Below are 55,173 nucleotides of genomic sequence, written 5' to 3'. Positions count from 1 at the left end.
TTTTGATGTATTTATGTGTTCATAATTGATTTAATGAATATTCGATGTGTGATTGAGGTGTGAATTTGTGGAGATTTATTTGGTGTTAATTATGTGTTCATAGTTGATAATATTAATGTTTGAAGTGTTGATTGATTCAGAGCCATTTTAGAATTGAAAATCTGCCTTTTCTCAATTGTATTCGGCTACGACAATGCAGTTTGTCAAAACTTCATTTTTCAACATTGTTTATGCATTTTTGGACATATGAAAACCCTTTCGAGGAGTATGCTAAGACGAAAGGTTCTTTTGAGCATTTGAAAATATAAGAATTTTGTTATGTGATGTTTGTTAATTTCGGTTGGTGACCTTTACAATTATTGTGGAAATCTGGGCTTTGCCCTCAGATAAGAACCAAAATCATCCTACCGGTTAGTACCCTGGAGATGGGAAAGTAGTTAGTCATACTTGACCAAAGCTGTGTCAAGAGGATCTTGCGGGGTGCGTGGAGATCACCAGGGTGGTGTAGTTTTGTAGCATGATCAGATTAGGTGGTTGTATAAGGACTAGATGTCTTTCTCTTGGGATTGTATTTATTTCATTTTGGAAGATTGTATATATGCTTAAACTGTCTGATGACTTTTTCTTTTAATGGGTCCATGTTCCACATTTTGATGTGATGTGGGGAAAGTAGAGATTCTTCGGGCAGTGCTTTTATGCCGGTGTCTGCCGAGAATACTCCAAGGGTATGAGCTATGTCTGATGGGTCTCATAGCCCCATTTTATTTTTCTATTTAAATACTTTGGATTTTGTTTCAAAAACCATTTCCGCTGTTTGTAAATATTGTTGACTTTTGTCGTTGTGTTACGACTTAAATATTTATCCAAAAGTATTTTCTTCTTTAGTTCTTTGTTTTATTTCTTTGTTTTTTTTATAAAAAAAAATACATCCGCGCTGTCAAAAATCGGGGTGTTACAAAGAGATATCCCACTAGTATAATTGTAAAGTTAAGAAAATAAAATAAAAATGGATAGAATCATTGTACCGGGTGATTTAATTTGTTTGAGTTTGAATATATACATACAACGTTTTTTATGTAATGACTATATATAACATTAAGTGTTTAATAAATGTGCACTATCAGTAGACAATAATTTTACATTGAAATCTAATGAATGGTTTTTATTTTGTCATGTTTTACCATTAAAGTGAAATAAAGTAATTTGATGTGATGAAATATATAGATTCTATTGGATGTTAATTTTACACTATCAAGGCATATTTCATTTTCTCCTAGTAAAAAAAAGTCGAGATATTTTTTTCCGCATTATTATCTGCAATGAAATGGAAGATGAATTTTTAACTCATTGTTTGTTAACTTAACATATACATTAAGAAAAATTGTTAAAGCGTTTAGTATAAATTCAATTATAGTAATTTTTTTTACATACATAAAAAACATTTTATATTTTGATCAGTGACTAATGTAATTAATGTTTAGAAGATTTAAATATGAATATTCTGTGTAAAATTTATAGATATATCGTTAACATTTTTCTTAATTTATATAGTGAACTCTTTCTGCTGTCCATTCTTGACTCCGCCCTTGTCCAACCTCGATTTGATTCCTCACAATTGATTCCACGATGACATCTTTATCTAAAGTTATGTTGAACAACATGCTAAACTTAAAGAGTGGCTTAGAAGAATGGAAAAATGTAAAATGAAATGAAGAAGACAAAAAAATATAAAAAAAATTAATTTGATTACTCACCTTAGACTTAGAGAGATATATAATAAAAAAAAAAAGTATAGACACAAATGATGGTCCAAAATTTAAGTTATAACGAATTTTAACATGCTGATGCTATTCTCATCAATATACCCTTTAAGTCATAACATAACAAGTTTCTATATAATATTAAATGAAAAATAAGGTTTTTTTTAGGGAATGTATTATTTTTCTGTTGCCAAAAAATAAATAAAAATCCGAAGAAATTAAAGTAAAAACTAAAATACAATTTCAACCGTCGCCTGAGAGATTCGAACTCTCGCGGGGAAACCCCATGTACTTAGCAGGCACACGCCTTAACCACTCGGCCAAAGCGACTATGTTGTTAGTTTTCCCTACGCATCAATAACCAATCCGAAGACGGTCATTTTTAATTTCTATAGATCTACGCATCAGTAACCAATCTGAAGACGACCATTTTTAATTTCTATAGATCCACGCATCAGTAACCAATCTGAAGACGGTCTACTATTAACACCACTGATAAAAAAAAAACGCACAAAGAAAGAGAAGAGGAAAAATCAGAGATTAGTAATATTTTGTTATCAGGTATTTTTTTTTTACAATTAAATCTATTTTGTTCTCTTCATCATACAACAAATATTTTGTTTAAAAAATGTTGTTTTTATTTTATTTGTAAGAATAAAGATTAATGAAACGTATAAAAATATGAATAAAATTTGAACCTGCGCCTTCGTCACCTCCGTCACAGTTGACGCCTTTGTCACTGCCATCGCCATTGTCGCCTTTGTCATTGTCGTCACCGCTTCTTCGTCCTTCTTCGTTTTCATGTTGCCTATCCACTGAGTTCTCATTTTTGTGGCTGCCTCCCTTAATGTGGCCGCCTTTTCTTGAGATGAAACTAGGGTTTTCTAGTTTCTTGTTTTAACCCTGCCTGGCCGCCTCCTTTGTTTTGACAGCTCTAATCTATTCATTTTAATCTCAGCCCATAATCCAACCCATTTAAATCCATTCATGTTATTTTACTAATTTCAGCCCATTTTATCTTACTAATCTCAGCCCATTTTATCTAACTAATCTTAGCCCATTTAAATCTTACTAATCTAAGCCCATTTAAATCTATTCATTTTATTTTATTTTATTTTTTATTTTTTTTAAAAACAAAGGGTTTAATTTCCTTCATAATTAAATATTAATTTAGTCATAAAAAATACAAATAAATATTATGTTAAAGATTAATTAGATGTGATATCTTTTTAATCTTTGAGTTGTTAGGACACAAGTGGTACAACTTGATAGTTCTAAAACTCACTTTATTTTTTTTTATTATATTTTTTTTTTCAATTCATTTCTTTATTTTAATAAACTAATCTAAAATTGACTTATTTATTAGATGTAACTCTTTTTTATCTTTGAGTTGTTAAAACACAAGTTGTACTACTTTGTGGTTTTGAAACTCAATTTAAAAATCGAGAGTAATAAATTCTTTTTAGATGATTAAATTAGATATGACATCTTCTTTATTTCTTGAATTTTGGGACACAAGTTGTACAACATGATTGCCTTAACACTCATCGTTTAAAATACTTATTCAAATCAAACTCTTTTTAAAACAATCAATACATCTGCATTAACTAAGAACTACGTAGCTTTGATTTCTCCATTGCACCGAGAGATACGTAGGAGCAAGATCGCATTTTTGTCAAGCGCATAATAATTTTTTTTTGTTCTTATTTTTTTTTATTCTTTGCACACATTTATTCCAAAATCATATATAATAATAATAATAATAATAATAATAATCGTTATTCATATTTAATAATAAAGATAAATAACTTTACATAAGTTAAATTAATTTTGCACAATTAATTATAGATAACCGTTGTTTTAACGGATGTCGTAGGGTGCTAATATCTTTCCTACGCATAATCGACTCCCGAACTCAAAATTTGGTTTAAAAGACCATTTTTTTTATTTTTTTTTCTATTTTTAATGGTTTCCCAATATTTTCCCTATTTTAAAATAAATTTGGTGGCGAATCCATTAAATTCGAAAAACACTCAAAATTTTAGGCCGCGACACACTAAAAGGTGAAACACCCACAAATCACTTACACCTTACATCCAAAAAAAACTAGTAGATTACACCACCAATGGCATAGTTCTACATTAAAATTCTTTCTCTTTTATTTTATCCACCACTAAAATAAAATTTTAATACATCCATCTGCTGCTTTCAAATTAAAATCAATTTGATTAAAAATATAATCTTATTTCAAGCTCATCATATAGACCAAACAAGTCAAATAACAATAAGCATGTCTCGAATCACCTTATCTCCCAAAACTTAACAAGAGAAGGGTTTTACGTGTTGATGAATTTGCATTGGACACGCCACAAGATAACCAATGGTTCATCACAAGCAATCTATAAATTCCCTTTGACCGTGTACTAAGTATTTTGATCATTACACCAAACTCAACCATTTGCAGCATATTTTTATAAAACAAAGTTACCCAACAATGCAACAAACTACTTTAACAACTTATCTCCCCATTGAAATAAAACACACATCTACTGCCACCCTACACCTAATATATACTTATGTCTTGGATACGTTATATAATTGGAGAAATATATTTCTCAACTGAGATCACTTGGAGAGATATCCCACTAGTATAATTGTAAAATTAAGAAAATAAAATAAAAATGGATAGAATCATTGTACCGGGTGATTTAATTTGTTTGAGTTTGAATATATACATATAACATTTTTTATGTAATGACTATATATAACATTAAGTGTTTAATAAATGTGCATTGTCATAAGACAATAATTTTACATTGAAATCTAATGAATGGTTTTTATTTTGTCATATTTTACCATTAAAGTGAAGTAAAGTAGTTTGATGTGATGAAATATATAGATTCTATTGGATGTTAATTTTACACTATCAAGGCATATTTCATTTTCTCCTAGTAAAAAATAGTCGAGATATTTTTTTTTGCATTATTATCCGCAATGAAATGGAAGATGAATTTTTAACTCATTGTTTGTTAACTTAACATATACATTAAGAAAAATTGTTAAAGCATTTAGTATAAATTCAATTATAGTAATTTTTTTTACATACATAAAAAACATTTAATATTTTGATAGGTGACTAATGTAATTAATGTTTAGAAGATTTAAATATGAATATTCTCTTAAAAATTTATAGATATATCGTTAACATTTTTCTTAATTTATACAGTGCACTCTTTGCGCTGTCCATTCTTGACTCCGCCCTTGTCCAACCTCGATTTGATTCCTCATAATTGATTCCACGATGACATATTTATTTAAAGTTATGTTGAACAACCTGCTAAACTTAAAGAGTAGCTTAGAAGAATGGAAAAATGTAAAATGAAATGAAGAAGACAAAAAAATATAAAAAAATTTAAGTTGATTATTCACCTTAGACTTAGAGATATATATAATAAAAAATAAAGTATAGACACAAATGATGGACCAAAATTTAAGTTATAACGAATTTTAACATGCTGATGCTATTCTCATCAATATACCCTTTAAGTCATAACATAACAAGTTTCTATATAATATTAAATAAAAAATAAGGTTTTTTTTTAAGGAATGTATTGCTTTTTAATTGCATGAAAAAAAATTAAACCCAGGGGTAACTAATTAAATTATTTGGGAATTAGATTGCTTCAAACATGTAGTCTTCAATGTCAATTAATTAAAGCCAATGCAATCAATTTCATAAATAAAAAATAATAATATAATATCACCTTTTTAAAAACTAAAGCTTTCTCTTGCCAAAACAGAAGAAATCAAAGTAAAAACAAAAAAATAAATTCAATCGTCGCCTGAGAGATTCGAACTCTCGCGGGGAAACCCCATGTACTTAGCAGGCACACGCCTTAACCACTCGGCCAAAGCGACGATGATATTTGTTTTCCCTACGTCATATATATATCGAAATTATGTATCCCATAATAATATCTGTGTGTTAATAATCATGGGCCTTTAACGAGCCTGCATTCAGCCACTTGCTAGTTCCTACTGCTTGTTCTCGTTTAATTTTAACTTTTTCATTAAAATTACTACACATACAAAACAAAATATAATTACATAGTGGAAAAATATGTAGGTCATTTTAGTCTAGAAAATTATATTTTTAACTTTTTTTTTTATTTTGTTTAAATAAGTGATTTCACACATGAGTTTCTATGTTTTATGATAGACAACAAAGAGTTCCAATTAATCCAATGATTTTTTTTTTTTTTTTTTTGTAGTTGCTCTGCCTTGCACCCTCACCAAAACTACTTAATCATCAATTCTTAAAGAAAGTTCTACCACAAAGCAACATGTAAGTCCCTTGTGGATACTAATTTATTTTGAAATATAAAAGGTTGGTGCTTGTAACTTAAAGAATGTAGCTATTTTACATAATTGAATGTATAGATGTGGTAATAAACATGTGATAATTTTGCAATTTTACATGTGAATGATGAGTTTGCTTAAAGGAATTTTTTTTATTGTTTGACATGTTCTTAATATCATTGTTTGATTAATGCGCCAAGGTAACAATGAAAAGTTAATATTGTGTCCAAAGATAGAATGTTTATGGATTTCCAATATCTTGAAATGGGTTTTACCTTTATTTGAATTGAGTATTACTTTTATTTTAAGGTTTATTCGAGCATGTTTTGTTTGTTATTTCTCTATTCAGTTACAAATGAGCTTGTAAATATTAATGCCAACATTAACTCTATTCATTTTAACTCTTTAAACAAATATTTTAGTGGCTGCCATTTGAATCAATAGCTATAAGCTGCCTGCAACTAATCTTGCAATTTCTTTACTTTTTTATTTTAATTTTTCAAGCTAAAAAATTATCAAAAATAAAAACTATGGGACATAAACCTAATCCAGAAAAAAAATTATCCAAAAAATTCTTCAAATAATACAAATTTTCTTACTCTTGTACAGAAAATATATAATATAATTTTCTTTTTTTATTTTATTTAGTTATTAGTCATATCTATCATTATTATTCTTTTACATAATAAATAAATAAAATTTATAATAAAATCAATCAAACAACAAATATTTTCTATCTAGATAATACGTGAGTTTTAATTTTTCAATTGTACCAATGGTTGATTCAATGAAAGTTTGCAATTAGGTACACAAAGTGTATAGAGAAAATTAACTAGTAAAAGTTTTGGTTCGTTATTGTAGAAGAGATTGGCAACTTAGTAATATTCAGCAACTTTTTTTTTTTTTTTACGTGCAATTTTATTTTTCTTCACATCAAATTTTAAAATCATATGGGTTTATGCGGTTGGCGTAAGTTTTACAAGCTAAATATTTTTCTTCGTAACTCTTTTTTGGTTGTGTGCAAACATCTTGTTTAGTATTTAAATATTATTTCAATGTATTGAGTTTATATCTATTTGAGAATAGTTGTAAAATAGTTATTAATATTATTTTAATCAATTAAAAAAGGCCTTAAATAAGTTCTTAAATGTGCAAAAATGTCATTACTATAATCTCTAAAATATATTATTAAAATATTATTTTCTCTTAAAATTTTGTGAACTAAATTGATCAATAAATAATATATTTGCAATTAAAGTAATTAACTACAAATATTTGAGAATTACTAACATAAAACATATTTACATATATTTTTATAATTTTGATATATTCAAATATTATTGTGATTAAGGGCGGGAATAAGTCAAGTCAAACTTTGAAATGACTAAGTTTGTCCTACAATTAATTTTTTATGCTTGAGTTTGGCGTCTATCATATACTTTTTTTTCGGCTTGATCTCATTTTTAAAAGTCTGGTATAGCCTGAAAGTATATTTAAAAACATATTGGCTAAATTACATTTGCGGTACCTTAACTTAATTTCAGTTAACGTTTTGGTCTTTTATCTTGTTTTTCTTCCCGATTTGGTTATTTATTTTAATTTTAAGTGACAATTTGATATTTTATGTTTTAAATGAAAATTTTGATGATTTTTTTTTTGAACTTTTATAAAAAAAAAAAAGACAACATTGTTGATATTTTAAAACATAAAATATCAAATTATCACTTAAATTAAAATAAAGGACCAATTCAAAAAAAAAAAGATAAAAAACTAAAACGTTAACTGAAATTAAGTTAAGGGACCGCTGGTGCAATTTAGCCAAACATATTTCACCTGAAAGCATTTAAATAGTATATTTTATATTTTTTAAATAGAGTAAACTATAACTTTATATATAAGAAAAGCTAATGAAATAATAAAATTAAAAAAAACTTATAAAATTATATTTTTTTTATTCAATAAATACTAAATTATTAATATATTCTAATATTTTTATTAAATATTTCATGTCAAACCAAGCTTTAAATAAATCAAAACATAAACCTTTAATGAACGGTCTAAGAAATTGTCACTCGTAACTGTGATAGTCTCCCGTGCATTTAAACACACACAATATCTATGTAATGTACCTAATTAGTTTTTCTCTTGTTTGAATGTGGGTCACTACTCTTATCTTCTATGATGTCTTAGAGAGTATGCTATATCGATACTTGGTACTAATACCAGTACAAGATACAATATTTATAAATAAAAAAAAATCAACATATGGGTATGTGAATGAAAAACATTAATTTTGTTATATAAATTATTTAAGAGAGTTTTATTGTCCAATTCACAATACAAAATCACAATAAAAATTGAAAAAGTTAAAAATTATATTTTATTACAACAACAAACAAATTCAAATATGCAAATAGTATTATAATAATATTACTAGTGCACAAAATTTGACATTACTAATATTATATTACTTCTTCAGTTCTAAGTTATATGTCATTTTGATATTTTCACACAAATTAAGAAATGTAGTTAATATTATATAAAATAGATAAATTACAAGTTACTTTATAAAAATATCATCGATTAATGGTATGAGAAACATAAATTAAAAAGAATTGGAAAATAAAAATAAAGTAATAAATAGTAAAAGACATAATAATAAGAAAATAAGTATTAATTTTTTAAAAAGGAAAAAATATTAATAGTTCATTAATATTGTAAAACGACATATAATTTTAAGACAAATATATTTTACTAAAATGACATATAATTTAAAAATGAAATAAATTATATAAAAAAATCACTGATTTCACTTGCAACGAAAAAATAATATATAAAAAACCAACACATAAACATTCACTTATATATAGTTACACTTATTTTAAAAATATTTATCAAATATGTTTGTCAATTTTTAGTTTTCAAAATATATTTTGAAAATAAATTTACCAAACAATATTTTTTTATTTTTTCATTTCTAAAATAATGTTTAAAAAGTGAATCACCAAAAAGATTTTTTATAACATTTTTCTTAAAAACAATTTCTTAAAATTGATTTTAAAAATTATTTTCAAAAACTAAAAAGCAAAATCCAATCAAATAAGTCCAATTCTTTTGTCTTCTAAATTTTAGACTTGCATCAAAGAATATTGTATTTGCATCTCCTTCAGCTATCCACTGTAACCTTGAATTTTGTTTCAATAATCATTATTTCATCTCTGCAAGAAATTTCCTCCGATCAAGATCCTGCAGAAGTTCATCAAATAGATCGGACAATATTATTTATATTCAAATCGATCACACCGAATTATTCCACCACTTTAAGTTTTCTTTTAATAACTTAAATTTTAAAATCACTATTGTGACAAGGCTCATATTTTAGAAACCAAAATGGTCCTTTTCAAACATTTTAGCATAAGCTTTCATTTATATCGACTGTGTTTTCTCGGAGAAACAAATTTATCATTCGTTCTGTTTTATTTGACATTTTTATTTTATGTAAATATATGCATTACATAAATTACATGTTTTGTGTCGTATGGATATTTTTTTTTTACTCAATTTTCTAGTTTCGAAGAAAAGTCATTGAAAATTTAAAATTTGTAAGGTAAATAAAATATAGCCAATAAAAATTGTGCAGTTCAAATTCTGTTCCATATTAATTTAATCTTTATTAAGATTCATTAAATACTTATGCTAAAATATGAAAAATACAAATAAAAGCGCTAAATGTAAATAATATTTAGGATAAAACAATATGTTTTCGTTTATATAAATATCAAATTTAATTATAATTTTAATACTTTTATTTTCGTTTTCTATTTTAAAATCTAGTTTTTTGAATTCACACTTAATTTTTTTATTCAAAAGGTGATATGACAAAAGTATTTTATTGGTGTGGCCTAAAACATATATTATAAAGCCACATGGATATTCCACATTAATAATCTTACGTCAAGTCAATAAAATATTTTAATTTAAAGTAAAGATCTCTTTGATAATATGTAAATACATCTTTGGATGCTGTTTATATTTTGATATCTAACTCTAGTGTTCAAACGATATAAATTTTTTATCATAAAAAAAATGACTAATTTCATTTGCGACAGAGGCACGTTGCTTCCTGTAGGGCCCTAACCCTGCTAAAGTTTTGTTATTTTTTAACATTTATTAGAGATTAACCAATAGCAATCGACCAGCAGAAAGCATGAATCCATCAAAAATAGTAATACTACTATTAGATGAAACTATACTAATATTATTAATAATATGTATTTGGATAATTTAAAAAAAAAAATAGAAGCTAAAATTGAATAAATCCAATGCTTGGATCAAAAAGAGTGAAAGGAAATAGAGACACAATTTTAATTAAACTTAGAATATAAATAAATTTAATTTATATATACCATAAAGAAAAGCATCCAATCACATTTTAGAATTTGAATATTTGTAGAGATATGTTAGAAATTACAATAATAAAGTGGCATTATAATTAGGGTCATATAAATTTATGGTGCCGGCTTTTAAGTAGAGTCCTGATTTTGTGTGACTATATTCCGTTGTACGCAATAAAGGAATGGTATATTTGCGTGGCCTATATCATGGTACGTAAAGTTAGTAATAATAATAATAATAACAAATAATAAGAGTAGGTATAAATTGTAATGTTAATTTATTTGAACATGATTAGAAGTTTTTGATATGTTGTTATCAAATGTATACGGAACTGAGGGCGGTACTTCCTTTTTGTCACATTCTTCCTCATGCCATGCCAACCCTTCTTTCAACGTTTTTTACTCCTTTTTTATATGCCAGCTTTTTTCCTTACTCTTTGCAATTTTCTTTTGCTATAACTAAGGGAGGTTTTAACTACAACATAAGACAAATGGAATGCTTACTCCTATCCATCTTTAGATTCTCTACCACATATCCTACTCATTCTTATGGGGAAAATATACTCTCACTTGTTTGGTTACTTCTTTTTTATTCTCTTATTTTAATATGAATGGATTATATTAATATGAAGTTTGGTCGAGAGATAAGTAAAATTTATTAAAAATTTAATAGTCGTAATTTTAAATAATTAGTCTTTAACTAAATTTTATTGACCATTTGAATTCAATCATTTTACTTTTTTATTTGTTATTTTTTATAAGTATAATTATTATTTTTACGTATATTAAAAAAATAATTAGTGAGTTTAATATATCTATTTTATATTTTGATGTTTCAAAAAAAAATTAAATATAAGAATGTGATTAAAATTGACTATTTTTCATTTTTAAAAATAAATTAATGGTATTCATATGGGTTTTCTAAAAAAATAAAAAAAAAAATGTATTTAATTTAATAACTTAAAAGGAGAGTTCTGAATAGTCGTTCTTATATTGGATTTAACGTATTCTCACAAAATCGTGTTGTTAGATAAGAGGTTGTAATCTTTATAGAATCTTTTAAATCTATCTAATTTTAAAATTTTATCTATTTTTAATGTGGAACTTGAGTTATTTCTCATATATTTTCTTACATCTAGCACTATTGAATTTGATATGTGTATTTAAACGATGATTGATCTGATCGATGGATTCTCATACCATGTTAGGTACTCATCTTCAAAAAACTGACTTATAAGTGATAAGTATCATTTTTATAAAATCTTTTAAAGTTCTATCTTTATTCTATTTTTAATGGGGTACTAGAATTTTTTTTCGTTAATAAGAAGCATTTTAACTTATTAAAGGTATTTTTAGTAATTAATAATAAAATAAAATAAAAACACAAGAAAAACAAGGAAGAGACAGAAAAGTTTTTGTTAAAGTTATTTAACTTTTTTTTAGAATCCTCCCACACGTAACTAAGGGAATTAATCAATTTGGTGATTGTAGTATATTTAAATGTTGTCACAGTTTTTGTATGCTTATAGTTTCTGTTTTTGTGTATTTTTAAAGTAATACCTAAGCAACATTAAACATACAGCAGATTCAACTGAAAAGCCAATAGTCTTAATTACGCGGCATTTTTCCAAAACAAATAAATTAAATAAACAAATATGTGTTCAGGAAAGAATTTTTTATTCCATGGAACAAAAATGGAGTACTAGTAGTTATATAAATAAGATTTAATTGTAGTTTTGGTCCTTTTATTTTAGTTGAATTGCGAAGTAGTCCTCTTATTTTATTTCTTTCCAGTTTTGGTCCCTCAAACATAATTTTAGTTCAAAATTTGATGAAATTTCATATTTTTTTTTTTGTATTTATTTAAGTCACATAATGCCTCAAGACTTCATTCACAACCATTGTACCTAAAATTTATGATCATAAATGGTGTAGTATGGCTTAAAAAAAATGAAATTTCATCAAGATTTGGACCAAAATTCTGTTTGGGGACCAAAACCGAGGAGAAACAAAATGGAGAACTACATTCGCGATTCAGCTAAAATAGGGGGACCAAAACTGCAATTAAACTATAAATAAATTAAGTTAAAAATAAAATATGTTTTAGGGAAGAGTATTTTATTCTATTGAGGAAACATTAATTATTTTGGCCGTTCGATATCTGCAATAATTCCTATAAATAGATCACTCTTAGCGTGTGACCTTTCATAGCCCAAAGGTAACATTATAAACTTTCTTGGTCTATTTGCCAAATTAAAATTGTAAAAAAAAAAATGTATTTGCCAACTTTGATTTTGATTGGAAATTAACAAAATAAACAAAACACCAAAATTTGACAAATTGTTGATAAGGGTCATTTTCCTTATTTATTCCTTTCTCATTATTCTCTCTACTTTTAATTGCATCAACCCTCTTTAGATCTATATTTGGGAGACATAAAGTACAATGAATGTGAATGGCAATGCTAACGAATTACCCAGCAAAAAGTGGAAATTTCCTTTTGTAGTTTTCTTCAAAGATGCAAGGTACTATTAATTAGATATGCACAAAATATTTAGCTATTTTTTGTAGCATTTATTTTTCTAGGAGAAGCATATTGTATATGTTGAGTAAATTAAGATCTCTTTTTGATGGGGCAATTTGTTTGACACATTATAATTTACATGTGCTCCTAAATGAAGTGAAACCATATATTTATGAACTATTATTAATACTTGAAATTCTTGTACAATGTGATCAAATATAGACTTATTTTCAAGCTGGATGCACTTTCTAAAGAGATATTAGGGATTGCACTCCCCTCTGCCCTAGCTGTTTCTGCTGATCCCATTGCTTCTCTCATTGACACAGCATTCATAGGCCATTTGGGTATTTTTATCTCTTCATTCTCACATTCACTTCAGAACTTTATGGCATCTTTTAAATTGTAGTTATATATAGTCGAATTTGCAATTATGTCGTGGTTATGCTACAAACATTTATTTGATAGATGCCGCCACAATTGTAGTTGTGATGTGTTCGTAGAGATTAGGAGTGTTCATGGTACCTTTTAGATTAATTGTGAGATAAAAATTTATCTGATTTATAGAATAAAATATTTGGAATTCAGCTTGGTATGGATAGAACCTCTAAAAAAATCAGATTCAATTTGAATTAATGCAATTTAAATTGGATCAATTTTCAATTAATCTAAATTACTATTGTAAAAAATAAAATTTATAAAGTGACGAGTTTAAAACAAAATATAAAATATAATATACTAAAAACTATTACGAAATAACATTAATTGATTATTTTTAAAACATATAAAATAGTTTAAAAAATATATTCAATTAAAAAATAAGCATTATTAGAAAAGAAAATTGAAACTAACAAGTAATAGATTCATGTAATATACTCATACAAGTAAAATAAATAAATAAGTGTTTAAATTTATAAATGTAGCTCGGTTCGAATATGAAAAGTAAATATAAAAATTGGTCTAATCCAAACATTTTTTATAAAAGAATATTCAAACACATTTAATAATATTTAATTTTATACCATTTTTTATTTTTTAGATCAATTTGCAGATTCTTTTATTGGTTTCGATATAAATACCTCCCAATAAATATCTCTAAAACCATTATATTGTGAACACAGTTACAAATCATAATTTAAAACTGCTTTATAGGCAATTTGGCATCTCATATATAATGTCAATGACAATTTTATTAAAAAAACCAATATATTCATTTAGATTTATGCAGTAAACATTTTTCTTACACTTGATTACTAACAAGTAGTAAGGGATTAGTGGATAGATAGTCAAAAAATTAACTGAAGCTAAAAAATAAATTTATAATGAATAAATCATCAATTTAGTTTATAAACTACTACTCTCTAATTAATTTAGTTCTTAAACTATTAAAATCAATTAAAAAAAAATTCAATTATTTCTCCATTCATCAAGTTAGTCTCTCCTTTAATTGTATTCACGATTAGTCATCCCTAAACTATAAAAATACTTCAATAGTCTTTGAGCTATCATCAAAAACAACAATTTAGACCTTCAAGATTCAAATGTTTTTTTTTATTATTATTATTAAACACCACATCTCTCGTTTTCTCTAATCTTTAACTCATCTTAGAGACAAAACAACATTTATATTGACTTCTTAAACTTATTCTAAATTGTCATATTAAATATACAGTTATTACTTAATAACTTTAACATTTAGATTTGACTTAAATTTGTAAATTTTGATTTATAATGATTAAACATTGAAAATAAATTTTACATATTAATCCCAAACAAAATAACAATAACCAAAATAGTAGTTAAAAAAAATAATAATTAACTAGTAAACCAAAAAATAATAATAAACAAAAAAAAACAATAAACTAGAAAAACAATTAAACCAATTGACTAGAAAAATTAATAAACCAGTCAAGAGTAAAATCAAAATGGATTAAACCGGTATTTATCAAAAAAAAACCAAAATTTCAATAAATCATAATTCAACAATTCAGCAAACTAAAAAATAAAACCCAGAAAAATAAGTAAGATAAACCAAAATGCATAAATTCATTATATTAAACTATAATTCATTGCAAACTAGATTAAAAAATCCAGAAATCCATACAAAGTTGATAAAAGAATTAGAATTTCAGGATTTCATTGAACCTTGAGATGTTTGATAACATCAAAAAGTTTGAATATTTAAAGACTGAATTGTTGTTTTTTTATGATATATTTTGAAGTTTTTCATTGTTTATAGATTACTAATAGTCAATCAACAGATATAATTAACGGAGGATTAATTTGATGGAGGGAAAAATAATTTAAAAATCTTTTAATTGAATTTAATAATTTAAAGACTAAATTGGTAAGAGAGTATTAGTTAATAGATTAAATTAATGGTTTATTCAATTTGTAATTGATAACTAAAATAAAATTTTGGTTTCGAACAACCTAGTAATTTTTTTATGACTTTAAAATCTAAAAAGGAATTACTTTTTAATTCTGATAAAAGGAGTAAAGTTTCTTTTAACCACTATAAATTTATTCACTTTAGTTTATCTTTAAATTCTAATTTAATTTATAAAATAATAATATTATTAAGTTAAATTTCATATTTTAAATTAAAATTCGAAACTTTTCAGAACTGCGTGTAAGTTTATTATGAATCTTATCTAAAAAGAAAAATCTTTATTTTTTACCGATCTAAAATATAAAATCATCGTATTATTTATTCCTACCATAAATTTAGCCCAAGATATTTTTAAAGGAAATCACATGTACCATTGGCAGTATGGCCCGACAAACATTATCGGATTGGAGCCACAATAATGACACATAACCTCAATTTTGATTTGTAGAGATAATAAAAAGAAAGAAAAAAAAAAAATTGTTCATTATACAGCGATAAAAAGTGTCTTTATCCAAAGGAGAGTTCAATAGTTTGTAATGAGCGACAACGAGCTTACAAATTCAATTTTCAATTTTAAACCAAATATTAATAATATTAATATTATTCATTATTAAATTGACGGTTGTAAAAAAAAATAGTATATATAGAGTTGCGGTCCAATCATTAGGGATAGGAATAAGATAGGTCAGGGGCATATGGTCTGGCCTACTTATGGTCTGACATGACCTGATCAATTTAATAAAAAGTCTAGACTCAGCTATTTTTAAAGTATATTTATTTAACTAGGTCAGACTCAGACTTATAAAAAAGCCTATTAAGTCTGACACGCCGACCTATATATATTTTATTATTTATTAATATTATTTCTTATTTTAAATTCTATCAATTAAGCAATCACTCAGTGAGCATTTCATATTCAGTAGTTGTTCCATATTCGATAGCGATTCCATATTTGGTAGTCATTCTATATTCGGTAGCCGTTCAATTAGTCAATTAGTCACCAATCGTTCCATATTTGTTTAAGAGGTAATAATGAGTGTGTTTGTTTCAGAAAAAAAAAAAATCTATTATTTGATACAAAAAATTATTTTTTAGGATTTTAAAGAATGTTTGTTTCATATTTTTTTTTAAAATTATTTTAAGTAGGCTTTTAAATAGGCTTCCAGGCCAGACTTTTAAAAAGCATGTCATGTCGAAAAAAAAGCCTATGATAGGCCGTAGGCCAAACTTAGGCCTAAAAAATAAATCATAGGCCAGGCTCATACTTTTCAAAGTCTGGTCTGACCTGGCCTATTCCCACCCCTACCAACCATCATCAAAATTTAAAGTGAATTATGAAAGAAGGCATTATTGATCTATTTTTAATATTTTATATTGAAAATACAATGTCGATATAAATTAGTTTTATTTAATTTTTAATTAACAACTATAAATTTTTCATGTTATATAATTCATTTCAAATTATATACCTTTACAAAAGTGAGGTGAAGTGATAATAATATAGTTTTATTGAATGTCAATTTAAAACATATTTATATCAATAATAGTTGTTTTTAAAATTAATATTTTATCTTTTTTTTCAATTTATTTTGTCTGTATAATCATATTTCACCATCTATATCTGTCATAATATTATTTTCTAAAATATATATACAAATATCTAAATAGTTAAATGTCTTTTAATACAAATACAAAACTATTTTACATTTTAATCTATCTCTCGATATTTATTTATAAGTGAAAAAAAAAACACTATTAAATTAATTGTTCTATACACCGTTGTTGGGTGAGACTTTTAGTTGAATGAGCCTAAACAAAGCAAGAGCTTTGGGAGTGTTACCGTTTGGATAGGCTTGAAATGTCTCTAGAATGAAAAAAATTAATAGCTTTTGGAATTAACTTTATGTAAATTATTAATTTTAGGATATGTTAGAGGTGGAAATCAAACTCAAAACCACTTTACAAACTTTGTTATGTTAATTTGTTTAGGAGCGGTGGAACTTGCTGCTGCAGGAGTTTCAATTGCATTATTCAACCAAGCTTCAAAAATATCTGTATTTCCCCTTGTTAGTGTTACAACTTCTTTTGTAGCTGAAGAAGAAACTATTGAAAGGATGAATATCAAAGCAGCTGAAAATGATAGTAATAATAATAACAATAATAAGAGTAAGTTGAATAGTGAAGTAACACCTGAGGATCATGTGCATCAAGACATAGAGAAAGGGGCACTCAAAGAGAATACTAAAGAGGCTCCAAAAGAATATGATGTTGGCAACAATGATAAGACTAACCGAGTTGGTAAACTCTCTCTCTCTCTACATTCTCTTTATTTTTTTACAATATACACGTAAGTATTGTCTTAGAAAATTAAATTTGGTTTAGTAGTTTATAACATTTAACTTAATTAGTAAATGACGAAATTATTAGTTTCGACATTATTTTTTATATTTGAATTTGAGTCTAAATTTTCAGTAGTATTTATCATTTCATCTATATACCAACAATAACAAAAGTCAGGATAATAATTGTATGACTTACCATCTAATTTAAATTAATAACAAATATTATTTAAGTCCTAAAGGTATATCCAAAAGGTAAAGATTGTGACATTGAAGAGTTTTATAAACGAAATCTAGAATATAATGTTTGATACTAAATCTAGAATATAATATTTGAGACTAACATTTTTTTCCTCTTCCCGACTAATAACTTACCACTGACATTTGTCAATAAAAAAAACATATTATTTAAAGTTGATTTAATGTAATTTGCACATTCTAATTTAAAATTAAAGTTGGAAATAGTTTTTAACTTTTGTTTGTTTTTTTTCTAGGCTGCTTATTCAGACTCATACTGTTTTTTTAGTTGTCCCTATACCAAAAAAAACTGTTTTTTTAATTGGCTGGCCTGCTTATTCTTTCGCAAACTGGGCCCAAGAAAGGAGACCTGAGTCTGATTGATAAACAAGATTGCACTTTTTTTTTAAACCAAAAAACAAAAAGATTGTGCTTTCGATTTATGTTGCAAATTGGTCTATGGAATTATAAGCGTTGTTCTAATTAGTCTATAAATTTTGTGAATTTATTTATGACGTTGTAAAATGTCAATTAAAATAATTGATGTATAAATTTTTGTTGTTAGATATTTTGATGTAGTATTATAATTGAGTATATGGTTTATTCCCATTGATCTCACATCAATGTCGTCTTTTCGAAGACAAATTTAGTGATTAAATTTAGTTGTCTTAAAAATAAATTTGTGACTAATTATAATTATGTATTGACTAATTATGGATAAATTAGTCATTGAAAGATTTCAATTTATAAAAAAATCGTTTCACATTGTGATAACATTGATATGAGATCAGTGTAGAGGGATCAAATATTACACATTATAATATCTAACTATAAAAGTTTAAATATAAACCGTATTAATTGCTATAAAAATGTATTTACAAAATTCAAGAATTAATTTAACTAATACTTACAATTTGAATGACCAATTTATCTATTCGCTCTTTACAAAAGCTAAACTTTGAGTCACATTATATTTTGCAAGGGTGGATGAATATCCATCAACGTTTTATTAAAATTATTATTTTCTAATTGTAACTTCATTTTCAGAGTCACAAAATTTTTTTGTTGTCAAAACTTATTTTTGGGCCGGGCTAGTACATAGACCCTTTAATTCTCTTCAATTTAAGCCGTGTGATTTTAAATTAAAAGTCAATGAAAAATTCTCCATTTATTACTTTTCAGATGCTAATAATAAGAGTAAGGACATAGTTGTGAAGAAGAAGAAGAAGAGACACATTGCTTCAGCATCAACAGCACTACTTTTTGGCTCAATTCTTGGCTTCCTTCAAGCTTCAATTCTTATATTTGCTGCCAAACCTCTATTACGTGTCATGGGTGTTAAAAATGTGAGTTTATTAATTAACTATGCTTGAGATTATGTCTCTCTCCATCATCTACAATATATTTTAATTGATATAACTTTTTATCTTTCAATGAGTTTTTATTCTTGTGGAACATTTTCTTATGAATGACACTTTTTTTATATTACTTTTATGTGATTAAAAAGATTAAATATATTTAACTAAATTTAAAAAAAAAATTAAAAAAATGTGGATTAGTTTTATTTATTTAAGATGGCATAGACACTCTCATTAAGGAGTAAATTTTTTGGATGATAATAGAAAATAGTGGTTAAGGAAGTACCATCTCTCTTCACTTTTTGTAGACTTGCATGGTATATTGTTTTAAAATAAATAAATATTGTTGAAATATAGTAATTTAGAATTACTTTTTAGATTCATTTAATAATTTTTTAAAATATAGAGTTGAAGAAATTATATACTAAAATTTAGTTGATATTTGTGTAGGGTTCTCCAATGCAAGAGCACGCAATAAAGTATTTGATATATAGATCATTTGGTGCTCCTGCAGTTCTTATATCATTGGCAATGCAAGGAATATTTCGAGGATTCAAGGATACAGCAACTCCTTTATATGTCATCCGTATGATTTTATATCCCTTGTTAGATTACATGAATAATATCATTTTTTAAAAAGTATATGAATACTAATATAGTATAACATAAGTAATAAATGGTTGTTATTCTTCGCACCAAGAAAATATAAAATAAAAATAAATTATGAGATTTCAAAAAGTAGATTAAGAGAATTTTGCGTTTAATTTCATGAACCGTAAAATTTCTCTTATTTGAATTTTCTTTCATTTAATTATTTTCTAAAAGTTGTTTGAAGGTTTAGTTCTCATGATTATTGCAATCAAAACCACTTAAGAATTATATAACTTTATTGAAAAAATTGAAAGAATTTTAAATTTCAAGTTTACTAACTAGAAATTAGGATCAATAGTATAAACATTTTAAAACATAAATGATTAATTTGATACAATAAACAAAGATAAAATACTAATTTGATATATTAAAAAACTAAATAATTAATCTATTATTTTCGTGTAACTTAAAGAAAAAAATGCATAATGCATTTTGCCTAAATAATAAATTCAGAGGTAAAGTGTAAAAGTATTTTTTTAATATAGTTAATATTAGAAAAAAATATTGAATTATGTAAATGTTAAAGATTTTTTTTTAAAAGAAAATCTCTAATTAGTTTTGTCACCAATTTAATACTCTCTCTTTGTCAGAGTGAGAGACTCAATTGATCATTTAAAAAATATATAAATAAAAAAGATAGAGAGGCAATAGTACTTTTACAAAAGTATTTTTTTTATCAAGTATTAGTGTATTGACCATTACTATTAATCAGATAGTACAATTGATAAAAAATTGTTAATGTTGTATTGTAAAATGGAAAGGATCTTTAGATTTAAAAAAAAATTACAAATGGATCATTCATTGCAAGAGAAAAAGAATAATATATTGAGAGAAATATTTTATATTTTATTGTTCGAAATATTTATTGCTATTTTAATTTTATTTCAGAGATGAAGAATGAATGAGGAATAAAAAATAATTCTGATAATTTGTTTGATTTGATTATATGTAGTTGCTGGATATTCATTGAATGTGATATTGGGGCCAATATTTATTTTTAAATTAAAAATGGGGATAAGAGGAGCAGCCATTGCACATGTTCTCTCCCAGTAAGTATTAATTTTGTTATATGTAAAAATAATAAAGAAGATCTTGTGTAAACAATGTTACAAAATGTTGATCCTTTTATTTATAGGTACACAATGGCATTCACCCTCTTCTTCATATTAATGAAAAGAGTGTATCTCCTACCTCCAAGAATTAAGGATTTGCAGATTTTTCGGTTTCTTAGAAATGGTAATTAAGGTGGTTTAACATAAATTAAATGTTTTTTTGTGAATGATATGAAATAAAATTAGAATTATTTATGTTGGAAAATACAGGAGGTCTATTGATGACAAAGGTGATTGCAGTGACATTCTGTGTGACTTTAGCAGCATCATTGGCTGCAAGGTTAGGTCCTATACAAATGGCTGCATTTCAAACTCTCCTACAAGTTTGGTTGGCATCTTCCCTTCTTGCAGATGGTTTAGCTATAGCTGTTCAGGTACACTTTTTCTTTTCTTCTTATTTTTTTGGCAAAATGTAAAAGATTTAAGATTAGTTTTTTTTTTTTAAATTAGTTTTAAAAAAAATATATTTTGTCTTTTAGCTTTGTGGTTTCTATCGTACTTATCTGATATCGATACTTTTGATCGAAGTTGTGTTTTGATATTTAACATCAACATGATACATTTGATTTAGGGGTGAACAAAGTTCAGTTCTGAAGTAGAATAATTTGAAAACTGAACCGAACCGATTTTCAGTTTGATAAAACTGAACTAAACTGATTTTCAGTTTAAAAAACTAAACCAAATTGGTTTATAAACCGGTGAACTGGTTTATTTTTGAATCGAACCGAACTGGTTTGTAAATTAAATTTTACATATTTACCCATAATTACTTCTAAAAAACAAATTCGGTTCTAGTTTTTTCGACTTAAAAATCGGTTCGATTCAGTTTTTCGAACTAAAAACCAGTTCGGTTTGGTTTTTTGAACTAAAAACTGGTTCGGTTCTAGTTTTAAAAAATCAGTTCGAAAACAGTTTGGTTCTCAATTGTTATAAATCAGTTCAGTTCAAAAACAATTAGGTTCAGTTCTGCAATTTGGTTTAATTTTTGGTTTTTTTAACACCTCTAATTTAATTACATTCATTTTATTTTTTATTTTTTTTAAAGTATTACCAGTGTCATGTGTTATTAAATTTTTATTTTTATTTTTACTCAGGCAATCCTAGCTGGTTCGTTTGCTGAGAAAGATTATAACAAGACAACAGCAGTTGCAGCAAGGACACTACAAATGGGTTTTGTTTTAGGGGTGGTGCTCTCTTTGGCTGTTGGATTTGGTTTATACTTTGGAGCTGGAATTTTTTCCCAAAACGCTCATGTTATTCAATTCATTCGAATCGGAGTTCCAGTACGTCCTTTCAGATAAATTTTAATATGGATCATGAATCAATTTTTAAAATATGGATCATGAATCACATACTCGTTTCTTATAATGAAGTATTAATACTTATTTTTATTTTTATGATTGCAAAAGTAAATAATACAAGTTTCATTAAAATAAAAACGAACATGTCTCGTGTATTTAATCGACATAAATTATGTCACTGTTTAATTCATACACATCAGAAGAGACTTGAACTATTATTTTTGAAAAGTATTGTCGATCATCGTTAAAACTTTCGATAATTTTTAAATATTGATCTACATAGATAAACAACAGGAATTTACCTTCCTTTGAAATATAAATCAACAATTAAAACCACAATGTTTTATGAATTGGAGTATCCTTAATTATAGTTATAAGTTATAATTACTTTGCTATAAAAAATGTAATGTTTTATGTGTTACTATGATCTAATTTATTAAAATTACTCACCAGTTCGTAGCTGTTACTCAACCGATCAATACATTAGCATTTGTGTTTGATGGTGTGAACTATGGAGCTTCTGATTTTGCATATGCCTCATATTCCTTGGTAATTGAATTTGGATGGCACTGTTTTCAAATTCATATAGAATATAAATGTCATATTTAATTAATGAAATTGATTAATAATTAGTAATTTTTGTCTTCTGTACTTTTATTCAGGTAACGGTGTCATTGGTAAGTGTTGCTGTAGAGTTCTTTTTCTATAGGACCAAACATTTCGTTGGAATATGGATTGCATTATCCATTTATATGACTCTTCGCATGTTGGCTGGTGTATGGAGGTAATTTTTTCCTTCTTCTATATATTACATCTTAGAGTTTTAGGTATAAATATGAGTATGTAAATATTAAAAATCAAGACTCAGTCACATTCACTTCAAAATTCAAATCCTCTATATTTGTTTTGTTTTTTTTTTATAAGTAGAAAAATACTAAAGGTGATTTTCCGTTTTTTTTCTTTCTCTTTTCTTCTATTAACAAAAAAAAAAATTATAATCCGATGCAGTAAAACGCACTACACGATTAAAGATAGTCTAATGAACAAAAACACCAATTAAAAAATGAGTAAATCATTATTTGATATCTAAAATTATAAGGGTCGATTATATTAGTCGTTAAAATTTACAAATAGACAAATGCATCGTTAAATTGTATGGTGTTAATCAATTAGGTATTCTATTAAGGTATTATGTTGGGGTATGAGTTGGGTGTCGAAGTGCATTCATAGGAAGTCTATGTGTAATCCTCAGTGTTACATAGGGACTAAAATGATCAAAAAAAGTTTTTGAAATAATTTTGTATTAATCTTGCTTTACTAAATAGATATAACCTCATTTTTTCCTCTTTCAATTGTTCTTCTCTATAATAAATCTCATTCTCGATCACGAGTATGATCAGTCCACCATGGATCCAAACATTTGCATAAATGATAGAATCCTTGAGTCTAAGTTAATAATTTTTATTTTATTTTAGAAAAGATGGTAAATTCTACCATAATTAACTTAAATAATTGTAAACTTCCAAATTCGAACTCATATTCAACCTAACAATATCGAAGTTTGTTGGTTGAACTAAGGATTAAGAATTAATAGTTACTTTTTTAATTTATTTTAAAAGGGAATCTTATATGCATATTTTATTTGGCAACACTATTATTATGTAGTTGACATAGTTATATTATTGTATGCATGCATCAACTTATATAAACATTGTATAGTTTCGTGACAGAGATCAATCAATAAAGAAAATAGTTTCGTGACAAAGTTCAATCAATAAAGAAAAGCATGTTTTAATATTAGATAACTTTTCTCCTTCGTTCCCTTTTTAGTATTAGAACCTTAATTTACATAGTAGCATTTAAAATGAGCGAGGAAATGCATGACACCAAATACAAAAACAACTTTGATATGTAATAACCAAAAAGAATAAAACTTTAATTATAAATTTTAGAGTTTAATTTTGATATACAACTGATATAAAAAAGATTATACGGTCGATAAATCATGACCAGTCATGTTGTAATAAGTATTATGACAAAAGTCAAATATTATTAATAACCTAGCGGTTTTGATACAAAATATTTTTTTATACCGAAGATATATATAAATTAAATTTGAAGTTTAGATACATACATAGCACCTGATTTTCATTATTTAAATAAATAAATAAAACAAATTAAGCATAATTGATTGGTGTAATTCATTTTCAATGCTTTAATTAATTTATAAATTTTATATTTTGAAGTTGAGTTATATGTTTTGTAAATGCACATGCAGGATGGGAACAGGAACAGGACCTTGGAGCTATATCCGAGGACGATAATTGCATTAAGATAGATAACTTACTTCTTTTGAGTGCTCTGTTTATAAGTCCTTTTTGTTAATCATATGTTTGTATCCTTAGAATGTAGATTTGGGGTGTTGGCTATATTTGTTTGTATAATGAATTATTCTAATATAATTCGATTGAAGTATTTCTTCTACTCATAGTTTGCTTTGATGGATAAAAAAACGTGTTATTTAATTGCAATTGTTTGGTTTCGTGGTAAAAAGATAGCTATTGGATTCGTACATTATGGATTCGAGCTCTCCTAATGTCATTAAAATTAAACAAACGTAATTTTCTTTATAAGTGTTCACCGAATATTACCGGAAAATATTCGGAGAAAAATATATTGAATGTACCTGAAGTTTTATTGTGTGAAATGATTTAATGAATAGAAACTGAGTTGAGTTTAATGGCAGATGTAAAACAAAGAATTGGTGAATTGTGCTTAAAAAACAAAGAATGATCTAAATGAGATTGTCTAAAATCCGTTGATGCAAAATTTTCATGATGCAAAAGAAAATCAAGCAATAAAATTGTGGAATGGATAGAAGGTAAATCATCAACATGAAGAATGTTAACATCATTAGAAACATTTGTGGAATGGATATAAGGAAATACTTGCTTATTAAATACAGCACTGCGAGAAATAAAGGTACCACTAGTGTGTAAATCAAACAAAATGAAACTCGAGTGTGTAACTTATTTATGTGTCTTAATAAAGTTGAAGCAAATGATGAACCACCAAAGACTTTCAAATCATTAAAAGTTGGAGATTGTTTGTATAAAAATTCAAAAAGAGCTTTATTTCGAATAGCAAAACAAGCAAGTCTATTAATAAGAAATGCATCATTACAACCAAAATATGACTTGAAACAACAATTTTACTATCCATACTCTCGTTTTTGCTATTCACACCCCTCAATTTTTTTATAAAAATAAAATACTTAAAATGCCCTTGTTTATTTATATCATTTTTTAAACTCCATTTGTCTTTTTATCACCATCCTTAACCCCACAATTCATCCATAACTCATTCATCATAACTCATAATCATTCAAAGTTCACATCACTCACTCATAACTTACACCCCACAAGTCTCCTCTTCATATTGTGGTTAAAATCACCAACAATGTATGTTTACTAATCTGCGTTTGAGTTCCTTTTTCTCTTCAAAATATAGGGATTTTACGTGAACTCAATTCACATGCGTTGTAAATAGTTCATCGTACACAAACTTAAATCACGTATTCTTACGTGAACTGAATTCACATCCGTTATTAAATTTAAGAGATCATTGGTAGTACGTGAATTCAGTTCACATAAGGATACGTGATTTAAGTTTGTGTATTCAATGGAGTTTAATAATTCACATACACTATACGTGAATACAGTTCACGTACACCTATTGAACTCAATTCACGTAGGTTGCGTGATTTAGGTCACGTAGACGTACATGAATTCAATTCACATATAAGTGATCTAAGTTAAGTAAGTGAGATATACGTGAATTGAGTACACGTATGTGATCTCAGTTCAGTTCACATAAAAACTTTGATATGTTCTTAGGATGCAGATAAATGGACCAAAGGGGGAGACAATAGTGACGAAATGTATGATGGTTTGGACTTTGATTTTGACAAAATGCATGATGGTTTGGAACGTGCTTTTGACGAAATGTATAATGGTTTGGAACCTGATTTTGACGCAATGAATGACGGTGTTGAACCCGAAATGTATAACGGTGATAAACCTATTATGGTGGATTTGATTGAGGTGTTTATCATCGGCATGATGTTTGATACGCAAGATGATTTATTGAGATGAACTAGAAATGTTGGAAGGAAAAAGGAAATTGTCGTCGAGATTTTTTGATTTGTCACTATAAACATACAAATTAAATTCAATTTATATTACACATTAAATAACTTTTACAATTAAATTTTATGTAATATTTAATAGATTTAAGTATGACTTTGGTCTTGGGGCAAATATTGCACTTTTTGATTTTAGTCCGTATAAGTTTTTTTATTTGGATTTAGTCTCTGTAAAATCAGGCAATTGGTTTTGGTCTCTAAAAAAGGAGCTGATAAATTGTCATGATACGTGGACCTATAAATACTCACCGACACATCATATTTTATGATATATTAAAAATTAAAATATTTTATATTATTAATTAATAAATTTATTTATTAATTATTTAATAATTAGAGTTATTTTATAAAAAAAATATTAATAAAAATTAAAAGAGAGATGTAGGGTTTTTTGAAAAACTCGTCATTCTTTTAATGTTGATTGGGACCAAAGTAATCGTCTCTACTTTTAGTGATGACATCTTCCGAATGTGATCGACACAATTCACTACTTCATAGAGCTGGAAAAAAATAGTTATTCAATATAACTAAAAGTTAAATAAAATTCTTTAATAAATCTAAAATGATGTAAATTTAAATTAAATTAATTAAATTTTAAGTAAATACTAAATTAATAATAACCTACACTTAAAAAAATACAAGAAAATTAATAAATTAATTTTAAATTAATGTTTACCTCTCCAACATATATGTTAGATAGCACATGATCCTTTAATGATGCTAAGAGTGACGTATCCTTAGTACTTCTTAGAGAATGATAAACTAAGTGGCGGTGATGGTGGAATCTCAACCGGCACGTTTTCTGTTTGTGTCTACGAACTCTCATATATTTCATTCATTCGTTTAGCAACATTTTCTTGCAAACTATGGTAGTCGTTGTGATCCTTACAAGTGGAATATATTGTCGTCTAAGATCGTCCTCAATCATTGAAACAAACAACATAATTTATAAGAAAAAACTCATTAAAATAACCACTAGATCAGGAGATCCGAACACTAACAAAACTACCCTTGAATCAGTTGATTCAGATACAACGCAATGAAACAAAAACAACTTCTCGATCAGCTGATCCGAACACAACAAACTATTGAAAAAAAACATCTAAATAAGTTGATCCAAACACAATATAACCATGAAAATTAGAAAGAAGAAAAAAACATAAATACAAAAATAAAAGTGGAGAAATAAGATCTTACCTTATGATTCATACTTCTAAACTTGTGAAATGTGATATATTGGATATGATTTTGAATAAACTCAAAGAAATGGAGAGAAAGAAGAAAAAGGGGGAGAAGAATTTGATCTTTTATTTAATTTTAAGTAAACAATTTGATCTTTTATGTTTTAAAATGTTAACAATATTATCATTTTTTTACAAAAATTCATCAAAATTTTCAAACTAAACTCATAAAATTAATTATCATCTTCAATATAATACAAATTTCATCAAATTTATAACTCAAATTTCAAATAAACTCATATTTTCATTATTTATATCTTCAAATTTTTGTAATAAAATTAAATAAGGGCCTAATTAAAAAAAGAAGATAAAAAACTCTAGTGTTATCTGAAATTAAGTTAAGGGATCGCATGAACAATTGTGTCAAATAAATAACTGATTCCAAATTGTCATACTTTATGTTAGTTTCACTTTTTTATCTTACAACATTTCCCTTCTTGGATTTACATTCATAACCAAATAAACCTCAAACAGAAAAGAATTTATGTCACCGAAAATATCATTGGGTTGAGTCGCGGACTAAGTCGCTCTCTTTAAGACGTTTTGAGGCACTGCCCAAATTGTGCAAAGCATATTATCAACCACGAAATCCTCACGATAAAGTAGCTCAGATCATTGTATCGGAGTTCTACTGCACCGTAGAAAATCGTTTTAGAATTACACCCTTAATATGGAATTTGAATGACTACCACTCGTAATATGACACTAAGACCACTCGAATGAAAAAGAAGAAGTGAGTAAGAAATGGGGATAAGAGAGAAAAACCTCAGATTCGTAGTGCTTTTGGTGTGTCTCTCCAACTAAGGAGAACCTTCTATTTATAGATGAAATCCGCAACTGCATCACAGAGAAAAGTGTGATCCATTAGGTCTGATACACTAAATTGTGCTCCGTTATTTAGGTTTTGACCACAGAATGTGCGCTCCAAACTTAGGGTTTTGACCTAGGTTTTTTACCAACAAAACTGAAGCGCGAAATCAGGGGCAAGGAACTGACTGGATCAAATGTTGAATGTTGACTCGGTGGAGGGCAATTACATAATTAACATATCAATAAGAGATAAAAACGCAAGCATTCATTTAATTAATTAAATAAATAATTTATTAATTATTATATGCTAAAAAATAATACACCACTTAGCCAAGGCCAAGGCCCAAGGCCCAAGTCCAAGCCGGCTAGACAGCGGGACGACGGCTGCGGCGCTCGCACGCGTGTTTGATGCTCAATTTTGCATGCATTCTTCCTCTCATATTTGGGACTTCCTTATTTTTCAATTCACAACACTAGCTCTCATTAATGTGGTCATTATTTTCAACAATCTTCCATTAATATCATCATCATTTCCAACAATCTCCCACTTGAATTTAAAAAGAAGGTTTCTGAAATTGCGTCAAACGTTTCGATAAGATTGCGCATAAACAAATGTGTCTCTTGACTTAAACCTTTGCATAGCAAGTAAAATTCAGATTCAACAAGTAGTCTTGAACTCTATCTCTGACATCAAACCCACACACAACCTTTTCATTTGGGTGTATTCTCAAAAGTCTGTGCATTTATGGTCATTCACGTGTATCCCAGTAAAGTGAATGCTCTAGGAATTATGCCTCGAAATTCCATAGGAAGCGGCCCCACTTCCATATTCACATAGGTGGGTTTACCAAGAGTACTCCTGTAGCTATGTACTCCACTCCACATAGAGTATAAATCTCATTAAGAGTTTATATTATCTCATCCTTTTATCGTTTCAAGAATCATAATTCTCTCATATATAATATAGCATGTTCGTCTCTTATCATTGTGACTTGTTATTACCCATTGAACCTAATTCTTGGGATCTCCAGTCTTTTAGGTCGGGTTACCATCATAAGTGATTCATTGATCTATAGGCAATAGTTCCATCATTTTTTATGTATTTAGGACTTTCTCTTTAGTTAATCCTTTCATCAAAGGATCTGCTAAATTTTCATTAGTGCGTACATGATCCACTATAACAGCTCCTTTATAAAGTAATTCACTAACAGTATTGTGCTTACGATGTATTTGTCGTCTCTTGTTGTTGTAATAACGATTTTCAATTTTTCCAATAGTGCGGTACTATCGTAGTGGATCAACACAACTATCAAAGGTTTTTTCCATAAACGAATCTCTGCTAGCAAGCATGTCAACCAACTTGCTTCTTCACTAGCAGTAGTTAGTGCTATCATTTCAGACTCCATAATGGATTGAGCCAGTATCGTCTATTTCTTCGATTTCCAAGATACAACACCACCAGTTATACTGAAAATATAGCCAATGGTTATTTTGGAGTCATATGATAAGGTGTTCCGATCAGCATAAATGTTGAAGTAACAATGTCAACTATAAGGAAGGGGGTTTGAATTATAATTGCCCCTTTTTAAAATTCCTGTTTAAAACTGAAAGTTTAACTCAAGATTGATCTTGGTTATAAACGAAGAACGATCTTGGTTAGTGAAAAAACAACAATATCAATTTTATCAAGTAAAAAATGATTGTAAAGCATATAATAAATAGAGAGAGATAGAGAGATCACATAAGCATTTATCTTGGTTCACCCAAACAAGGGTTACGTCAAGTCCTCACAAATGTGAGATTTTCCACTAAGTGTTCAAGGCAAGATTTATTCTTGGTTGTCACACAGTTTTTCACAGATCAATCTTAATCTTTACACAGTTTCTACCTTTCTACTTAGAAAGGATTTCCTCAGATTTACCTTATACTATTTCAGAAAAGATTTTGCAAGATACCTTTTATAACATAAAATCATTTTTACACACTACTCAAGCTAAGTTAACAATGTAGCCTTGAGTTACAAAATAATGATTTTGAGATTGTTAGAATCTGGGTATTGCTCAACTCTTGTTTGAGAAATATATTCTATATTTAGAACTCAGTTATTACTGATTCTAACAAAACACAAAGAGTGGAACAGCAAGCTGGAGAATGATTTTGAGAATCTCGAGTATGATTGAAATGATTGATACTTTGCTTGGCACTTTGAGTTGTCTATCAGAAATATGTCAAGAATGTTCTTCGTTTTACTGTTTTTGCTTTCTTGATTTTAATTAGATCTACTTTGAAATACTTGGTACCTAACTTGTTTTAACACACTTAAATACACATGTTAAATACCGAAACACTTAGAATCTTAATTAGAATTCTTAATTAACTTTTTGTTTAATTATCATCAAAACATTAATTTGGGATTTTGTCTTAACAAATGTATCCTTCAAAGACGGCAGGAAATCTTTGATAATGTAATCTGAGACTCAATGTCCTTTTAAGGTATCTCATGACTCTTTCGATAGCGTTACAATGCACCATACTAGGTCTACTAGTAAACCTGCACAACAATCCCACGACATAGGCAATGTTGGGCTTAGTATAATCAGTGGCATACTTGAGGCTGCCAATGATGCTCGCATATTCAGTTTGTCTAACACCTTCATCAGTGTTCTTGAAAATTTTCACACTTGGATCATATGGTGTGCAAGCAGGTTTACAGTCAAAGTAATTATATTTCTTTAGGATCTTTTCAACATAGTGAGATTGATTCAAAGAAATTCCCTTTTCTGACCTAGTAATTTTGATTCCAAGGATTACATTTGCATCTCCAAGGTCTTTCATATCAAAGTTGTTACTCAACAAAGATTTCACATTATTTACAACATGAATGTTTGAAACAAATAAGAGTAAGTCGTCTACATAGAGACATATGATAGTGCAAATGTCATTTTCAGATTTGTAATAAATACATTTGTCACTTTCATTTACTTTAAACTCATTCGATATAATCAAGTTATCAAATTTTTCATGCCATTGCTTAGGAGCTTGTTTAAGACCATACAGAGACTTATCTAACTTGCAGACCTTGTCTTCTTGTCCATTAATTACAAAACCTTCATGTGTTCCATATAAATTTCTTCTTCTAGGTCACCATTTAAAAATGTTGCTCTAACATCCATCTGGTGTATCACCAGGTTATGAATATCCGCAAGTGATATGAGCACCGTAATGGATGTTATTCTAGTGATTAGTGAAAAAGTGTCGAAGAAATCTATATTTTCTCTTTGTCTAAAACATTTGGCTACAAGGTGTGCCTTGTATTTATCAACAATTCCATCAGATTTTAGTTTCTTTTTCAAGATCCATTTACAACCTATTGGTTTGCAACCAGGAGGAAAGTCCATTAAATATCATGTCTTGTTATTCTTCTTGCCATAAATTTGCATCCAATGATGACAGAGCTTTTTTTAGATTTGCAGGATCCTCTTCTAAGTTATCGACCATATATTCGGGTCCAAAACCTTTAGCAAATTTTACTCTTTTACTTTTTTGAGTTTCTATTTCACTTTGGTTGTTGCTTTCAGTGCTTCTTCTCACAAGAACTTGACTAGGTTTGTTGCTCCCACTATTTCTCAATTTGAAAGAGAATTTATTTTCATATAAGTCAACATCATTTGATTCTATGATCACTTTCACATTTAGGTCATAGGACCTATACGCTTTATTGTTTACTACATACCCAATTAATACACATTCATAGGATCTACTAGCGAGTTTAATTCGCTAGGGATCGAGGATTCTAACATAAGCCAAACATCCCCATGTTCGAAGATAAGACAAGTTATGTTGTCTTTTCTTCATTATCTCATAAGGAGATGTTTTGTTTTTAGATTTAGGAACTCTATTCAAAACATAGAAAACAGTCAAAATAACTCCCCCCCACCAGTGAGATGCAGCACCAAAGTTAAGCATAATAGCAACAACTAGTTCAGTAAGAGTTATATTCTTTCTTTCAGCTTTACCATTCATTTCAGGTGAATATGTTGTAATAGTTTCATGTATAATTCTTTGGGTTTTATAAAACTCATTAAATAAACTGGAATCATACTCTGTTCCTTTATCACTACGAAACCTCTTAATCTTTTTACTAAATTGATTTTCAATTTCAGTTACAAAGATCTTAAACATGTCAAACACTTCACTTTTATTTTTCATTAGATATACAAAAGTGTAATCAAAGCAATCGTTAATCAAAGTGATGAAATAACATTTTCTATTTCTAGTTAACGTCCCATCAAGTTCACATATATCAGAGTGTATTAATCTAAAAGTTCAGATTCTCTAACTATTGTTTTATGTGAACTCTTAGTTATTTTAGCTTGACTGCAAAAATCACATTTTTCAAAAACCTTCAAAGATAACTTTGAAATTAAACCTAGGTTACTTAAGTTTTAAATCACACGTTTGTTCATATGATAGAGTCTAGCATGCCAAATGTTAAAATCACACAACATGTAACCAGAAGGAACCATTTTACTGATTTCAACATTCAATTTAAACATGGCATCAGTGGCGTACCATTTCCCAACAAAAATACCATTTTTAGAATTACAAATATGCCCCTATAGACTGAGTAAACCATGCCTTATTGAGAAGAAACCCAAAAACCATATTCTTCTTTATTTCTGGAGTGTGCATGACATCCTTCAGAATTAAGGTCTTTCCAAAGGTGAATATTAGTTCTACATCTCCAATACAAGCAACATTAGTGGTGTGGGAATATCCCAACAACACTTTCTTATATTCGGAAGCAGCGTATGTTTTAAACATAGCACGATCATAACAGACATGACGTGAGGCGCCAATGTCTATCCACCATCCCTCTTTCCCACAATGAAAGTAGAGAAAACGTGGGAGAGGATCATTTCTAGGAGGTGGTTGATGCCTTATAATTGAGACCATTTGAGGGTTCCTATTCTTGTTACTGTTCTTTAAAGTGAGATTTTGATTCTTTAGTTGTTTGTCTTTTGGCTTCAGAACTACTCCGATGAATTTATTTTTCTTGTTATTTTCCATAAGAAGAACTTCATCTTTCTGGTCTTGCTTTTGGGATTCCTCCTCAATTTTAAGGCAGGTCATCAGACTTTCTAGAGATAATTTTTTTTTTTTTATGCCTGAGAGAATTTTTAAAATTTTTCCAAGCAGGGGGCAGTTTGTCAATAATAACAACAATTTGAAACTGTTCATTTAGAGACATACCTTCAGAGATGATCTCGCGAGCAATTTTCTTGATTTCATGAGACTGAGCTTCCACTGATATGTCGTATGTCATCTGATATTTGAGGTAGCCGCTAACAACATACTTTTTGTTTCCAGCTTTCCCAGTATCATATTTCTTCTTTAGAGCATCCCAAACCTGTTTAACAATATTGTTATCGGAACTTTAGTAATAATACTGATCATCAGCAAGTCCATTAAGAATATAATTCTTACATAAGTGATTATTATGTTCCCATTGGGTTAATTTAGCAACTTTCTTATCCTTTTCTATTTGTTCAGCTTTTTCTGGAACAACATAAATGTCATCCTTCAGAACGTTGGCAAGTTTTTTTGTGGTTAGAAAAAATAACATATTTTGTTGTCGTGGTTTGAAGTGTCTTCCCTCAAACTGAAATGGTTTGTTGTAGTCAGAAGCAGAAGAACTTGTCGCAGTAATTTTATTGATAGACATGGCATTATGAAAAATCTTAAAATTGTTATTTTTGAATTTCAAAAAAACAACTATGAAAAAACAATCTATGCCACCAAAAATATTACTGGATTGAATCATGAACTAGGTTGCTCTCTTTAACACGTTTCTAGGTCCTGCTCAAATTGTGCAAGGAAGACTATCAGCCACGAAGTCCCCAGGATAAAACAACCCAGATCACTATATCGAAGTTCTACTGCAGCATAGAAAATCGTTCTAGAATTACACCCTCAATATGGTAGTCGAATGACTATCACTCGTAATACGGCATTAAGACAACTTGAAAGAAAAAGAAAAAGTGGGTAAGAAAGGGAGAGAAGAAAGAAAAACCTCAGATTCATAGTACTTTTAGTGTGTTTTTCCAATCGAGGAGAACCCTCTATTTATAGAGGAAATCTGCAATTATATCCAAGAGAAAAGTGTGATCCATTAGGTATGATACACTAAACATACGCTCTGATATTTAGGTTTTGACCACATAAATGTGCACTCTAAACTTAGGGTTTTGACATAGGTTTTTTATCGTGTAATAATAAACACGTGAGACCAATGATTAGGGTTTTGACCAACAAAACTGAAGCGCGAAATTGGGGGCAAGGAAGGATTAGATGTTGAATGTTGACTCGGTGGAGTGCAATTATGTAATTATGCAATTATGTAAAAACGCAAGCATTCATTTAATTAATTAAATAAATAAATAATTTATTAGTTTTCATATGCTAAAAAATAATACACCACTTAGCCAAGACCTAAGCCCAAACCCGACTTGACCCATGCGTTCTTCTTCCTTTACAAAATTGGGGTACCCCTTGGGACACACCCCAAGTTCCATACATCCACCTTATATACACTACTAGCATGTGATATCCCTCATATATGAGATTTTCTTATTTTTCAATTCACAACAACACTAGCTCTCATTAATGTCATAATTATTTCCAACAATCTTTCATTAATATCATCATCATTTCCAACACATTCATAACCAAAGAAACCCCAAATAGAAAAGAAAATATAATAGATAGTGTTAGAGCATCTCCAACGGTTGACAAATACTTTTATCCGCTAGCGTGGAGTTACGTAAAATTGAGTTTTTGGCGAATCCATCGTTGGAGTTGTGTCAAGTTGTGTACATTATGAAAGAACGTACTTTTATAATTTAATAATAATAAATTTATAACTGTTAATTTTTTTTATTAATTTATTAGTTATAATAAATTTATGGTCGTTACCTTTTTTTTAATTAATTTATGACGGTAACTTCTTTTTAATTTATTAATAATAATAATTTTATGACGGTTACTTTTTTAAAATTTATAACCGTTATCTTTTTTTAATTTTTATTATTGTTATAAAAATTTATGTTCAATTTTGTTTTAAATTTAAATAATGTATAACAATATTAATTGAAATATTTAAATTAAAATTTTAAATTGTAATAAAATTAAAAATAAATAAAATATTAATATATAAATTAAAGTTGTTGGACCTAATATGATTTTTAAGAGTTAAACGTAAAAAATGAATGACTTATTCATATGGCACATTAGATCCTATCTAATGTATATAGGTTGAATGTACCATTAGAGATGGTCTTAGAATTAGCCACCGAGAGATTCATTATGTATTTATTATAAAAAATAAATAAAAAATAGAGATTCCCCACCTAAACAAACTTTGGATGAATGAAGTTGGGAAACCGATACCTTATTTTGGTTTGGTTAGGTTAGGTTAATGCTTAATATATAGAGAACACCTAGCAACCTAATTGTGTCTCCATCTTTGTTCTCCCGTGAAAATGAAAGGTGCTTCTATATTTAATATCAATGGAAAACGATGTTTCTTATTTTGGAATGTTTCAATATTTTAAATTTAGTTCCCTCTAAGGATACCATTACCATGTGAACCACTTTGCATATATTTTCCGCTTCTACATTATTATTGTTGTTGATGTCATCATTAAATATTTTCTCTTGTATATAATTTATATAGAAAATTTAAAAATTATAACTAATGTATTGTATTGTTTTTGAAGAAATTATGTACAAGACATTTAAGAGATATATTACAAATGAAATATATAGTTATTTTTTAGTTAATAATTTTATGAAAAACAATTTTTTAACTAATTGACTAATGACATATTTTTGTCTAATGTATAATATATAAAAAACTATTTTTCAAGAGTTTGGTTTTGTTAGAATTTCATGAAAAAAATACTGCAAGCTCATAGTTAGATTCTTACCCATCAAAATTTGTTGCATATAAAAATCTATAATGTGTGAAAATAAATATATTTTTTAGAGAAAAAAAAAATATCATTTACATTCTATATCATCCTATATCACCGTTCCTACGTTATTCTCAGGAACAAAATCAGCAGGTGCCAAGATGTCAACAACAACTTAAATATAATAAAAGATCTCTACCGAATGGTATTGGAGGACACCTTAGACACTAATTGATTTTAGTTCAACATCTATACTTTTAGTATTTTTGTTAATCAATTTATATTATTATTAAAGATTAAATAACTTTTTAGTCTCTATAAAATTTTAACATTTTATTTTTAGTCCCTAAAAAAATTTCTTAACCTTTTAATCCCAAAAAAATATTTGTTTTTCTTTTTCTTCCCTACTTTTAAGTAAACTAATGTTTATCTATCGGATTTTTGAATGATTTTTTTCAGTTATGTTTAGATTATTATATAAAAAAAAATCTTACAAAATTTAGAATTTTTTAATAAATAATTAATTAAATATGAAGTTTTTACCCCTTAAAAAATTCATATTTAATTCATCTTTTAATAAATAATTCTAATTTTTTGTGATAGAGATTCTAATATTTTAAACATATCTACAAAAATTTCATTCAAAAATATAGAGATACACAAGAAGTATACATACATCAGAAACCGTATAAAACACATCATAAGTCAATATCTTTTCTCATCATCATCCCAGAAGACGAAGAAATAAAATATTAATAAAAAATTAAAATTATATGTTTATACAGTGTCTAATGTTGGAATTTTAGTTCAAAAATAATTTCACTTTAGATAATTGGATAAATTTAAATTTTTTTTTATAAAAAAAAAATTGACTTATTTTTATACATTCTCAACATCTTTATCTTCATCGAGTAAAACTTGTATGGTCACAACCACAAACTTTTATTACTTAGACACAAAGACAGATCCAATAACTTTTTACAATGGGGGGCAAGAAAATAACTTATAGTATTTTTATAAAAGAAAATCATTTTCAGTTTCTATAAATAAAAATTTTATGACACTAGAACACCCCAAAATATATCTTTTTATCATTGTAACTGTTTTGTGTTAAAGATTTGATAAAATTAGCCTGATATATGATAAAAATTACTACCAATTAGAAGGATAGATTTATAATAAAAATTTCTATTAGTCTCTTATAATTTTTCTACATTTGTTTTTTGTTTTTTTAAATTCTTTTATTAGAGAGGTAGTAACTATTCTTTATACGAATAAAACAAAAATGATTAGACATTTGTATTTTTTTCTTTGTGAGGAGATTGATTATCATATCTCACATTGATGAATATGAAATATTAAGTCGTTACATATGTATAAATATTCGGTATAATATTTATACTGGATTTACCTGCCATGAGAATACTACATAATTTTTATATAAGTGTCATTAACAATTCTCGTGAGATCATAGTGAGTAGTCATTCGACTTGAAGTCATTTTGATCCCGACATGAGAAGTTGTAGATTTTAAAACTATCAATTATTGTATGTAACAGAACAATCATAAAAGTGGTTAATGTGCTGCAATAAATCATGTGAACGAGTGTGAGTTATGTAGATAGAATTTATCCATCGTACATCATAGGAGTTATGTTTTGGGCCACTCGATAGAGTGAGACTCTGGAAATGCATAGTCATGTTAGAATGAATCAATATGTGATATTAGGTCCAATAGTTTTATGCGTCTACTTTGAGATTGAAAAATAAAGAATTAAGCATTGCAAGGATGACACATATTATGATTTGCGTTCAATTAGACATTTAGACCATAGGACAATTACTACACAATAAATAGTGATCATGGTATGGTTTCAATCGTATCACTGGTTTTTTCATCATTCAGGTAACAATGATGCATTACTAGATGTCAATCATTGTTTAAAATATTTTATATTATAATGACTATATATAATATTATTACCATTTCTGTGAGAATCTATAAGGGTCACATGCATAAAAGTACTGACAATGAAACAAACGATTAAATTAAATAAGATTTGATATAGTTAGATGTTAATTGTATTAAATATGATGTAATACATTAACATATTTATAATTTATGTAAATTAAATATGATTTGATTAAATAAATGACGGTTGGAAATTAATGTAATTAATATGATTTAATTTAATTAAAATAGTTTAATTAAATAAAAAATTTAGGACTTTTTTGGTTTGGGTCCAAAATAGAAGTTTTAGGATTTTAGACTTTTAGTAACTCATTCACTATAAATAGAAGAATATCACACTCTCCAAGTAATCCAAATTGTCACTACCCTTATATATTGGCTAGCACCACGTTCTGTATTGTGATCACGTGAACTATGTAGAGACACCGTTAAAACACGATTTAAGTGAGATGCTTTGTGATGGTGATTTGTATCATCCTCGATGCTTGAGGTAAACACATGAACTTTTTTTGTAAATTTTTGTGCATATGTGATCCTTGGCTAAAGAAAGTATTTCGCTCTTGATAGTGATTTTAAAAGTCTATCTCTTGATTTCCCAACACACTTACCTCTTTTATACTCTAAGCTTCACATCGGGGCTGACTTGCACACACTTTGACGATCACGTCAAAATTTGTTTAAAAGTGAGAAGTTTTGTGTTAGAATTTAGTGTTACCTTTGTCTGCACCAGATGTCCTTTTTAAATGACATTCCCTATGGTTTCTATAAGAAATTCGTTAGGGTTGTCAATAAGAAGATACGTGGTTCTCAAACACTATATGATTTCGAACTTGTGTGCTCGTTGATGTTAGGTGATTGTTTCTATCGTGTGGTTGTGATCATAATATGATTGCTATAATGTGATTGAATATGAATGTATAAGTGATCTATGGTGGTCTTTCATTTCTGAGATATGAATCGAGTTGGTCTTAAGTCGATCCATTGTAGTGATAAAATGGTCCACATTGGCCTGAGTTCAGCCTAAAACAAAACCTAATACCGAAATCTAGGAGAACCAGTACATACCAAAATAACCTCCAAAATATCATCGATCGCACATATGCATATGGAGTGGAGATATCGATCATACAAATGTTTCTTTTCTACGCTAATTGAAACTTTTTTGTTAGTTTCTTTGGTTTACTCACACTTTCCAAACTCAATTTACTTCCTTACTGAATGTCTCATTGATGCAACAATGCAACTACTATTTCAAAATCGATAAACAAATGATAATAGTGAAAGTAACCAATTCAAACATGTTGGAGATTACTTGATGCTCATACACTAGTAATGGAGACTTAGCAATATCGAAATTCATGGATTTAGGATTTATTGCAAAATTTGAGAATTTTGATTTTAGATGGGAGTGAATATAAACTAGATTCATGCAATTTAAGGTATACTTGCATGAGGATGAATATAAACCGGATTTAAAATGATTTTTTTTTTTTAATTTAAAGAATGTGATAAAGATGAGGATGAAATAATCCATATGCGAATGACCTTTTTTTTTTATAATCGAGAATGGAGATGATGTTCATAGGTTTACTAGATTTCTTTATTTTTAACAAAATAATATATTAAAAAATAAATAATTAATAATAATCTTATAGTACTTGATTTCCCAACACACTTACCTCTTTTATACTCTAAGCTTCACATCGGGGCTGACTTGCACACACTTTGACGATCACGTCAAAATTTGTTTAAAAGTGAGAAGTTTTGTGTTAGAATTTAGTGTTACCTTTGTCTGCACCAGATGTCCTTTTTAAATGACATTCCCTATGGTTTCTATAAGAAATTCGTTAGGGTTGTCAATAAGAAGATACGTGGTTCTCAAACACTATATGATTTCGAACTTGTGTGCTCGTTGATGTTAGGTGATTGTTTCTATCGTGTGGTTGTGATCATAATATGATTGCTATAATGTGATTGAATATGAATGTATAAGTGATCTATGGTGGTCTTTCATTTCTGAGATATGAATCGAGTTGGTCTTAAGTCGATCCATTGTAGTGATAAAATGGTCCACATTGGCCTGAGTTCAGCCTAAAACAAAACCTAATACCGAAATCTAGGAGAACCAGTACATACCAAAATAACCTCCAAAATATCATCGATCGCACATATGCATATGGAGTGGAGATATCGATCATACAAATGTTTCTTTTCTACGCTAATTGAAACTTTTTTGTTAGTTTCTTTGGTTTACTCACACTTTCCAAACTCAATTTACTTCCTTACTGAATGTCTCATTGATGCAACAATGCAACTACTATTTCAAAATCGATAAACAAATGATAATAGTGAAAGTAACCAATTCAAACATGTTGGAGATTACTTGATGCTCATACACTAGTAATGGAGACTTAGCAATATCGAAATTCATGGATTTAGGATTTATTGCAAAATTTGAGAATTTTGATTTTAGATGGGAGTGAATATAAACTAGATTCATGCAATTTAAGGTATACTTGCATGAGGATGAATATAAACCGGATTTAAAATGATTTTTTTTTTTTAATTTAAAGAATGTGATAAAGATGAGGATGAAATAATCCATATGCGAATGACCTTTTTTTTTTATAATCGAGAATGGAGATGATGTTCATAGGTTTACTAGATTTCTTTATTTTTAACAAAATAATATATTAAAAAATAAATAATTAATAATAATCTTATAGTACCTTGGCAACTAAACACTTTTTTAATAAAAAAGATTAACATGTACATATTTTAAAAAGATAAATATAAAGAAAAAATATTCTTTATTTTTAAAACGTGTACAAGAATTTAATAAAATTTAACTAATAGACAATTTAAATTTAAAAAATAAAAGAAAGTTTTCATTGTTGATTAATTAATGTTTTCTATTACTCTCTTCCATTCCTTTTCTCCCCCCTTTATTTTTTTTTTTTCTTTTAAAATAATTTACCCACCTTTCTTTTATAAACCAAACATAACATAAATGATTTGGTTTAGCCTACTAATTAATTCCTAGTTTTTAGATTTGACGTTTGGGCTTTCATTTGATTTACACAATTGACCACTGTCCTTACTTCTCACATGTCATTGCCAATTGCCACACAAGTCAGTCTTTAATTGGCGGACTTCAACCCATAATTTCATTTCACTTTAATATCTTGATAAGTCCAACTACACCGGTCAACCGGTTCAACCTTTTCTCCCTTGGTGCCATTCTTTCTTAACCCTTTCCTTCTCTCCTACTGGTTCATCCGGTTCCCCGACACACACTTCAAAGACTTCATTTCGCCTCCATTTCACTCCCATTTCTTCTCAAATAAATTCTTCCCAATTTCATTTACATTTCAATTTCAATTTCAATATCTGAACTAAACGTTACTCTCTTCTTCTTCTTCTTCTATGTGTCCTCGCTATCATCGTTCGAGGTTGAAGCCTAATTTCGATGTTCCAGATCTCATTGTTTAATCTCTTATCATTCTGATTTCAACCAAAGTTCTTTCGGTTTCCGAACATGATTGTCACCTTCTCAATCTGTAACCGGTGAGAAAATCACGATTTCAGATATATCATTTTCTTGCTATTTTTACTTTTCTATTTTTAAAAAATCACTTGATCATTGCGAAAATCACTTTTTTTAAGCGTAAATTTTCTACCGATCATAATTTCTGATTTTCTATTTTTCGCTTTGATGACAAAATTTAATTCTCATTTCTTTTTTGTTACTTTGTTTTTCACTATTGTTTATCGTCAGTTTGTTACTTTAGCGTTCTGTTTTATACGATTCTTATTTGTTTGTTTAATAATTTGATGTGTTGTGATTTATTTTTATTTATTTTGAGTTATTTCATTTTTATATTCATGTTTCTGCTCTAGTATGGTAGTATTTTTCTTGTCGAAATCCAGCTTTATATTTAGGGTTTACTTTTTCTGTCTTATTTGGCTGCATTTTTAGTTTTGTTGAGAAGTTCATTTAGTTATGAAATTAAAAAAACATTTTTGAAAAGTGTATGAAAATGTTAAATTTTGTAAACTGGCCAAAACATTTGTTTTTATTATTAGCTAAAAAAATAAAAATAACAATTTCTAAAAAAGGTTAATAGAATTAGTCCTAAAAATACATTTTTTTAGGCTTAGATGAAGTGGTTACTAATTTTGTTTATGATTGTTTGGTTCAGTTAACTAAAGCATGTGCTGTGGCCCAGTGAAATCAAAATCAAGGACTTCATTTTTAGTGTTGCCTTAGAAGTTTCAACTAACGAAAAGGATATGAAAACACTAACCATTGATACTGAAGATTCTTTTTCCAGTTTATTGGAATTTGCTTCTAACAATGACATTGAAGGTTTTAAGTTGCTATTAGATAAAGAAGGAGCTTCTTCGATTAATGAGGCGGGTATTTGGTATGGTCGGCAGAATGGGTCTAAGCAGATTGTTCTTGAGCATAGAACTCCTTTGATGGTTGCTGCTACTTATGGAAGTATTGATGTTATGAAGCTTATACTATCGTATCCTGAAGCAGATGTGAATTTTGCTTGTGGGGTGAATAAAAGCACTGCCCTTCACTGTGCTGCTTCTGGTGGGTCAGTTAATGTTGTTGATGTTGTGAGGCTTCTTATATCAGCTGGTGCTGATGTTAATTGTGTCGATGTCAATGGAAATCGTCCTGTTGATGTCATTGTTGTTCCTCCAAAGCTGCAAGGCATGAAAGCAGTTCTTGAGGAACTTCTTTTGGATAATGCCTCTGATAATGGCTCTGTTGGTGACTTCTCTGTACCGGTGTCTGTTAAGTCTTCTAGTTCCGGTTCACTTGAAAATGGGACGGCGTTACCATACTCTCCTTCAGTGTCGCCACCTTCTCCTATGGCGGAATTGAAATTTACTGAGAAAAAAGAGTATCCAGTTGATCCATCACTTCCTGATATAAAAAACAGCATATATGCAAGTGATGAATTTCGGATGTTTTCTTTCAAGGTTCGTCCTTGTTCCCGTGCGTACTCTCATGATTGGACCGAGTGTCCATTTGTTCATCCTGGAGAAAATGCTCGGAGAAGAGACCCTAGGAAGTTCCATTATAGTTGTGTGCCTTGCCCTGAATTTAGGAAAGGGACTTGTAGGCGTGGAGATATGTGTGAGTATGCTCATGGAGTATTCGAGTGCTGGCTTCACCCAGCTCAGTATCGAACTCGCCTCTGTAAAGATGGCATTAGTTGTAATAGAAGGGTGTGTTTTTTTGCTCACATTCCAGAGGAATTGAGGCCATTGTATGCGTCAACTGGATCTGCAGTTCCTTCACCGCGATCATCTGCCACTGCTCTTAATGCGATGGACATGGCTGCTGCAATGAACCTTTTTCCCGGTTCACCTTCGTCAGTCTCTTCCATGTCTCCATCTCATTTTTCCCAGCCGATGTCCCCTTCTGGAAATAGTATCTCATTCTCAAATGCTTCCTGGGCACAGCAAAATGTTCCAGCACTTCATTTACCAGGAAGCAATCTTCAATCTAGTCGATTGAGATCTTCACTTAGTGCTCGTGACATTCCACTTGAAGACTTCAATGTGCTGACTGATTTTGATGGCCAGCAACACCTTTTTAATGACTTGAGCTGTTTGTCACAGCCTGGCCCTGGTTCTTGTCGGTCTAAGACACTAACTCCATCAAATCTTGAAGAGCTGTTTTCTGCTGAAATTTTGTCAACTCCCCGATATTCTGACCAAGCAATGGCTTCTGTTTTTTCCCCTTCACATAAATCAGCTGCTATGAATCAGTTTAAGCAGCTTCAAAGTATGTTATCACCAATAAATACTAATATGTTGTCTCCTAAGAACGTTGACCATCCTCTGTTACAGGCTTCATTTGGTGTCCCTTCTTCAGGTAGGATGTCACCTAGAAGCGTTGAACCAATCTCCCCAATGAGCCCCCGGATGTCTGCATTTGTGCAGCGTGAGAAACAGCAGCAACAGCTGCGGAGTATAAGTTCTAGGGACCTTGGTGCCAACAATCCTACCTCAGTTGTTGGATCCCCTACAAACCCATGGTCTAAGTGGGGATCTCCTAATGGGATGGCTGATTGGTCGGTAAATGGGGACGAACTAAGTCGCCAAATGCGCAGTGCGTCGTCTTTTGAACACACAAACAATGGGGAAGAGCCTGATCTGTCATGGGTCCAAACCCTAGTGAAGGATTCCTCACCTGAGATAATTAAAGAGAAGTTTGCATCTTCTGGACCTATTGCGTCTGCTGATGGATTGAATTCCAATTCACAAATTGAATCTGTTGATCATTCTGTTTTAGGGGCTTGGCTTGAGCAAATGAAACTGGATCAGCTTGTAGTCTAGTTATTAAATTGACACTTCACATCTTATTGAGATAGGTATTTAAATTCTTAAGGTACATATTCTTTTGGTGAAATTTTTTCGGATGAAGACAACAAGGAACGGAAGTAGTAAAAGGAGGAGGCTTGGCTACAATGTTGAAGCGTAGTAGTATTCTATTTTTCCAATAAAAGAATAAAATTTGACATTCAATATTTTGCTAGAGAGCTTAAAAAGAGGTGAAGAACTATCTCTTTGGGCTGATATTCGTTAGGGAGAGAATCCTGTGGAGGTCGTGTATTTTTCTTCCGAAACGCCCTGTTTTCAGGATTTTTCCTTTTTCCACTTTCAAGTTCTTTCTCAAGTTGTTGCCTATATATAAAAATATTGATATGATGAAGGAATAATTGCGCAGGTAATTTGCACTGCTGAGTATTTGCTGCAGATCTAAGAAATAGTGAAGTTCATTATGTTCATTTGGTGTATTAATTTGGAGTGTACCGGTTATCATTTAATTTTCAAACTCAAATGATATGTGCTTTATTATCTTGATGTTTTTCTTACTTTTTTTGTGTGTCTTGGAACTACCAACAACTTGTAATGTTCTCCTTTTGAGCAACTATTTAATATATTATGTACTACTTGAGCATTGTTTTTGGTCTTCTAAATTGAATAAATAGTAGATAGTATAGTGAGAAAAATCAAGTTATTTTATTAATTTATGTTTGTTATGTTGTGTTCTTAAAATTATGTCTGGTCATAGTAATCATAGGTGTATAACTAACTTGGCAAAGCCACGGTTGAGAAAAGTATAAAATAGTTGTTTATGTTGAAAATTTGATAGAAAGATTAAAGAGTAACATGTAGTATCTGTTTATTTTTTTCAAGAATTAGAAGATTGTGTTTTATTTCTAAGGAATCAAACTAAATTTCCGCAGTTTCTCGTAAATGAGAACAAGATTCCACTCCTATTTTTTATAGGTGGGTTTGGGATTGAAGGATAATGATACTTTGTGTTTGATACTCTGGTGGATGAGAAAAGAAGCTTTGTGGTGAATGGTAAAAGGGTCGTTTTAGTGTAATTGCGTTGAATGATAATATAAAGATATGGATTATGGTGTTAATTATGTCGCTTGATGGCAAGGCAACCCCACATAATAATGGGCTAATAATGCAATAAATTTTGGTTAGGCAGAGTAGGTAGGTGTTTCATTAGGGGTAGATTATGGATGCCTATTGAACCTCAATAATGTCTCCTAGTTCTTGGTCAGTTTGTCAATTGGCTGTGGTCTGTGGATTCCAGCCCACTCTTTTCCCCTCACTAATGCACCCAACACAATGGAGCCGTCTATTAAATTCTAAAGTTTAAAGTCGATCTCAAAAAGTTTAGTACTAAATCTTTTAATATTAAATTATTTATTGAAATAAATTTTTAAATTTTCGATAATTTATTATTTCATTTGTTTTTGTAGGATTAAGTGATCAAGAGTCTAATGTTTTTCAATTGATATTTTTCTATGAAAATTTTTAAAATTTATTTTTCTTAAAAAAATCAAATTATATTTTAAAATGAAATAGAAATCTCAAATAAATTTTGAGAAATTTGAAATCATTTTTTTGGAAGAAAATCAAAATTTTTGAGAAATTTTAATTATTTTTTTAAGAAAAAAAAGTTCTTCAAAAAATTGAAAATAGAAATTTTTAAATTATATTTTTGAACCTTTTTTCAATTTTTTTTTGTAAAAAATATTAAAAGATAAATTGAAAAAGTGGGGGTATAAATCTCACTTAACCAAAAAAATTTAAAGTTTTTATTTATTTATTTAGTTTTAAAATTCTTTTATAGTTTTAACCATAAAACTTTTTAGCCTCATTAATATATAGCTGAGACTAATAATAGTAAGTGGATTTGTGAAGTGTTATAACACTAACCCTCTATTATTGTTGTTGTAGCCCATCACTCCTTGTAGGTACATATCCTTACAAGCGTTGTTGTCATATGATAAAATAATGATGATTTACTGCTACTAAAACCTAACACATTATTAATTGATAAGAAGAAAAAATAACATGAATGTAGTGTAACGCATCCCTAATAAGTAATAGCCACCCTCTAATGCACTAGTATCTTCTAAGAGGAAACCAGAATTTTAGACAGTACGGAACACCTCTATAGCTTGCGAAGAGAGAAGATCAAATCACTACTACTATTCTTATGATATATGATAAAATAATGAATAAAGAACCAAATTGGTCAAAAATAATATTTAAATGAATTGACAGTTGTATAAATGAAATATATTAGTTTATTTATTAAGTTTGATTTAAGTTTAATTGATTTTTTTTAAATGTTAAATTACGATGATAAAATATAAAATTATTTATGTCACGTTATTAAAAATTATTGACATATAAATATTTAATCTATATAATAAATGTAGTATTTAGTTCTTAGACTAAAAAAGAAATAATATTGAGATGGATTAATTTAGTCCAAAATTATTTTTACGTCAGAATAAATTTATTTTAGTAGTTAATATATATTATTAGAGTAATTAAATATAAGAATATATTTACTTATTCACATAATTTATTTATTTTTGAAGGTGTCAGAACACTTAGTTTTGCCTCTATATATTCACACATGTTTATGTAATTTTGACATAATCAAAGACTATTGAGTCATTGTCTTACATTTAAAATATGTTTACTTTTGTAAAAATATTTTTTGCTTTTATTTTTTAAAGTATGTCTTCATTTTAATTAGCTAATAAGATGTGATACTTTTAAAGAAAATTATTATAACAGAGAGAAGATGAAACATTAATTTGAGATGGTGCACTTTTAAAAATAATATAAATAATTCTTTTGATATTTTTCATTTTTAATATAGACAATTATTTCTTTAAGAGAGTCTATTATTTTTTTTATCAGCACATGTTTTTTTTAAAAAAATCACAAAATAAATACTCTTACGCAAAAGAATCTTAAATATAGTAAATATAAGTTACTTTCTGGTTATCATTGTAGATAAAGTGTGTGAAATTTAAATCATCTAAAATGATTAAAATATAAATAAAAAAAATTAAGTGTTATTATTTTAACAGTTATGTGATTTGTTATGATATATATAACGTCTAACCAATATTTTATTTTTTAAACAACTCAAAACCAAAGACACGATACAAATTGCTTAAGAAATCATTTCAATAATGACATCCAATCTTTATGACAGAAAAATCGTATCAACTCTCTCTGTTTTAAAATTTGTTGAATGACAAAAACATGCCAGCACCAACCCACAAATGTCATGGTGGAAGGTGACACATATCATCATTCGTAAATTAAAGCTACATATACCAAAGGTTGAGCAATCATGTAGCAATACCACTAAGGGAAGCATTAGTGCTAGTGGAGTATGAAACCAAATTGGTTTGGCAAAAAGTGCTTTCGTTGGTATTACTTTTCTCTTCGAAAAGACTTATTGGATTGGACACATCTAATTTCTATATTCATTGGAAGGCTCTCAATGGTATTTTTTGTAACAAAAGCTTCAACTTAATTTTTTTTAAAAACTAGTGATATATATTGACGAGTATGAAATGCATATAAGCAAGATGACAAGAAGATAGTTCTCATATCAAAGATAGCTATCAAAATATAGATATATGATTGTATATACTTTATTACTTTATCATCACCGTATATATTTAAACAAAATTCTTTTTTATTTCTAATTTTCTACCTACAAGACAAATAGAGTTTTATTCACTCAAGTCTAATTCCAGTTACGTTCACTAGTCTAATGTTATGTGCATATGCAATTTTATATATATACACACAATACACAAATATATAAATAAAGCAAAACATTAGTAAAATAAAAAAGCAAAATATTACATAAGTCTATTTATATAAAACAATTATTTATACAAAAGTCTATCTATATAATACTCTTAAGTTACACCCTTTTAAAATCTTCATATATCTCAGTTTTTCTACTAATGTTAGCGAGAATGAGTTCCGATTATATCACTAGAAACATTGGTAGAATTTCTCATTTCTAAACTTTTTGAAATAAATAAGATGATTACAGTTGATGGCATCAAAAAAACTCCTTGCAAAATTGATGGAGAGATGTGTGATTATAATCCATTTGTCCTCCCCAGTTCGGGGATATTCGAAAGCAACAATGAGTCAAATATTCTCAGATCACAAAAGAATTTGATACATCATCTCAATCCAAAATCTTAAAACATCAGTTATATGTGTCTCCCCTCTTATATATTCAATATTCACCACGTTTTTAATCGATGTGAGACTTAATCACTGACACTTGAACCCAACATCTACCTCTTTTGAGCCTTCTAATTTCAACATGGTGTGAAAGTGGACTGTTCCTCCCATAATTCATACTTTTCTTTGGAAGTTTGGCCACGAAAAATGTCTAACTAATGAAAGAAATCATTGTGGTATGTTGGATACTAATGTTTGCATCAGGTGCTCTCAAGCACCGAAAACCATAATGCATTTTCTTAGAAATTTTGATGTGGCAAAGAATCTATCAAATAACTTTATAACGATGAGAGATGATAAATGGACCTCATTTTTAACCTTGGGTATCTCAATAAATTGGTTTTAATCTACTTATGAATGATGTTGGCTCTATTGGATGACATCAACCTCTTGTGTTTAGGTATCATGGTAAAAATAGGTTGGCTGGATAGGAAACAATTAGTTTTTTCAAGAACATCCTTGATCCTAATCAATTTTTGCACTCTTGTAATAGATGATTTTCCTCCACCCATCAACATCTCTACCTTCCGAACTTCTTTTTTATAGAGGATCGTAAGAGGGAGATCAATGTTAAGTGGTATATTCTTCGTTCTAATTCCTTTAAATGCAACATTGATGTATTTTATCTCTACACTACAAGTCTTGATGCTTGTAGAGGGCTTATCAGAGATGATCAGAGAGGTTTTTTGTCTGCAGTTTCTTTTGTAATCTTAGTCAAACTACCTCTGTTTTTGCTGAACTTTGAGGTTTGATTCATGATCTCAAATTGACTTGTAATTAGGGTTTTACTACTATTTTGGTGGAAATGAATTTTCTTATTGAGGTTAACCTGGTCCATTCTCGAAAAAACAGATAACCTTTATCGTATACCTCTTTTTTAAAAAGCCATATCTCTTGTGGATCGAGGAGAATGGAGTTGCAAGGTTTAGATGGGATGGCTAATCTTGATCTTGGTGGATATTTTATTATAGGTGATGTAGCTACTCTTCCTCCTAGTTTATTGGTTCTTCTTGAGGATGATTGTAGGGATTTTTTTTTTCCCATATTGTTCATTCGCTTTTTATAATATTTTATTCGCTTTTCTTATTATAATTATTTTTTTATTTATCAAAATATAAATATAAATTACACTTAATTCGTGAAAATTGGTCTTCTTATTTTAAAATCAAACAATTTTTGTGTCTCTCTCAAATTTTTCAATTAAAAAATTATGATATGACATATAATACGAGAATATTGAATGATAAATACATATGAAATTGCAAAAAAAATCTAAAATTTCTGGTTTAACCTTTTGAAATTATTCATTTTTCAATTTAATTAATAAAATATATATAATTAATGCATTAGGTAGTTCTACACCACAAAATTGTATATCATATTATTTAAAATATGTTCAGTAATTTTTTTTGTTAAAAAATATGAAAAAGATATCAGATTTTTTGAATTTTAAAATAATTTAATTAATTTAGTGAATTAGTGAAAATAAGAAAATAAAAACTACAATTAAGTCAAAATAAAGTAAAAACTCCATTGATGCTGGTGCCACCCCAACCACCATCCTTTTATTAAGATTATTAATAAATACACTATAATATTACATTTTTGTTTTAATTTGGAAAAATTATGTAATTTCAAAATAAAATTAAAACTTATTAAAAAACAGTCTTTTTTGATAAAAAAAAAATTTTTGCTACAAATAATAATAATAGTAAAAATATTATCTGGGTAAAAAATTAAAATAAAATATATTATTATTTGTATATAATTTATTAGATGGATTGGTTTGATTAAATTGGATTTTATGAATAAATTGAATATTTTTAACTAATTTGTAGTGAACTTCAATTGACTAATGGATTGTTTATCATCCAAATTCGTATTTATTTAAAAAAAAATAAATTAAATTTAACGTGAGAGGATAGTGGTTCACTCAAAAATAGAAGAAAAAAATATAATATTCATAAAATATTTATAAAGAAGTTTACCTTTATCTCTCTTCAGTGGCACTAAAGGATTTCATTTTAGTGGAACGTGAGTTGTGTTATGTTAATTTAATAGTATGAATATTTTTATATTTGAAGATTTTGAATGAGTATTGCATAGCCCTACATATTATTCTCTTGGGTCCGTTCGAGGTGATTATCAGATTCCGATTTTTTACTTTCAAAATTAATTTCAAAATTAATATATATTTGGTTAAAATAGGGTTGAGTTCATTCTTTACATAATTTCAAAAATGTTTTTCTTATAACTCAAAATAAAAAAGATAGATTTATAATTTTTATTTTTGTTTTAAAATTAACATGCCGTCATTAATAAACATAATCATTACTCAAATCACCACCGTCATTACTGACCATCGCCATTGTCATGTACCCACTACCACCAATCATCTTCATCATCGTTAACTATCTACCTCTGGTTATCACTAACACTACTAGTCATCCACCTCTAACAATCGTTGCCGCCATCTTGATCCAACCACCGACAACACATCTCTTACCACCATCCACCATTATATGTGACCGCCACTAACCATTGTTAACAGTGGCAAACTTTCTTAGGAGCAGACAAATGTCACGACATACCCTGTATTTTTTATTAAAAAATAAATAAATAATAAGAATATATTATTAAATAATAGTGATTATATCCATAAACCTTTATGGTTTTGAAAAAGTAACATTGTTAGTATCTCTTCTCTCTCCCTCTCTTATATCAGTTCTCTGCTCCTATTGTTCTTTGTCTCCTCGTCTCTTCACTTGGACTCTCCGTATTAGTCGCCAACATTGCTTTTTGGTAACTAATCAATTGAAATTTATTGTTACTCTAAAACTCATATTTAAAATTTATCTTAAAAATAATGACAAATATTTTAAAACTGTGTTGTTAGTGAATTGTGATCACACCAAGAAAAAAAAAGATAGGAAATTAACACTCTGTGAATGATTTACAAGTAATTATGTTTTTTCTTCCTAATCTTTTTTAAGTTCTCTAATTTATCTTTACTTCTCCTTACTTTCCATATATGATAATATTATTAGATTAATTTTTTATGAATGATAAAACTGTTAGATTACTTGTTTAAAAGATAAAATAATTGCAAATTAAGTTATTAAAATATGGTAATTGGTCAAACTATACGTGACAACTGACAACAACAAGTCTACAATAACATAAGAAGAAGTTGAGTAAAGTTAATTAGCTTATGTCTCTCCAATTGCATAGTAAAATTAACATTTCTCCATGTGTCCCTTATTGATTATTTTATTATCATATAATTGCAAGTATATTTCCTTTCCTACATGAACCACTTTGTTTTATATACCTCATGTTTGATGTTTTGTGTTGTGAAGTTTACCATTTCAAAAATTTACAAATTTGGATATTGTTTTTATACATTTTTAATCCAATTGAAAAAAGTTTTTTTTTTAATCAAATTCCGATATTATATTTATATTTGTACATTATTTTTCAAATTTGTCAAACATTTTAAATTTTCATATATATAAGTAAAAAATGAAGTATTTTTAAAGTTTTTTTGTTTGTTTCTATGATTTGGATGTTGTAGTCAACTCCACTACTACCTATTAATAAACTATAACAAAGTATTACTTGTTCACCATTGATATATAATATGATGTGATACTATTTGTTAATTGTGAATTATTTTAGTTAATTTGTGAATTTTTTTAATTAATATGTGTATTTTTTATGAGGAAAATTGATGCATTTTTCAAGAAAAAAGTTTTCGACAAATATGAATATTGCAAAGCTTCAACATCAACACCTGAAAAATATCATTCCAGTGATCAAATCACTATGGATAAATTTGATGTCAATTGTTTAGAACGTGACCCCGGAAAGCGTCTCCAAATTTAGGAATACCCAGTGAATTAAAGAGATGAAGTTCGAAGAGCTTATCTTAATTGGGGTCTCTATCAATGTGTAATTGAAAAATATCCCCTAAATAGAGACAAGCATCCAAGACGATTTCAAGCATCTTGGTTCAAAATGTTCCTTTCATGGATATAGTACACTCCGACTAATGATGTTGCTTATTGTTTGTTTTGTTACTTGTTTAGTATAAAACCAAGTGAGAACCTTACCTCTAACGTCTTCACTAGAATAGGATTTAAAGCATGGAGAAAGGTTAATGTCAGAAAAAAGTTGTGATATTCTTAAATATATTAGAGAGGGTCCTTGTTTGTTTCACAATAATGCAATAAAAACATGTCAAGATTTGTTCAATCAATCTATGTACATCATAAATGACTTTAATGTGCAGAGTGTCGATCTAATCAGCAAAAATAGACTTCGTCTCAAGTGATCTATTAATTCAATTCGTTGGCTCGCATTTCAAGCTTGTGCTTTTCGAGGCCACGACGAATCACTAGGATCAAAAAATAGAGGTAACTTCCTTGAAATGGTCAAACTCTTAGCATCATACAATGGTGAACTTGCAAAAGTAGTTCTAGAGAATGCTCTATATAATTCAAATTATACATATCCTAAAATTCAAAAGGAAATTTTGCATATCATATCTAGTAAAGTGAAAAACTATATTCAAAAAGAGATTGGAGATTCTAAATTTTTCATAATTGTTGATGAATTGTGTGATGGATATCTAAGGGAGCAAATGGCTATTATTTTGAGGTTTGTGGATAAAAATGGATTTATACAAGAACACTTTTTTGGTCTTGTGCATGTTAAAGACACTATGACGATCACTCTTAAAAAAGTCATTTGTGATATTCTCGACATGGTCTTGATGTTTTAAATATCCATGAACAATGGTACAATGGTGCTAGTAATATGAGAGGTGAGTGGAATGGATTACAAGCACTATTTTTCAAAGTTTGTCCTTATTTATATTATATACATTGTTTTGCACATAGATTACAACTTGCTTTGGTTACTGCTTTTAGAGAAGTTTTTCATATTCATGATTTATTTTCACACTTAACTTTTATTATCAATGTTGTGTGTTTATCTAGTAAGCATCGTGATGAATTGCAAAGTTCCATATTAGAGGATATTTCAACTTTGTTGGAGATTGATGAACTTAAAAGTGGAAGTGAACAAAATCAAATTTGCAATTTAAAACTAACCGGCGATACTCATTGAAGCTCACATTTTTCTTATGTTTGTAATATGATAAATTTGTATAATTCAACTTGTGTAGTTCTTCAAGATATTAGAAGAAATGGAACAAGTTATTCTACACGTGGTAATGCTAATGTTGCTCATAAGCTTATAAAATCATTTGAGTTCATATTGATTTTGCACATGATGAAAGAGATTATGAGAATTACATATCATCTTTGTGAAGCTTTACAACATAAATCTCAAGTTATACTTAATGCAATGCAATTAGTCAACAATACAAAAACATTAATTCAAAAGTTGAGAGATGATGGTTAGGATGATTTATTAAAAAATGATATTATTTTATGAGTAGCATGATATTGACTCCCCCGATTGTAATGCTATCTATATAGAGCGCAAAGGACACGCTCGTCGTCCATATGATCACATCAAAGTAGATTGACAATATAGAGTGAATTTCTTGTGTTACAATTGATCAACAATTGCATAAATTGAGTCACAAATTTTGTTTGCAAACAATGGAGCTTTTGTGGCTAAGAAATAGTTTGGTTCCTAAAGATATTTACAAAACATTTGATATAAGATAATATAAGTGCTCATATTAATAAATTTTATCCTCTTAATTTTAATTATCAAGAGAAAATTAATTTGAGATTTCAATTGAAACATTTTATTCTTGACATTGTTAGTCGTCTAGATTTGAATAATTTGTCGACGATGTCTGAATTATGTGAAACTCAAAAAAATAGAGAAGGCTGATACATATTATTTGATTAATCAACTAATTCATCTTAACTCTTCCG

At 28.2% G+C, this 55,173-nt stretch overlaps 3 protein-coding genes and 2 non-coding genes across 5 annotated transcripts; 2 read left to right on the top strand and 3 right to left on the bottom strand.

Annotated features, from left to right (window-relative positions):
• Positions 1-2,008: 2,008 nt before the first annotated feature.
• TRNAS-GCU (transfer RNA serine (anticodon GCU)) lies at positions 2,009-2,090 on the bottom strand. Its single transcript has one exon. It is a non-coding gene; the product is annotated as a tRNA-Ser (tRNA).
• A 3,506-nt stretch (positions 2,091-5,596) lies between these two features.
• Positions 5,597-5,678, bottom strand: TRNAS-GCU (transfer RNA serine (anticodon GCU)). The gene has a single exon. It is a non-coding gene; the product is annotated as a tRNA-Ser (tRNA).
• Positions 5,679-12,819: 7,141 nt separating this feature from the next.
• LOC101514527 (protein DETOXIFICATION 43-like) lies at positions 12,820-24,908 on the top strand. Its single transcript, XM_004510898.4, has 12 exons — positions 12,820-13,038; positions 13,260-13,381; positions 17,416-17,724; positions 19,185-19,348; positions 19,811-19,946; positions 20,964-21,060; positions 21,147-21,247; positions 21,334-21,497; positions 22,218-22,406; positions 22,878-22,973; positions 23,087-23,208; positions 24,703-24,908. The coding sequence occupies exons 1-12, from the start codon at positions 12,959-12,961 to the stop codon at positions 24,746-24,748; spliced, it is 1,626 nt and encodes a 541-aa protein (XP_004510955.1). The 5' UTR covers positions 12,820-12,958; the 3' UTR covers positions 24,749-24,908.
• Positions 24,909-33,281: 8,373 nt separating this feature from the next.
• LOC140918840 (uncharacterized) lies at positions 33,282-34,404 on the bottom strand. Its single transcript, XM_073363639.1, has 3 exons — positions 34,207-34,404; positions 33,933-34,089; positions 33,282-33,820 (listed from the first exon to the last, which is right to left on the bottom strand). Exons 1-3 carry the CDS (start codon positions 34,402-34,404, stop codon positions 33,282-33,284), a joined length of 894 nt encoding a protein of 297 aa, XP_073219740.1.
• Positions 34,405-41,887: 7,483 nt separating this feature from the next.
• Positions 41,888-45,613, top strand: LOC101514203 (zinc finger CCCH domain-containing protein 30-like). Its single transcript, XM_004510897.4, has 2 exons — positions 41,888-42,190; positions 42,826-45,613. Exon 2 carries the CDS (start codon positions 42,917-42,919, stop codon positions 44,984-44,986), a length of 2,070 nt encoding a protein of 689 aa, XP_004510954.1. The 5' UTR covers positions 41,888-42,190; positions 42,826-42,916; the 3' UTR covers positions 44,987-45,613.
• Positions 45,614-55,173: the final 9,560 nt, after the last annotated feature.

Source organism: Cicer arietinum, chromosome 7, assembly GCF_000331145.2.
Source record: "Cicer arietinum cultivar CDC Frontier isolate Library 1 chromosome 7, Cicar.CDCFrontier_v2.0, whole genome shotgun sequence".
Classification (NCBI taxonomy): Eukaryota; Viridiplantae; Streptophyta; class Magnoliopsida; order Fabales; family Fabaceae; genus Cicer; species Cicer arietinum.
Note: the sequence above shows the minus strand (reverse complement) of the source record. Positions and strands in the feature narration are given on the sequence as shown.

Coding starts and splice junctions, on each gene's coding strand:
- LOC140918840 (XM_073363639.1), bottom strand. CDS start 34,404: ATGTCTATCAATAAAATTACTGCGACAAGTTCTTCTGCTTCTGACTAC. Junction 34,090..34,206: donor AAATAGAAAAGGATAAGAAA/GTTGCTAAATTA, acceptor ATTGTTAAACAG/GTTTGGGATGCTCTAAAGAA. Junction 33,821..33,932: donor TCGCGAGATCATCTCTGAAG/GTATGTCTCTAA, acceptor AATTATCTCTAG/AAAGTCTGATGACCTGCCTT.
- LOC101514527 (XM_004510898.4), top strand. CDS start 12,959: ATGAATGTGAATGGCAATGCTAACGAATTACCCAGCAAAAAGTGGAAA. Junction 19,349..19,810: donor GTGTCATGGGTGTTAAAAAT/GTGAGTTTATTA, acceptor ATATTTGTGTAG/GGTTCTCCAATGCAAGAGCA. Junction 21,248..21,333: donor TTTTCGGTTTCTTAGAAATG/GTAATTAAGGTG, acceptor TGGAAAATACAG/GAGGTCTATTGATGACAAAG.
- LOC101514203 (XM_004510897.4), top strand. CDS start 42,917: ATGAAAACACTAACCATTGATACTGAAGATTCTTTTTCCAGTTTATTG.